Source organism: Pteropus vampyrus, unplaced genomic scaffold, assembly GCF_000151845.1.
Source record: "Pteropus vampyrus isolate Shadow unplaced genomic scaffold, Pvam_2.0 Scaffold2279, whole genome shotgun sequence".
Lineage (NCBI taxonomy): Eukaryota > Metazoa > Chordata > Mammalia > Chiroptera > Pteropodidae > Pteropus > Pteropus vampyrus.
In genome coordinates, this window is record NW_011891060.1 from 6908 (window position 1) to 78996 (window position 72089).

Sequence of the window (72089 nt, forward strand, 5' to 3'; positions counted from 1 at the left end):
TTCTTGATCAGCTTGGTGCTGACCAAGGCAATGGGAGCGACTGTTGTACATTAACCGCTTTGAAATTTGGAAGCTGAGACTGCTTGAGGAAGCTACTTTATTTAGAGTGGTGGAAACAGCAGCCTCCATTCTGCTGTATTGAAGCAAAAACGCTGAGTCATTGTGAGCATAACTCTTAACGGCTTCAGGTGGGAGTCCCGCTCTATTCTCGTATGCGGATGTTAGGCCACTAATGTCGAGAGGGAATTGCTTAGTGGCCAATGCATCGAAGATGAAATATTGAAAATGAAGAGCTTATGAGACGTGTTTTGAAAACACTTGGTTGAGGATTTGGGAAGAGGAATAAGGTGGAAGTCACCTGAAAATCACGTAGCAATCACTAGGGAATCATGTGGCGATCACTTGAACACCTCGTAGGATTCACGTGGGGATCAAAGAAGACCCTGTGGGTATAGTGTGTCCACCAGGTGACTAGTCTTGCTGCGATGGGCATAGGTTTTCACTCTACTTCTTAGAACAAATAAGGCTTGAGTGCATGGAAAATGTTTTCCCATGGAGTTTACCTTGAAAATGAAAACGGCATGGTGTCGTGTTTTCAAACATCCACTCCACTTCCCCTGATCCAGGGAGGGGACTGAGTTATAGGCCATGGATTTCTATCAGCACTTTTTTTCTACAGATGGTCTTGTTACCATGTTCCAAGTCTTCCACTGAAGGTTCCTTTAAGAAAAGTTAGGCTGAGTTCTGTGGGCCAAGGTCTTCACTCTACTTCCTGGAAATAAGAACAATGCTTGGCTGTGCTTCGAGCTCCTGAAAGAAAAGTACAGGCTTTGTACCATGTTTCTAAGTGTCCACACTACCTTCTCTTACCAGGGGAAATGCTTGGTGCTGTAAGTTTTGATCACCTTTCAATAATCGGCAAAAGGGAAAATAGGTGATGAGGGACCAGGTCGTACTGAATGTAATGTTATGATTACACGAGGTTGGTGCCTTTGGCCCAAATTTCTATCTAAAATGCTTTAAAGGGAGGACAGTCTTGGTGTCGTAAACTGAGTCCTTTGTTCTTCCTTGTCTCAGGAAATGACAACTGGTTCTGAGCCAAGTTCTCCCCAAGAGTTTCTGGTAGCAGGAGCCAGGCCGGGTGTTGTGGGCCTAGGTCTTCAGTCTGGACTTTGTTACCAATTGGATGGCCTTGACCTTGTGGGCTTAGGCTGCCAACTATTTCCTTTTAGGATGTCCATGCTTGGTGCCGATTTCTATAGTCTCTGTTGTAGTTTCTCTTCCATAAAAAAGGTCTGTTGCTGTGGGCCTAGAATTAAAGGCAGTATTCAGTCATGAAGACATGTTTAAAATAGTGGGCCCAGGCCATCCATTCAGTCTCTGTTAAGGAAAGACAGAAGAAATGCTGTTGGCCAATTTCTCACCTCTACTTCCTGAAAATAGGGGAAGAGTTTAGAACTGCAAACCCAGGTCAGCACTCTAGGTCCTGATTAGAAATCCAGGCAGGAGACAAGGTCCTAGGTCTCGAGTTAAGATTCTCTTACCTGAGGACAGGCATGTCCTGTGGGTAAAGGTCTCCTATCTACTAGTTTTCAGAGAGAACAGGCTCAGTGCTTTGGGTCCCAGTCTCCCTTGTACTTATTGTTAGGAAAAGACAGGCTTTGTGCCTTAGCCAGTGTCATCATGTCACACCTTTACAAGGGAAGACAGTGTTGCTAGTACGAATGGAGGCCTCCATTCTTCCTTTTGTTTAGAGGAGACAGCTTCATTTGTGGGCCATACACTCCATATATGTTTCTGTTCACAGGAGATACCTTGTGTGTAGTGTGAGTAGTTGTTTCATCTAGTCTGTTATAATTAGGTGGTCTTGACCTTAGGAGCCTGGGTCTGCACTCTAGTTCCAGTGAGGAGAGTTCAGGCTTGGTTTCACAGGCATAAAACTCCATTCTAGATTCCTTTGCATAAAGATAGGCTTGTTGCTGTGGACCTAAGACATCACTCGACATTTGTTCAGGGAGGACAGGCTTAGAAGTGGGGGCCCAGATCACCACTTCAGTCTCCATTTGGAAAAGACAGAAGAAATGCTGTGGGCCAAGGTCTTAGCTCTATCTCCTGGAAGAGGTGAAGGGATTGGAAATGCAAGCCAAAGTCACTACTCTCGCTTCTATCACAAAGTCCAGCCCTGGATCCAAGGTTCTAGTTCTCCAAGAAAGATATTCTTAGCAGAGGAAAGGCTGGCTTTGTGGTTTAAGGTCTCCAATCTACTAATTTCCAATGAGGACAGGCTTGGAGGTTTTAGTCCAGGTTTCCTTTGTATTAGTGTTAGGAAGAGACTGGCTTTGTGTCATGGGACCGGGTTTCAGTCTACATCATTTGAAGGGACCTTCAAATGATGGTCATCCGTTACCATGAACGGAGGTCTCCCATCTTTTCTGTAAGAGTATACAGCTTTGCTCTGTGGGCCATGCACTGTACATTAGTTTATGTCATAGGGTTTAAGTTGTTTGTATCATGTGTAGGTTTTACCCTAGTCTATTCAAAATTCTACAGTGTTAATGTTGGGAGCATGGCCCCGCAGGAGTCATGACAGAATCAAGTGACAGCCCAGTGCAAATTATGTGCCCATCAAGAGACTAGCCTGTATGAAATACAGGGAGATCATGTGACTGATGGGGATGATGTAGTGCTCCCTTTGGAATGATGAGTGCATAAATCTTGAGAAAATTCACATAAACACTGAAAACATTAGTCTGTTTGTCACAGAAGGTGGCCGGGACAGCCTCCTAACTGACCACCAATTGAAAGTTGTGTCTACATTACAAAACTTACTTGAAGTCAATGGTATATGAAGCCAGACAATGATCATTAATTCAAAAAAAGTTTTGTCTATTGACAGGAAACCTACTTTATGGCAGTGGAGGTGATGGTGGCACATTGGCTGCATTGAAAATTGGGCTGAGTGTGCTGTGAGGAAGCGAGTAGATAGCGATTGAAACAACAGCCGCCATTTTGCTGTATTGTAGGAAAAGTGCTGAGTCACTGTGAGCATAACTCTTAACGGCTTCAGGTGTGACTCAGGCACTATTCTTGGATCAAGACCTTAGGCCACTACTGTCGAGAGGGAATAGTTTAACAGCCAATACATCAAAGATGAAATATTGAAAATGAAGAGTTTATGAGACATGTTTTTAAAATGCTTGGTTTAGGATAGGGAAAGGGGAAGAAGGTGGAAGTCACCTAAAATCACATAGCAATAAATGCTTGGTTTAGGATAGGGGAAGGGGAAGAAGGTGGAAGTCACCTAAAATCACATAGCAATCACCAAGGAATCACACGGCTGTCACATGAACACTTTGTGGGATTCATGTGGGAGTCAAGGATGACCCTGCGGGAATTGTGTGTCTACCAGGCTACTAGTCTTGTTGCTGTGGGCGTAGGTTTTTGCTCTACTTAGAATGAACCAGGCTTGAGTGTGTGGGGAACATTTTTCACTCAAGTTTACCATGAAAATCAGACTGGCATGGGGTCGTGTTTTCAAACATTCTGTCTACTTCCTCTGATCCAGGCAGAGTACTAGACCTGGGCCATGGACTTCTATCAACCTTTTTTTTTTTCTCTACCAAACAGTCTTGTTGCTGTGTGGCAAGTCTTCCCCCTTAGGTTCTGTTAAGAAAAGTAAGGCTAGATTCTATGGGCCAAGGTCTTTGCTCTACTTCCTGGAAATAGGAACAATACTTGGCTGTGCTTCCAAGCTCACCAATCGAGTTCCTGAAAGAAGAGTACAGGCTTTGTGCCAAGTTTCTAAGTGCCCATATTACCTTCTTTTACCATATATAACTTACAGCACCAAGGGGAAACGCTTGGTGCTGTAAGTTATAATCATCTTTCAACAATCGGCAAAAGGGAAATTGGTGATGTGGGACCAGGTTGTATTGAATGGAATGTTATGATTACACAACGTTGGTACCTTCGGCCCAAATTTCTATCTAAAATGCTTTAAAGGGAGGACAGTCTTTGTGTCGTGAACCGAGTCCTTTGTTCTTCCTCATCTCAGGAGATGACAGCTTGATTCCAAGTTCTCCCCAAGAGTTTCTGGTAGCAGGAGCCAGGCTGGGTGTTGTGGGCCTAGGTCTTCAGTCTGGACTTTGTTACCAATTGGATGGTCTTGACCTTGGGAGCCTGTATCTGCCAACTAGTTCTTTGTAGGATGTCTAGGCTTGGTACCAATTTCCACAGTCTCCATTGTAGTTTCTCTTACATAAAGAAGGCTTGATGCTGTGGGCTTAGGATTGATGGAAACATTCATTCAGAGACGACAGGATTAGAACTTTGGTCCCAGGCCACTATTTCAGTCTCTGTTAAAAAAAGACAGAAGAAATGCTATGGGCCTATTTCTCAGTTCTACTTCCTGAAAATAGGGGAAGGGTTTAGAACTGGGACAGGCATGTCCTGTTGGTTAAGGCCTCCTAACTATTAGTTTTCAAAGAGGACAGGCTTAGTGCCATGGGTCCCAGTCGCCCTTGTACTTATTGTTAGTAAAAGACAGATTTCGTGCTTTGGCCCGGGTCACCACCCCACACCCTTTCGGGGAAGACAGTGTTACTGGTACAAACAGAGGCCTCTATTCTTCACTTTTTTCAGAGAAGACAGCTTTGTTTGTGGGCCATACCCTCCACCTATGTTTCTGATAACAGGGACTACCTTGGGTGCAATGTGAGTAGTTGTTTCATCTAGTCTGTTATAATTAGGTGGGAGCCTGGGCCTGTACTCTACTTCTTGTGAGGAGTGTCCAGGCTTGTATTCAGACCTTAGGCCACTGTTGTCGAGAGAGAATTCCCTAACATCCAATGCATCAATGCTGAAACATTGAAAATAAAGAGTTTATGAGATGTGATTTGAAAACACTTGGTTGAGAATAGGAGAAGAGGAATACAGTGAAAGTCACCTGAAAATCATGTAGCAATCACTAGGGAATCACATGGGGGTCAAGTGAACACCTCGCGTGATTCACGTGGGCGTCAAGGAAAACCCCGCTGGAATCTTTTGTGTACCAGGTGTCTAGTCTTGTTGTTATGGGCATAGGTTTACACTCTACTTCTTAAAATGAATGAGGGTTGTGTGTGTGAAACGTTTCCACTGGAGTTTGCCTTGAAAATGAGACCAGCATGATGTTGTGTTTTCAAACATCCACTCTGCTCCCCCTGATTTGTGCAGAGGATGGGGTACTGGGCCATGGACTTCTATCGACTTTTTTATTTCTAACAGCAAGATCTTGTTACTGTAAGCCAAGTCCTCCACCTAAATTCTGTTAAGAAAAGTTAGGCTAGATTTTGTGGGCCAAGGTCTCCAGTCTACTTCCTGGAAAATGGAACGATGATTGGCCATGCATCCAAGCTCACTAAGCCAAGGGAAAGGCTTGGTGCTGTAAATTATCGGTCACCTTTCAATAATTGACTAAAGGGAAAATTGATGACGTGGGATCAGGGTTTGCCGAATGGACTGTTAGCATGATGCAAGATTGGTGCCATCTGCCCAAATTTCTTTCGCTAATGTTTCAAAGGAAGGACAGTCTTGGTGCCGTGAACCGAGTCCTCCATTCTTCCTCCTCCTAGGAGATAATAGCTTGGTTCTGTGGGCCAAGGTCTCCCCAAGAGTTTCTGGTGGCAGGGGCCAGGCTGGGTGTTGTGGGCCTAGGTCTTCAGTCTGGACTTTGTTACCAATTGGATGGTCTTGACCTTGTGGGCCTGGGGCTGCCAACTAGTTCTTTTTAGGAGGTCCAGGCTTGGTTCAAATTTCCACAGTCTGTGTTCTAGTTTCTTCCATAAAGTAGGGTTTTGCTGTGAGCCTAGGACTCCAGGCGACATTTGTTCACAGAGGACAGGCTTGGAACTATGAGCTTACCTCACCCCTTCAGTCTTTGTTAGGCAAAGCCAGCAGAAATACTGTGGGCCAATTTTTCAACTCTGCTTCCTAGAAATAGGGGACAGGATTGGAACTACAAACCAAGGTCAGCACTCTTGTTCCTAATTAGAAATCCAAGAAAGAGACATGTTCTAGGTCTCAAGTTAAGATTCTCTTACCTGAAGACAAGCTTGCCCTGTGGGTTAAGTTCTTTTATCTACTAGTTTTAGAGAGGACAGGCTTAGCGCCTTGGGTCCCAGTGTCCTTGTACTTTTTGTTAGAAAAAGACAGGCATTGTGCCTTGGGCCCTTGTCAGAACTCCACATTCTCTAAAAACAATATAGTTTTGCTGGTATTAACAGAAGCCTCCATTCTTCTTTAGTTCTGAGAAGACAGCTTTTTTGTGGGCCATACACTCCATATATGTTTCTGTTCACAGGGGATACCTTGGGTGTAGTGTGAGTAGTTGTTTCATCTAGTCTGTTATAATTAGGTGATCTTGACCTTAGAAGCCTGGGTCTGCACTCTAGTTCCAGTGAGGAGAGTCCAGGCTTGGTTTCACAGGCCTAAGTCTCCATTCTAGATTCCCTTGCATAAAGATAGGCTTGTTGCTGTGGACCTAAGACATCACTCGACATTTGTTCAGGGAGGACAGGCTTAGAAGTGGGGGCCCAGGCCTCTGATTCAGTCTCTTTCAGGAAAAGACAGAAGAAGTTCTGTGGCTCGAGGTCTCAGCTCGACTTCCTGGAATAGGTGAAGGGATTGGAACTGCAAGCCAAAGTTACTACTCTCACTCCTAACAGAAAGTCCAGGTCTTGAGCCAAGGTTCTAGTTCTCCAGGAAAGGTATTCTTACCAGAGGAAAGGCTGGCCTTGCAGTTTCAGGTGTGCAATTTAGTAATTTTCAACAAGGACGGGCTTGGTGAATTTAGACCAGGGCTCCATTTTATTAGTGTTAGGAAAAGACTGGCTTTGTATCATGGGCTCGGCCTCCAGTCTATATCATTTCAAAGGAGGACAGTACTGTTACCATGATGGAAGTCTCCTTTCTTTTCTGTAAGAGTAGACAGCTTTCATGTGGGGCATGCACTGCACATTAGTTTCTGTCACAGGGTCTAGGATGTTGGTAGTGGGAGTAGGTCTTTAGCCTAGTCTTTTCAAAATTAGACAGTGTTAAACTCTAGAGCATGGCCCTGTGGGAGTCACGACAGGATCACGTGACCACCATGGGAATCACGTGCCCATTAAGAGACTGGCCTGAATGAAACACAGGGAGATCATGTGACAGATGAAGATGATGTAGTGCACCCTTTGGAATGATAGTGTATATCACTTGGTAAAATTTACATAAACACTGAGAAAATATTAGTCTGTATGTAACAGAAGGTGGCCGAGACAGTCTTCTAACAGACCTCCAATTGAATGTCGTGTCCTCATTACAAAACACTTGATGTCAGCAGTATATACGGCCAGTCAAAGATCGTTAATTCACCTCAGTTTTTGTCTGTTGTCAGGAAATCTGCTTTATGGCAGTGTAAATGTGGTTGCACAAAGTTGTGTTGAAAATTGAAGGCTGAATGTGCTGTATGGAAGGACTGGATAGCGGTAGAAACTACAGCCGTCATTTTGCTGTATTTTAGGAAAAATGCTGAGTCATTGTAAGGATAACTCTTCATGGGGCAAGAAGAGCTGCCTTAAAATTTCTCTGTAGCAAACCTCATACTACAAATTTTGAGAGGGATTGGCTTAACGACAATGGAAAGAAAGCTGATGTATTGACATTGTGGCAGTTACTTCAACGTGTTCTGAAAACCCTTGTTTACCTCAGCCTAGAAATATGAGGTGGAAGTCACCTGAAAATCTTGTAGCAAGAACTAGGGAATCTCACGGTATTCATGTGGTTTCCCCGCGGGATTCACATGACCATCAAGAAACTGGCCTGAGGGCATTACAGGGAGATCACGTCACACTGGGGTGATGGAATGGCACTCATTTTTGAGTGACCCTTCTACATTCCTTGGTAAAATTCACATGAATACTGAGAAAAGGATAGTCCGTGTGTAGCAGAGCCATGTAAAGCCCTTCAGTTGAAAGGTCATGTCTGCGTGAGAAGACTTGCTTGAGGATAACGGTGTAGGCTACCAGACAATTGTCATTAGTTAACTGGCCTGAGGTTTCCTCTGTGGTCAGTCAATCTGCTTGAAGGCAATGGGAGCGGCTGTCATACATTAACCGCGTTGAAATTTGGAGGCTGAGTCTGATTGAATTAGTTACTCTAAAGTGGTGGAAACAGCAGTTGCCATTTTACTGTATTGTAGCAAAAATGCTGAGTCATTGTGAGCATAATACTTAATGATTTCAGTGTAGGACTCCTGCACTATTCTTGAATGCAGAACTTTGGCCCCTACTGTTGAGGGGGAATTGTTTAACAGCCAAGGTATCAATGCTGAAATATTGAAAATAGAGACTTTTTGAGGCATGTTTTGAAACACTTAGTTGAGGATAGGGGAAGAGGAATAAGGTGGAAGTCACCTGAAAATCGCATAGCAATTACTAGGGAAACAGGTGGCAGTCATGTGAACACCTCGCGAGATTCACGTTGGGGTTGTTGTTGATTCCACAGTAATCGTGCTTCTATTAGGTGACTGGTCTTGTTGCTGTGGGCTTAGATTTTCACTCTACTTTTTAGAATGAACCAGGCTTGAGTGTGTGTAATGTTTCCACTTGAGTTTACCTTGAAAATGAGAATGGCATGGTCTCGTGTTTTCGACATCCATTCCACTTCCCCTCATCTGGGCAGGGTACTGGGTCCTGGGCCATGGACATCTATCAACTTTTTTATTTTCTACCAAGAAGGTCTTGTTACTGTATGCCAAGTCCTCTTACCTAAGGTTCTGTTAAGAAAAATTAGGCTAGATTCTGGGGTCCTAGGTCTCCAGTCTACTTCCTGGACATAGGAACAATGCTTGGCCATGCTTCCAAGCTCCCCAATCGAGTTCCTAAAAGAACAGTCCAGGCTTTGTACTAAGTTTCTAATTGCCCACACTATCTTTTGTTATCAGTGGAAAGGCTTGGTGCTATAAATTATGGTCACAGTTCAATAATTGACAAATGGGAAAATTGGTGATGTGTGACCATGTTGCCTGAATGTACTGTTAACATTACACAAGGTTGGTGCCATTGGCTGAAATTTCTGTTGTAAATGCTTTACAGGCAGGACAGTTTTGGTGCCGTGAACCAAGTCCTTTGTTCCTCTGCCTCCTAGGAAATGACAGCTTGGTTCTGTGGGTCAAGTTCTCCTAAAGAGTTTCTGGTAGCAGGGGCCAGACTGGGTGTTGTGGGCCTAGGTTTTCAGTCTGGACTTTGTTACCAATTGGATGGTCTTGATCTTGTGGGCCTGGGGCTCTCAACTAGTTCTTTTTAGGATGTCCAGGCTTGGTCCATATTTCCACAGTCTCTGTTTTAGTTTCTCTTCCATAAAGAAGGCTTGTTGCTGTGGGCCTAGGTCTCCAGGTGACATTCATTCTCAGAGGACAGGTTTAGAACCGTGGGTCCAGTCCATCCCTTCAGTCTCTGTTAGGTAAAGACAGAAAAAATGTTCTGGGCCAATTTCTCAGTTCTATTTCTTGGAAGTGAGAGAAAGGTTTGGAACCATAAACCTTCTAATCAGCACTCTGGTTCTTGATTAGAAATACAGGCAGGAGTCAAGGTCCTAGGTCTTGAGTCAAGATTCTCTTACCTGAGGATAGGTTTCCCTTGTGCGTTAAGTTCTCCTATCTATTAGTTTTCAGGATAGGCTTAGTGCCTTGGGTCCCAGTTTCCCTTGTACTTTTTGTTAGGAAAAGACAGGAATTGTGCCTAATACATGTCACCACTCTCCATCCTTTCAAGGCAATGCAATTTTGCTTGTATGAATGGAGGCCTCTAATCTTCTTTTGTTCAGAGAAGACAGCTGGTTTTTTTTGGTGGATCATACACTCCACATGTGTTTTTGTTCACAGAGGCTATCGTGGTGTAGTGTGGGTAGTTGTTTCATCTAGTCTGTTATAAATTGGATGGTCTTGATCTTTGGAGCCTGGGCTTACACTAATTCCTGTGAGGAGAGTCCAGGCTTGGTGTCACAGGCATAAGTCTTCATTCTAGTTTTCCTTGCATAAAGATAGGCTTGTTGCTGTGGGCCTAGGACACCATTCGACATTCGTTCACGGAGGACAGGCTTAGAAGTGGGGCCCAGGCCACCACTTGTCACTATTAGGAAGAGACAGAAGAAATGCTGTGGCTCGAGGTCTCAGTTTGACCTCTCGGAATAGGTGAAAATTGAAACTGCAAGCCAGAGTCACCAGTCTCACTCCTAACAGAAAGTCCAGGCCTGGAGCCAAGGTTCTAGTTCTCCATGAAAGATATTCTTAACAGAAGAAAGGCTGGCCTTGTGGTTTAAGGTCTCCAATCTACTAATTTTCAATGAGGACAGGCTTGGTGGCTTTAGACCAGGGCTCAGTTGTATTAGTCTTAGGAAGAGATTGGCTTTGTGTCATGGGCCTCCATCTCCAGTCTACATCATTTGAATAGAAGACAGTAGTGTTACTGAAGAGGAATTTTCTACTCAAATGGTTAACCTTGTAATCAGCTCTTTGTTCTGCTTCTGTAGACATGCTTGCTGCATAAGCTGAAAGGCAGATCTCGCAATCAACTAAAGACTCATCCTCTCTTTTTATTGTTCTTTCTAGATAACAGATGTATTGCCTTTGCTTGTTAAGAACAGATATATTGCCTTTGCTTTTTAAGCCCTATAAAAGTAAGGTTACCCCTGAGCTCAGGGCTCAGATCTTCAGAGCACTAGCTCTTCTGGGACCACTGGTGTAATAAACCTGACTTCTCCAACTCTTCGAGTGGTGCTTGTTTTCTTTGCCAGTCTTGTTTGTGCAACATTTCTGCAAGCCCCAGTGAGATTCCAACTATGCCGGCCCTTTGAGCTGCTGGACCGGTGGTTCAGCCAGGCCAGGACAGAAGAGCTCTGAGACGAATGAGGAGGTGCACCGCATGATGGTATTCTGGGTTCTTTTTCGGACTGGCACCCTGACTACCAGGACGGCCAAGCCCCCAACCGAACTCATAGGAGGGATGGACCAACTCGCCAGGAACGGCCACAGGATAAGGTAAGGCCCCGGGGCTCAGCCCCCTAGTCAGGTCTTGTCTTTGGATGGCAGAGGAGCTTGATCACCTCCTAGTCTTCAGTTAGAAGACACAGTCAAGGTCTTACCAGTGGGGGAAGACATCAGAGTCTTTCCAATGTGGAAGGAAAACATAGATCAGGGTCTTCCAAGGTGGGGAAGACATTAGGACCTCCCAAAGAGGGGGGGGGCAATGTTTTAACCTGGTGTATGAATGAATGAGTGAATGGATGGCCAGTTTGGCTTGACTCAGTCAAGTACGAATTGGTGGCTCCACGGCTGGGCACCCTTAAGGGTCCCCTAAAGGCTATGGAGTCCAATTGGGCTCATCTGCAGCTCCATAGTATAACATTGAAAAGGACTGTATTTTAACAGTGGCCCATCAGGAGGCAGATGAGGCCTTGCTAGGAACCCCCAGGACCATGCCCCTGGAACAGAGGTAGTACTGTTAGCTGATCCTGATTGGAAATATAATACCCAAGAGGGAATGGCTAGATGGGCCAAATTTCTAGAGACCCTCATGGGGGGAAAGAAAGAAAAAAAAGGAATACAAAAGCTATGAACCATGAGAAGCTTAGAACCATTACTCAAGAAAAATATGAGAACCCAGCCAGCTTTTATAGCCAGCTGGAAGAATCCTTTAGGAGGTATACTAATGTAGACCCCACTTCCCCTGCGGGGTTAGCTTTGTTAGGCCAGCATTTTATTAGCCAGTCAGCCCCTGATATCAGATGCAAGCTTCAAAAGCTGCAATGGGGCCGCAGACTACTATATATGGCCTTCATGGTCTATAACACTCGAGATCTTGAAGAGAGAAAAAAGAGAACAGAATAAAGAAAAACGACAAGCCAGTATTAAGGCTGTCACAATTGGCCAGGCCCTTGGTACCAACAAGCATCCCTTAAGAGACTGTGGAATAAGTAGACATTGAGTCCTTGCTTCAAATGCAGGAAAGTAGGACGTTGGGCAAAGGACTGTACCGAAAAGCCCCTGGACCCCTGCCACACATGCAAAGAAACTGATACTAATCCCTGGCATTTGAGAGTTGACTGTCCACACTCCCAGAAAGGAGGGTGGCCAGCAAATACCCTAGTAGCTCAGTTCTGGGAACTGTGTGACTGAGGAGGCCCAGGGCCATCCTCACTGCCCCTGTCCGGGAATGTGGTCATCACTACCAAGGAACCCTTGGTAACTCTGGACGTAATGGGTAAACAAATTCAATTTCTTTTATATACAGGGGCAACCTATTCTGTTCTCCCTGCATTTGCAGGAAAACCCTCCTCATGAACTATAATTATCATAGGATTAGAAAGGGAAGGCAAGGTCAACCATTTTACTCCACCCCCTACCTGTCAATTTGAAGATCAGATCTTTCAGCAGAAGTTTTTAATAGATCCAAGCTGCCCCACTCCCTTGTTAGGATGGGATATTTTAACTAACTTAGGAGCAATATTACAACTCGGGTGTAGACCTCCCAGACTTTTAATGTGTCAAGAATCAGCTAATATACCAGCAAACACTGACCAACAAGTTAATTGAGTGGCTTAGTATAATGGCAAGCCCAGGCAAGCCAGGGCTGCTGTAGCAGTAAAAGTTCAGCTTCTATGCTCCTTCACTAAGACCCAGACTTATTAGCTGGCCCAATGATAGGAGAGCTTTCCCAGAGATCTTGGTAATCAGGAATTTTCTCCCCTTTCACCCTTGGACTCTGAGAGGGAAACTAGTTCTCTTGGGACCCCATCTATTTCATCTCTCCCTGAGGAAATTAGTTATGCACTCTCAGGGAAGTTACAAATACTGATGATGGGTATGTGCATGACCACTGATCTACATTTGTCTGTGTTATATGTAATATGGTAGTTCAGTTAAAATTCTAATTATGATGGAAAGAAAAATGTTTTTGGTAACAGAAGATATAAAGTATGGAGATTTAATTTGAAGGGAATTGAAGGAAAGGTGTTTGTATTAAAGTTGGTTATTTCTGAATGAGTGAGGCAAACTGAAGGAATAAGGCAAGTGGTAGAAGGTTTGTGAAGAGAAATTCTGAGAGGAAATTTTATTTGATTAAGCTAAACAAGATTGAAAATTTAAATGCCAAAATTAAGCTAATGCAAAAGTAGAATTGTGTTTTAATGTTTCTTAGACTATTGGTCTGCTACTGATGTTATGGAAAAGTTTTTTGAGTAGAAAACAAGGATTCCGTGCTTAATTAAAATAATTTCTGTGTTTTATGTAGCCTTAACTAGTTTTCTGAGACTTTTAGAAAATATACTAGCATTGGCCCAAAGTCTGAGGGCCAGACACTCCTGGCTATACTTTTCAAAACTTGGTCTGTGCCCAATATTCAAAGGAAGCTCCAAAAGTTGGGGTCTAGACCCAAACCCCACAGGCTACTTTGGTGCCAGAGGTCATTAGGTGTCCAATTACTGGGAGAGGACAGAGAAGTAAGTTCCTTGTCTAAGGACTGAGGCAGCACTTCAGCAGGAAACCCAGGATCACCCTGATTAAGGCAGAAAGGAAAAGAGCTTCATGAAACCCCAGTAGGCAGGGATTATGACCCTTCTCAGCAGAAAGCAGATATGGAAGAAGAGACCTCCCATCCCTCAACATCCATACTAATAATAAGGAGGTTCGTGGCTCTTAGAAAAGAGTTAGGCAGGAAAATTAGTTAGGGGGTTTCCAGGTCTGCTGCAGAGACACTGAGGTCATCCTATCCTAGAAGGAGTACACCCGAAATCCACCAACAATTGAGTGAGTCATGGGGGTCCTGGTCCAGAATATAAAGTTGGGGATCCTGGCTTCTACCATTTGCAGGTCCTCTCATCAGACTCTTCATAGCTCTCTTATTTGGTTTCTGTATCCTGAACTGTCTCCTCACCCCTAGAATCCATAAAATTACAGATGGCTGTGACATCCGGACCGCCCTTATACCAGCCCCTAGGCCAGGAAGATAGGAGCTTGATGCTCTTTAAGTTTTTAAAGGGCATCAAAACGGGGGAATGAAGAGGAATTTTCAACTCAAAAGGCTAACATTGTAATCTGTAGACATGCTTGCTGCATAGGGTGAAGAGACGGGTGACCTCGAGATCAACTGAAGACTCACCCTCCCCTTTGCTTGTTCTATCTAGATAACAGATGTATTGCCTTTGCTTGTTAAGAAGAGATGTATTGCCTTTGCATGTTAAGCCCTATAAAATTAAGGTTACTCCTGAGCTCGGGGCCCAGCTCTTCTGGGACCACCGGCGTAATAAATCTGAGTTCTCCAACTCTCTGAGGGCTGCTTGGTTTCTCACCAGTCTCGATAGGCAATATTTCTGCAATATTGATAGGCACCTGATTCCCTCAGGCATCAGGTGATCCTGTTGTGACCCCCTCAGGGCCATGCTCCCAAGGTTAACACTGTCTAATTTTGAACAGACTAGGCTAAGGACCTACTCACACTCCCAACATACTAGACCCAGTGACATAAACTAATGTGTAATGAATGGCCCACAGATCAAAGCTGTCGACTCTTACAGAAAAGAAAGGAGACCTCCGTTCTGGTAACAGTACTGTACTCCCTTCAAATGACGTAGACTGGAGACCCGACCCATGACACAAAGCCAGTTTCTTCCTAACACTAATATAACAAAGCCCTAGTATAGAGCCAAAAAGCCTATCCTCATTAAAAATTAGTATATTGGAGACCTTAAATCATAAGGCCAGCCTTTCTTCTGGTAAGAATATCTTTCCTGAAGAATAAGAACCTTGGCTCAAGGCCTGGACTTTCCATTAGGAGTGAGAGTGGTGACTCTGGCTTGCAGTTCCAATTTTCACCTATTCCAGGAGGTTAAACTGAGATCTTGGGCCACAGCATTTCTTCTATTTTTCCTAACAGAGACTGAAGTGGTGGCTGGGGCCCCAATTGTAAGCCTGTCCTCCGTGAACAAATGTCGAGTGGTGTCCTAGGCCCACAGCAACAAGTCTATCTTTATACAAGGGAAACTAGAATGGAGACTTAGGCCTGTGACACCAAGCTTGGACTCTCCTCAAAGGAACTAGAGTGCAGGCCCAGGCTCCCAAATTCAAGACCATCCAATTCATAACAGTCTACATGAAACAACTACTCACACTACACCCAAGGTATCCCCTGTGAACAGAAACTCATGTGGAGTGTATGACTCACAAAAAAGCTGTCTTCTCAGAACTAAAGAAGAATGGAGACTTCTGTTAATACCAGCAACACCGTATTGTTCTGAAAGAATGTGGAGTTCTGACATGGACCCAAGGCACAATGCCTGTCTTTTCCTAACTAAATGTACAAGGGAGATTGGAATCCAAGGCACTAAGCCTGTCCTTTCTAAAACTAGTAGACAAGAGAACTTAACCCACAGGGCAAGCCTGTCTTCAGGTAAGAGAATCTTATCTCGAGACTAAGGACCTTGTCTCCTGCCTGGATTTCTAATCAGAACCAGTGTGCTGACCTTGGTTTTCAGTTCCAATTTCTTCCACTATTATCAGGAAGCAGAGATGAGAAATCGGCTCACAGCATTTCTTCTGTCTTTCTTTAACAGAGACAGAAGGGGTGGGGTAAGTCCACAGTTCCAAGACTGTCCTCTGTGAACAAAAGTCGCCTGGAGTCCTAGGCTCACAGCAAAAGCCTTCTTTATGGACGAGAAACTAGGTAGAGACTATGGAAATCTGTACCAAGCCTGGACCTCATAAAAGGAATCGGTTGGCAGCCCTAGGCCCACAACATCAAGACCATTGAATTGGTAAAAGCCCAGATTGAAGACCTAGGCCCACAACAGCCTACCCTGTCCTTGCTACCAGAAACTCTTGTGGAGACCTTGGCCTATGAAACCAAGCTGTCATGTCCTAGGAGGAGGAAGAATGGAGGACTCAGTTCATGGCTTCAAGACTATTCTTCCTTTAAAGCATTTACAATAGAAATTTGGGCCAATGGCACCAACTTTGTGTCATGTTAACAGTACATTCAGCACAACCTAGTCCCACACCACCAATTTTTTCTTTTGACAATTATTGAAAGGTGACTCTAACATACAGCACTGAGCCTTTCCCCTGGTAAGAGAATGTAGTGTGGGCACTAAGAAACCTGGCACGAAATTCTTTCAGGAACTTGATTGGGGAGTTTGGAAGCACGGGCAAGCATTGCACCTATTTCCAGGAAGTGGGGTGGAGAACTTGTCCCACAGAATCTATCCTAACTTACTTAACGGAACCTTAGGTGAAGGACTTGGCACACGATAACAAGATCTTCTTGGTATTAAAAAGAAGTAGATAGAATTCCGTGGCCTCGGTTCCAGCCCTCTACCCAGACTAGGGCAGTAGAGTGGAGATTTTCAAACAAGATTTCATGCTGGTCTAATGTACGAGGTAAACTGTAGTGGAAAACATTTCCCACTCTCTCAAGCCTGGTTCATTCTAAGAAGCAGAGTGAAAACCTATGCCCACAGCAACAAGGCTAGTCACTTGGTAGACACATGATTTTCATGGGGTCTTTTGTGACCCCCACGTGAATCCACAAGGTGTTCACGTGACTGCCCCGTGAATCCCCAATGATTCCTATGTGATTGTCAGGTGACTCCACCTTATTCCTGGTCACCAACCAAGTATTTTCAAAAGACGTCTCATAAACTCTTCCTTTTCAATAATTCAGCATTAATGCATTGGTCATTAAGCAATTCCCTCTCGACAGTAGTAGCTGAAGATCCGCATACAAGAATAGTGCGGGAGTCCTGCCTGAAGCCGTTAAGAGTTATGCTCACAATGACAGCATTTTTGCTACAATATAGCAAAATGGTGGCTGCTGTTTCCACCAGTCTAAAGTAGCTTCCTCAAGCAGATTCAGCCTCCAAATTTCAAAGCTGTTAACGTGTGACATTGTCTCCCATTGCCTTCAAACAGTTTGCCTGACTACAGACGAATCTTCAGGCCAGCTAACCAACAAAAATTGTCTGGTAGCCTTTGCCACTGTCCTCAATCAAGTCATCTCAGGCAGTCATGACCTTTAGATTGAAGGGCAGTTAGGCGGTTGTCTTGGCCACTCTCTGTTACACACAGATTATCTATTTCTCAGTGTTTATGTAAAGTTTGCAAAGAATGTGGAAGGTAACTCAAAAGTGAGTGCCATACCATCACCCCAATGTCATGTGACATCCTGTGATGCCCTCAGGCCCGTCTCTTGATGGTCACGTGAATCCCGCGTGAAAACCATGTGAATACTATGAGATTCTCTAGTTCTTGCTATGAGATTCCAGGTGACTTCCTCCTCTCTTTTTTTCTGTTGGCTTAAATCAAGGTTTTTCAGAACACATTGAAGAAACTGCCTCAATGTTAATACCTCAGCTTTCTTTCTATGGTCATTAAACCAATCCCTCTCAGAATTTGTAGTCTGAGGTTTGCTATAGAGAAATTCTGAGGCAGCTGTTCTTTTCGCCATGATGAGGTATCCTCACAATGACTCACCATTTTTCCTACAATACAGCAAAATGGTGGTTGTTGTTTCCACCACTATGCACTCACTTCCTAACAGACTGTTCAGCCTCAAATTTTCAAAGTGGCCAATGTGCCACAACCGCCTCCACAGCCATAAAACAGGTTTTCTGACAACAGACAAAACCAGATGCAAATTAATGATCATTGGCTGTCCACATATACCCTTGACCTCAAGTAAATTTTGTAATGTGGACATGACATTCGATTGGAGATCATTTAGCAGGCTATCTCAGCCACCTTTTATTACATACAGACTAATGTTTTCTCAGGGTTTATGTGAATTTTCTCAAGTGATATACATTCATCATTTCAAAGAGAACACTACATCATCCCCATCTGTCACATGATCTCCCTGTGTTTCATACAGGCCATTCTCCTGATGGGAACATGAGTCCCATGGATGGTTACATGATTTTGTCATGACTTGCATGAGGCCATGCTCCCGAGTTTAACACTGTCTAATATTGAAATGAGTAGGCTAAGAAACTACTCACACTACCAACATCCTGGACTTTGTGACAGAAACTAATTTGCACTGCATGGCCCACAGATCAAAGCTGGCTACTCATACCAAAAAGAAAGGAGATCTTCGTTCATGGTGAGAGTACAGTCCTCTCTTCAAAAGACATAGACTGGACACTCAGTCCCATGATACAAAGCCAGATTTTTCCTAAAACTAATACAATGAAGCCCTGGTCTAAAGCCACCAAGCCTCTCCTCATTTAAATTAGTAGATAGGAGAACTTAAACCTCAAGGGCATCCTTTCCTCTGGTAAGAATATCTTTCTTGGAGAACGAGAACCTTGGCTCCAGACTTAGATTTCCTCTTAGGAGTGAGAATGGTGACTTTGACTTGCAGTTCCAATCCCTTCATCTATTCTAAGAGGTTAAGATGAGATCTGAGCCCACAGCATTTCTTCTGTCTTTTCCTAACAGAGACTGAAGTGGTGGCCTGGGCCCACTGTTCTAAGCCTTTCTTCCCTCAACATATATCGAGTGATATCCTAGGCCCACAGCAACAAGACTGCCTTTATGCAAGGAAAAATAGAATGGAGACTGAGGCCTGTGACACTAAACCAGGAAACTCTTCACAGGAATTAGTGTGCAGGCTCAGTTTCCCAATTTCAAGACTGTCTAATTTATAAAACACTAAACAAAACAAGTACTCACACTATACCCAAGGTATCCCTTGTGTATAGAAAATCATGTGGAGTGTCTGGGCCACAAACAAAGTAGACTTCTCTGAACAAAAGAAGAATGGAGGCCGCTGTTCATACCAGCAACACTGTCTTCCCTTGAGAGGATGTGGAGCGGTGACACGGGCCCAAGGCACGTTGCCTGTCTTTTCCTAACAAAAATTACAAGAAAGACTGGTACCCAAGTCACTAAGCCTGTCCTCTAGTAAACCTAGGGCCTTGTCTCCTTTCAGGATTTCTAATCAGGAACAAGAGTGCTGACCATGGTTTACAGTTCCAATTGCTTCTTCTATTTCCAGGAAGTAGAGCTGAGAAATTGGTTCACAGCTTTTCTTTTGTCTTTCCTTCCTTGAGTAACAGCTATCCAAATAGTATTCTAGGCTGCTGCCTGTCAGTCCCCTGCTTTATGCAAAGCCTGTTCATGATGACACCAACATACTCCTATCCAGGATTCTTCCCTAAGGATGTCTGGCTGCAGCCAGGACAACAACATTGAGGAGACAGATCTGGATTGCAACTCAACTCTTCATTCTTACCTCTTTCAGACCCAGATGAGCCCATGTGCCTTGCAAGATTTGTCTGTCCTACTTGCCTGCAGGGGTTACTGGAGCACATGCTTCACTGGGATGCTCAGGTGTGTGTGGGGTGACAGCTCTAAAACTGGAGGGCTGCTGTCACATGTAGAGAATACAGCCCTATCTCAGCTTTGAAGAAGTATCAGAAGACAGAACTTCATCCCTTAACATCCCCTTAAGTATAAGGGAATAAAATCTCTGAGTAGGGGATAATGTAAGGAACAAACATGAGGGTTAACACGTTAATCAAGCTACATTCAGAGACTGCAATCTGCTGAGCAGCCCAGCAGCCAGGCCAGGAGGACCCCTGCAGAACGAAGGAAAATTCCTGCTGCGGTTGCTAAGGACCCATTTCCCACATCTGTGAAAGGGGAAGCAGGAACAACAGAGTCTTTAAGTGGCGCCCTACACAAGTAAAATTGTTCATTCCTTAAGGCTAAAGCCAGGGAGAACCTATGGCTTAAAGGCTGGGAACTGCCAGTGGGCCTTTCAGGCTACATACTCTTTCCCTTCTCCTTCTTCACTTCATTTGCATATCAGAGGAAGTGGGAACTAGAGAACGACATATAAACTGAATTCACTGAACACTCAGGATCCCTCTCACTCTCTTCCTCTAAGAAGAGACTATGCTCTGTTTGTGGTTATTCATTTTTCTATTAAACATTCCTGTTGACTCAAACTTTAGTATATGTGTTGAATTCTTTCTACACTCTGCAAATGGACTCTCTTTATCTATCAGTGCAGGGCATGGTCTTCTCCCCCTTGGGGAAATTGGCCATGTCCTGCATCACCCTGTCTGGGCTCCTCCTCAGACAAGAACTGGCTGAGTACCCAACTGGGCTGCCAACTGCATCTCCACTTTTACTTTCTCCACTTGCCCCCACTGGAGCCTTTACAGTGTTGTACAGACTTGCTCTCTCACACCCACCCCCGTATTCCTCACCACTCTTTCCAGTGCAGCTCCTTACAGGCCTACAGGACACCCAGAATAGAAAACCAGACTAGGGCAGACTAGGAAATATAAGAATCAGAAATTCGGCATCTTCCTTTAGAAAAATCTCGTCTCAGGTGGAGAGGAACCAGCGATCCTATAAGATCCTGGACTAGAACAGAAAGAATACATCTAAATTAGAGTCCCATGCCCACTCCTGGACCCTGATGAGTTCTCAAAGAAGTTTACATGATAGAATATATGATCCTGGCTATTCCGACTTCTGCCCATGAATACACCTACTGGTTTCTGAGAGCAAAGCTTCAGAATCACTAAATAAAGTTTGCAGGGAAAGCCTGTAGAGGAGTCTGCTTTTTTTGTCAAATGTCAGGTCAGTTTAAAGATCGTAAATAACTGACACGAGATTTAGAAAAAGAAACCCGGAAGCAAGTGCAAGGCTGCTACCAGGGCTGCCAGAGGGCTTTCCCCTTCTCATTGACTTTGAGAGAAATTGCAATGACCAGAAAAGGGGAAACTACTGAGGCCGTTGCAGACACTGGGGCTACTTTACCTGTTCTTAACTCTACCTGACTGAGCTTCTCCTTCCATGGACCAGGTTTCTGTACGAATGGTGGAGACAGATGATCCACCAATGCCTGTTTTTTAATTCAGAACCTGTTCTCTTCCAGCTACAAAATGTTATAGGGCTACATTTTAAATAGTCAAATCTGCCCAATTCACATGATAGCATGTGATTTTTTTAAATTACTTTTTGAAAACAGTGATGCTCACGTATCCTTTTTCCCAGAAGGCTGAAATGTATTAAGAACTAAATGAATCACACTGAACCAGTTAGTAAAGGAATTTTAAAGATTTTAAAGAAACCCTCATAAGAGAACACTAATCTTGCAGCCTATTGGATGTCATTATAGGGCGTTCCAATGCAAGATTAGGCATTCTCAGGACAGATATTGGCAAGTTGAAGTTGACTGTCGCTATTAAAAAATTATTGGCAATACTTCACCTCTATCTAATATTTCCCAATATCTTTTAAGACCTGATACATTAGTTGGAATTAGCTCATTATATGACATTATTTTAAAGACTGGGTGGTGCTTATAAATCCATGTAATATCCCCTATAATTCTCCTATCCTTCCAGAGTTTCACAGCTATAAAGACAGCCTATGTTACTAAATTCACATACTATTTTATCAGCTATTCCTGTGGGCTGCCAATATTTTTCAGTGATAGCTTTATGTAGTGCCTTTTTAGCGTCCCTGTAAAAATGACAGGAAACACCTCTTTGCCTTCCACCTGGCACGACTGGGTGTTGAATTGAACAGCAAAGACCTGGGGACATACATGAGCCCTAGTTATTGCTCTGAGACACAAAAAGCTGATTTGAATGATGCCAAATTTGCCAGAGATTCCACTCTAATCCAGCATGTGAATGATTTACTCTCATGGTCTAGGACTTATTAGACTCCCAAGAGGACTCACTTTATTTGTTACAATACTAGCCACAAAGAGACAAAGGGCCTCAGAGGGCAAGCCTCTATTCTCTTTCCCACAAGTGAAATACTTTGGTTATCTAATATCTAAAGATGGGCTACTAATAAACCCCGAAAAACTCAGAGGAATCATATTTTTTTCTCTCTCTCTTCTAAAAACAGACGACAATGACAAAAACAGCTTGGAAGATTTTTGGGTCTGACTGGATACAGTGACAATCGGGTTCCAAGTTTTACGTGAATGGCCCAGCCTCCTTATGTCTTATTCAAATCAGTTTGACCTGAGCGCATTTGATGGAGTCCCGAAAGGAAACAAGCTGAAAAAGCTCTAGAGGAAGGAATGTCTAAAGCTCCCACCTTGGGACAACTTAGTTATAAACATTTATAAACACTGAAATCAAGGGAATCCTTCAGGAGTATTAACTAAAACACCACAGAGATGATCATAGATCTATAGGATATTATAGTAAGCAATTATAGTCAGTAGCCAAAAGGCCCTCCCTACATGACAGCCATCTCTGCTACAGCCATGTTATGCAAACACACAGAAGAGACACTTACAGGGTCTCTATTATGTTCCTCATTCTGTTAAATCTTGACTGAATTCTCATCACACTCAACACTTCTCTGTCAATTGACTGGCAGTACTCTTGCTTTCTGCACCTAATATTGCTTTCACTGGATATAAATATTTTTTGTTTGCTTATTTGTTTGTAGAAAGGAAGGCAGTCTGCCACATGTAGCACCTCATTTGGATGTGCCTGGAGTCTTGGAAGCCTGTCCATCCTATGTTCTACAAATGAACCCCGAGAGTGTGTTTGGAGGTTCCAGCCAGGGAGCACAACTACTTGTATATCCTTTGTGTAAAAGTGCTCCTCTCCACCCTCCAGGAATTTGTCCTCTTTGGCTGAGCAAGCTATTTTGGGAGGGACGAATGAGTAGCGGTGAGGGAGGACGGGGACACCCCCACCCCCAGCTAGCCAGGTCAGCTGAATCAACTCTGGTGATCAATGGGGCAACATATGTCATAGTCACATCACCTTTACATCCTAGATGTAATAGTCTTAACCCGACCCCTTTGCAACCATCTCTTTAGGATGGAGACACCCACGATCGTGTGTTGCTACTGACCACCTCCTTGCTCCCAAGAATGGTTTACCGGAAACGCCTATTGATAACGCTGACTGGTTTGGTTACAGATCTTATCCGAAGAAGAACAGGGACACTACAGAGCTAGATATGCAACTTCTGTGGTGGATGTAAAGGAAGCTGCTTAGTTACCTCAATCCAATCTGCCCACAAGCTGAACTAATTGCTTTACCTGGAGCTTGTCATTTGGCCAAAGATCTGATACTCAATATTAATGCTGAGAGTCGCTATGCCTTTGGTGTAGCTCACGACTTTGGAATGTTGTGGAAGCAGCGAGGCTTCTGAACTTCCTCAGGGTAGCCCATAATGGATGGAAAATAGATTGTGGAATTATTAGAGCCACACAACACTCGAAACAATTGGCAATTATCAAACTTCCAGGACACCTAAAGCTGCCACCATGGAAGCAAAAGGAAATAATTTAGCTGATGCTGTGGCTGGACAAACAGCTAAAAGCAGCCAAATTATCAAAACCTGACAGTGTTTCCTTCCTGTTAAATCAATAAAATCTTTCTTTGGCAGCAGCAGAAGAAAAGGAGAAGATATGACTTCAGAATGGGGGACCTTTGATCCAGATAAGCAGATATGGCTTGAACCCATCTAGACCAGTCTTACCTACAGGGGCTCAACCCCCTAGATCTCAACAGGTACATTGTCCCAACACTGGGCCCTGAAAGATGATTTCACATTATTCCTGACCAAATTCCCCAACTGCAGCTCATACAGAAGTGTGCAGTAAATGTTTCATCTGTCCAAAAATCACTACTCAGTTTCCGTGCAACACTGAAATCACACCATGATCACGTGACCGCCTTGTGGAAAACAAGTGACCATCAAGAGACTGGCTTATGGGAATACAGGAAGATCATGTGACATTGGGTGACTGTGTGGTGCTACTTTTGAATCACAGTTCCATATCACTTGGTAAATCACATAAACACTGAGAAATGACAGTCTGTGTGCAATAGAGTGTGGCCAAGACAGCCACCTAAATGACCTTCACTGGAAAGGTCACATATGCATGAGAAAAATGCCTTGAGGACAGCGGTGCACTCTATCAGTCAATTTTCACTAACTGGCCTGAGGTTTGACTCTGGACAGGCACCCTGCTTTAAGGCAATGGGAGTGGCTGTCATACGTTAACTGCATTGAATATTGGAGGCTGAGTCTGCAGTATGGAAACTACTTTAGAACAGTGGAAACAACAGCTATCATTTTGCTGTATTATAGCAAAACTGCTGAGTCATTGTGAGGGTACCACTTATCGGTGGAAAGTGCGACTACCCCAGTTTTCTTGATTTGCGGACCTTAGACCACTACTGTTCAGAGGAACTTGCTTTACATCCCACGCATCAAGGCTGAAATCTTAAAAATGAAGCAGTTTATGAAATGTGTTCTGAAAACACTTGGTTGTGGACAGGGGAAGAGGAATAAGGTAGAAGTCACCTGAAAATCACATAACCATCACTAGGGAATCACACGGCAGTCACGTGAACTCCTCACAGGATTCACATGGGCGTCATGGAAGATCTTGCATCAATCGCGTGTCTACCAGGTGACTAGCCTTGTTGCCGTGGGCATAGATGTTCACTCTACTTCTTAGAATGCACCAGGCTTGGGAGAATGGGAAACATTTTCCACTCATTTACCTTTCAAAAGTGAACAGCGTGGAGTTGTGATTTCAAACATCCATTCCATTTCCCCTAATCCAGGCACAGGCTTCGGTCCTGGCCCATGGACTTCTATATACTTCCTTTTCAATGAAAACAGTCTTGATACCATGTGCCAAGTCATCCACATAAGGTTTCATTAAGACAAGTTTGGCTGCATTCTGTGGGCCAAATTCTCCACTCAATGGAAATAGGAAAATATGTTTAGCCCTGCATCCAAGCTCCTCAATCTAGTTCCTAAAAGAAATGTCCAGGCTTCGTGCCAAGGTTCTAAGTCTCCACACTCTATTCTCTTACTGTGGTCATGGCTTGGTGCTGGATTTTAAGATCAGCTTCAGTAATTTGCAAAAGAGACAAACTTGGTGACGTGGGACCAAGATTTGCTGAATTAACAGTTACAAAGAAACAAGGCTGGTGCCAGCGGCCCAAATTTCTATTGTCCATGCCTTGAAGTGAGGACAGACCTGGTGCCATGAACCGAGTCCTCCATTCTTCCTCTTGATGGGGGATGACAGCTTGGTTCTGTGGGCCAAGCTCTGCACAAAGGTTTCTGGTAGCAAAGGCCAGGCTGGATGTTGTGGGTATAGGTCTTCAGTCTTTTCTTTATTACAAGTTAGATGGTCTTGAACTTGTGGGCCTGGGGCTGCCAACTAGTTCCTATTAGGTGGTCCAAGCTTGGTACCGAGTTCTAAAGTCTCCATTCTGGTTTTCTTCCATAACGATAAGCTTGTCGTTGTGGCCCTAGGACTCCACTCGACATTCATTCAAAGAGGTAAGGCTTAGAAGTATGGGCCCATGCCACCAATTCAGGTTCTGTTAGAAAAAGACATAATAAATGCTGTGGGCCAATTGTTAAGCTCTATTTCCTGGAAATAGGGGAAGGAATTGGAACTGCAAACCAGGGTTAGCACTCTAGTGCCTGATGAAAAGTCCAGGCCCGAGACAAGGATCTGGGACTTGAGTGAAGTTTTTCTTACCAGAGTAGAGGCTGGCTCTGTGGTTTAAGGTCCCCTATTTACTAATTTTCCATAAGGACAAGCTTAGGGCCTTGGAATCTGGTCTCCAATGTACTTACTGTTGGGAAGATACAGGCTTTTTGCCATGGGCCCATGTGACTACTCTATATCATTTCAAGGGAAGACAGTATTGATGGCTCAAACTCAGGCCTCCATTCTGCCTTTTGTTCAGAGAAGACAGCTTTGTTTGTGGGCCATGAGCTCCACATGAGTTTCTGTAGACAGGGGCTACCTTGGATGTAGTGTGAGTAAGTTTTTCACCTAGTCTGTTATAAATTTGATGATCTTGAACTTGGGAGCCTGGGCCTGCAGTCTAGTTCCTATGAGGAGGGTCCAGATTTGGTGCCATGGGCCTAAGAATCCATTCTCGTTTCCTTTATCAAAAAAGACAGGCTTGTTGCTGTGGGCCTAGGATTCCACTCTACATTTGTTCAGAGAGGACAAGCTTAGGACCGTGAGCCCAGCCTGGAACTTCAATTCCAGTTAGGAAAAGACAGAATAAATGCTATGGGCCAAGGTCTTAGCTCTACCTCCTGAAATAGGGGAAGGAATTGGAACTGCAAGCCAAGGTCACCACTCTCATTCCTAAAGAAAGTCCAGGCCTTAAACCAAGGTTCTAGGTCTCCAAGAAAGATACTCTTACCAGAGGACAGGCTGGCCATGTGGTTTAAGGTCTCTGATCTACTAATTTTCAAAGAAGACAGACTTGGTGACATTAGACCAGGGTTCCCTTGTATTCAGTGTTTGGAAGAGATTGGCTTTATGTCGTGGGTCTGAGTCTCCATTCTACATCATTTTAAGGGAGGACAATATTGGTGCAGTGAACTGAGTTCTCCATTTTTCCTTTAGGTAAGAATAGAGAGCATTGTTCTGTTGGCTACGCACTCTACATTAGTTTTTGTTTACAGGGACTACGTTGGCAATATAGTGTGTGTAGGTCTTTAGCTTAGTCTGTTAAAATTTACACAGTCTTGACCTTGGGATTATGTCTCCGCGGGAATCACGAGCCTATCAAGACACTGGCCTGTGGGAAACATGGAGAGATCACGTGCCCAGATGATGATGCTGTAGTACCCCCTTTGGAATGATGAGTGCATATCGTCTGTTAAATTCACATAAACACTGAGAAAACAAGAGTTTCTGTGTAAAGAGGGTGGCTGAGACAGCCTCCTAACTGCCCTTCTATGGAAGGTCGTGTCTGCATGAGAAAAGCTGCTTGAGGGCAGAAGTATAGATGGTAAGACTATTATCATTAATGAAACTGAAGATTTGTCTTCTGTCAGACAATCTCTCCAAGGCTGTGGAAGCAGCTGTCACACAGGTGCTGCATTGAATATATGTGGCTGTGTCTGCTGTGAGGAAGTAACTTTATTGCAGTGGAAATAGCTACTGCTGATTTCCTATACTGCAGTGAAAATGCTGAGTTCATGTGAGCATACCTCTGAATGGTGGAAAGAGTGGCTGAGACAGTATTCATGTATCGCCAACCTTTGCTTACCTATATTGAGACCAACTTGCTTTACGGACAATGCAGGCATTGAAATATTGATATAGAAGCTGTTTCTAAACTGTCTTCTGAAAACACTTGGTTTAGGCCACGGAAGAGAATGGGGTAGAAGTCACCTACAAATCTCGTGGCAGTAACTAGGGAAGCAGGTAATGGTCATGAAAAGGCGCTGTTGGAATCACACCACGTTTACGTGACTGCATTGAGGGAATCGTGTGACCATGAAGAGACTGGCCCATGGGAATCACAGGAAGACCATGTGACATTGGGTGATTGAACAGCGCTCACTTCTCAGTTACATTTCCTTATCACTTGGTAAACTGCACATGCACACTGGGTAAACGAGAGTCTGTTTGTCACAGAGGGTGGCCGAGACAGCCTCCTAACTGAACTTCCGAATTAGGAAACTTACTTGAAGTCAGTGGTATATGCTTCCAGACAATTACCCTTAAATGGCCTCAGGTCGTGTCTGTTGTCAGGAAACTTGCTTTAAGGCAGTAGAGGTGGGCATCACACGCTGGCTGCTTTGAAAATTGGAGGCTGAGTCAGCTGCGAGGAAGCGACTGTATAGCAGTGGACACAACAGCCGCCATTTTGCTGTATTGTAGGAAAAATGCTGAGTCATTGTGAGGATACCTCTAAATGGCAGAAAGAGCTGCTGTCTCAAAATTCTTGTATAGGAAACCTCAGACTACAAATTCTGAGAGGGAATAGCTGAACGACCATGGAAACAAAGCTGAGATATTGAAGGTGAGTCTGGTCCTTAAACATGTTCTGAAAACCCTTGGTTTAGGCCAGTAGAAGACAAAGAGGTGGAAGTCACCTGAAAATCTCATAGCAATAACTAGGGAATCATGCAGCATTCACGTGGCTGCCCTGTGAGAATCACATGAATATCAAGAGACTGGCTTGAGGGCATCACAGGCAGATCATGTGACATCGGGTGATTGTGTGGCTTTCACTTTTGAATTACACTTCTACATCAGTGCTAAAATTCACATAAACACTAAAGAAAGGAGAGTCTGTATGTAACAAAGCGAGGCCAAGACCACCACCTAATGCCCTTCCATCGAAATTTTATCTCTGCATGAGAAAACATGCTTGAGGACAGGAGTGAAGTCTATCAGGCAATCACCGTTAATTGGCCTGAGGTTTCGTCTTTGGTCAGGCACCCTGCTTGAAGCCAATGGGAGCGGCAGTCACATATTATCTGCGTTGAAAATTGGAGGCTGATCTGCTGTTAGGAAGCCGCTTTAGAGCAGTGGAATCAACAGCTGCCATTTTTCTGTATCGTAGTAAAACTGCTGAGTCATTGTGATGATACCTCTTATCAACGGAAAGTGCGAGTACCCTAGTATTCTAGATTTGTGGAACTTAGGCCGCTACTGTTGAGAGGGACTTGCTTAACAGCCAACGCATCAAAGCTAAAACATTGAAAATGAAGCAGTTTACGAAACGTGTTCTGAAAACACTTGCTTGAGGACTAGGTAACAGGAATAATGTGGAAGTCACTTGAAAATCATGTAGCCAACAATAGGAAATCATGTGGAGGTCATGAGAAGACAGCACGGGGTTCACGTTGGGGTAAGGAAGACCACGCAGCAATGACGTGACTTCCAGGTGACTTGCTTATTTCTGTGGGCATGTCTTTGCTCTACTTCTTAGGATGAACTTGACTTGAGCATACAAGAAGTGTTTTCCACTCGAGTTTACCTTGCAAATGAGACTGGCAAGGTGTCCTGTTTTCAAAACTCCATTCTACTTGCCCTTATTTAGGCAGAGGACTGAGTTCTAGGCCATGGACTTCTATCTCCTTTGCTATCAAACAAGATGGCCTTGTTACTGTGTGCCCAGTCCTCCCCATAAGGTTCCCTTCAGACAAGTTAGCTAGATTCTGAGGGCCAAGGTTCCCACTTGACTTCCTAGAAATAGGAACACTGTTCAGCTTTGCTTTCAAGCTCCCAGTCGAGTTCCTGAAAGAAATGTCCCGGCTTGGTGCTGAGTTCTTAGTGCCCAAGCTACCTACCTTCTCTTACGAGGGGACAAGCTTGGTGCTGTGGTTAAGGTCACCTTTAAATTATTTGCAAAAGAGAAAAGCTGGTGACATGGGACAAGGATTTGCTGAATTGACTATTAGGACAACACAAGGTTGGTGCCATTGTCCCAAATTCTTATTGTCTATGCTTTGAAGGGAAGACAGTCTTGGTGCCATGAACTGAGCCCTCCATTCTTCCTCCTGAGAGGAAATGACAGCTTGGTTCTGTGAGCCAAAGTCTCCACACGAGTTTCTGGTAGCAGAGGCTAGGCTAAGTGTTGTGGAACTAGGTCTTCAGTCAAATTCTTGTTACGAATTGGATGGTCTTGACATTGTGGGCCTGGGGCTGTCAACTGGTTCCTGTTAGGCTGTCCAGGCTTGATGCAAAGTTCCCATCTCTCCTTTCTAATTTCTATGACATAAAGAAAGGCTTGTTGCTGTGGGCCCAGGACTCCACTTGACATTTGTTCTGAGAGGACAGGCTTAGATCCGTGGGCCCATGCTATCACTTCAGATATTGTTAGGAAAAAACAGAAGAAATACTATGGGACAATTGTTCAGCTTATTTCTTGGAAATAGTGGACAGGATCTGAACTGCAAAGCAAGGTCAGGACTCTAGTTCCTGATGAAAAGTCGAGGCCTGAATCAAGGTTCTAGGTTTCATATGAAGATTCTCTTACCAGAGGACAGGCTGGCCCTGTGGCTTAAGGTCTCCTGTTTACTAGTTTTCCAAGAGGACCAGCTTAGTGCCTTGAGCCCCATCTCCCTTGTACTTACGTTTAGGAAGAAACGGCATTATGCCTTGGGCCCGTGTCACTCCTCCACATCATTTCAGGGGAAGACAGCATTGATGGAATAAACTGAGGCCTTCATTCTTCCTCTTGTTCAAAGAAGACCACTTTGTTCGTGGGCCATGCACTCCACATGATTTTCTGTTTGCAGAGTACCTTGGGTATTGTGTGAGTAGATGTTTTGTGTAGTCTGACATAAATGAGATGGTCTTGACCTTAGGAGCCTGGGCCTGTACTCTAGTTCCTGTGAGGAGGGTCCAGGCTTGGTGTCATGGGCCTATGTCTCCATTTTAGTTTCCTTTACATGAAGGCAGGGTTGTTTTTATGGGCCTAGGATTCCACTCAACATTTGTTCAGAGAGGATAGTATTAGAACCATTGGTCCAGGACATCAATTCAGTGTCTGTTAGGAAAAGACAGTAAAAATACTGTGAGAAAAGCTCTACCTCCTGGAATAGGTGAAGAGATTGGAACAGCAACTCAAGGTCACCAGTATCACTCTTAATAGAAAATCCAGGCCTGGAGCCAAAAGTCTAGGTCTCCAAGAAAGATATTCTTACCAGAGGATAGGCTGGCCTTGTGGTTGAAGGTCTCCAATCTACTAATTTTCAATGAGGACAGGATTGGTGGCTTCAGACTAGGGCTCTGTTGTATGAATGTTAGGAAGAGACTGGCTTTGTGTCATGGACCCGGGTCCCCAGTGTACATCATTTGAAGGGAGGACACTACTGGTGCCATGAACGGATGTTTTCTTTCTTTTGTGTAAGTGTAGACAGGTTTGATCTTTGGGCAGTGCACTGCACGTTAGATTCTGTCACTGGGTCTAGGTAATTGGTAGTGTGTGTAGGTCTTTAGACTATTCTGTTCGAAATTGAACACTGTTAACTTTGGCAGCATGGTTCCCGGAGTCACGACAGAATCAGGTGACCGCCATGTGGTAATCATGTGCCATCAAGAGACTGGCCTGTATGAATATCAGGGAGATCATGTGACAGATGGGGATCAAGTAGTGCTCACTTTGAAATGATAGTGCATATCACTTAATAAAATTCACATAAACACTGAGAAAACATTAGTCTGTGTGTTATAGAACATGGCTGAGACAGCCTCTTAATGGACTTCCAATAGAATGCCGTGTCCACATTACAAAATTTACTTGAGATCAATGGTATATGCCGCCAGACTATGATTGTAAATTCTCCTTAGGTTTTGTCTGTTGTCTGAAAACCTGCTTTATCGCACATTTTCTGCGTTGAAAATTACAAGCTGAGTGTGCTGTGTGGAGGTGACTGGAAAGCTGTGGAAATGACAGCCGCCATTTTGCTATATTGTAGGTAAAATGCTGAGTCATTATGAGGATAAGTCTACAAGGTATAAAGAATAGCTGCCTCAGAATTCCTCTGGAGCACACCGCTACTACGAATTCTGAGAACAACTGGCTTAAGGATCATTAAAAGAAAGCTGAGGTATTGACATTTAGGCAGTTCCTTCAACATGTTTTGAAAACTGTTGGCTTAATCCAGCAGAAGAGAGCGAGGTGGAAGTCACTTGAAAATCTCATACCAAGAATGAGAGTATCTCAAGATATTCACGTGGTTGCCCTGTGGGAATCACGTGGCCTTCAAGATACTGGCCTGAGCATCACAGGGAGATCACGTGACATTCGGTGATAATGTGGCTCTCACTTTTGAATTACCCTTCTGTATTCATTGGTAAAATTCACATAAACACTGAAAAAAAGAGAGCCATGTGTAACAGAGCATGGCTGAGACAGCCACCTCACTGCCCTTCAATTGAAAGGTCATGTGTGCTCAGGAAGACATGCCTGGTGACAGCGGTGTAGACAATCAGGCAATTATCCTTAGATAACTGGCCTAAGGTTTTGGCTGTCGTCAAGCAACCTGCTTGAAGTCAATGGGAATGGCTGTCATACATTAACCTTATTGAAATTTGGAGGCTGATTCTGCTTGAGAAGCTGCTTTAGAGCTATGGAAACAGCAGCCACGATCTTGCTGTAATGTAGCAAAAATGCCGAGTCATTGTGAGCATTACCCTTAAAGGCTTCAGGTGTGACTCCAGCACTATTCTTGGATGCGGACCTTTGGCCAATACTGTCAAGAAGCAATATCTTACTGACCAATGCATCAAAGTTAAAATTTTGAAAATAAGCAGTTTATGAAACGTGTTTTGAAAACACTGGGTTGAGGACAGGGGAAGAGTAATAAGGTAGAAGTAATCCGAAAATTATGTAGCAATCATTAGGGAATCTTGAGGCGGTCATGTGAACACCTTGGGGGATTCAGTTGGGGGCCAAGGTAGACCCCACGAAATATGTATTTCTACCATGTGACTGGTCTTGTTCTTTTGGGCATAGGTTTTCACTCTACTCTTAGAATGAACCATAATTGAGAGTGTGGGAAATGTTTTCCACTGAAGTTTACCTTAAAAATGAGACTGGCATGGTATCGTGTTTTCAAACATCTACTCTACTTTCCCTGATCCAGAAAGAGGACTGGATCATGTTCCATGAAATCTATTGACTTTTTTTTTTTCTATCAGTACATTCTTGTTACCATGTACCAAGTCCTCAACCTAAGGTTCTGTTAAGAAAACTTAAGCTAGATTCTGTGAGCCAAGGTTTCCACTCTATTACCTGGAAAAAGGAATAATGTTTGGCCATGCTTCCAAAATCCCCAATTGAATTCCTAAAAGAACTGTCCAGGCTTTGTACATGGTTTCTAAATGCCTACATTACCTTCTCTTACCAGGGAAAAGTCTTGGTGATATAGGTTATGGTCACCTTTCAATAATTGGCAAAAGAGAAAATTGGTGATGTAGGACCAGATTGTGCTGAATGGACTGTTAGGATGACATAAGTGTGGTGCCATAGGCCTAAATTTCTATTGCGAATGTTTTAAAGGGATGACAGTCTTGGTGCTGAGAACCAAGTCCTCCATTCTTCCTCCTACTATGAGATGACAACTTGGTTATGTGGGCAAAGGTCTCCATAAGAGTTTCTGGTAGCAAGAGCTTGGATGGGTGTTGTGGACCTAGGTCTTCAGTCTGGACATTTTTACCAATTGGATGGTCTTGATCCTGAAGGCCTGGGGCTGCCAACTATTTCCTATTAGAAGGTCCAGGCTTGGTGCTGATTTCTACAGTCTGTGTTCTAGTCACTCTTTATAAAGGTTTGTTGTTGTGGTCCTAGTCCAGAAGGTGCATTCCTTCAGAGAGGACAGGCTTAGAACCATGGGCCCAGGCCACCCCTTCAGCCTCTGTTAGAGAAAGACAGAAGAAATACTGTGGGCCAATTTCTCTGCTCTACTTCCTAAAAATAGTGGAAGGGACTAGACGTGCAAACCACGGTCAGCACTCTGGTTCCTGATTTGAAATCCAGGCAGGATGTGAGGTCCTAGATCTCGAGTTAAGATTCTCTTTCCTGAGGACAGGGTTTCCCTGTTGGGTAAGGTCTTCTATCTATTAATTTTCGAGAGGACAGGTGTATTGCCATGTGTCACAGTTTCCTTTTTACTAATTGTTAGGAAAATACAGGCTTTGTGTCTGGGGCCTGTGTCACCACTAAATGTTCTTTCAATAGAAGACAGTGTTCCTGGAATGAACGGAGACCTACATTCTTCCTTTTGTTCAGAGAAGACAGCTTTGTCTGTGGGCCAAGTACTCCACCTGAGTTTCTGTTCACATTGGCTAGATTAGTTGTAGTGTGAGTAGTTGTTTCTTCTAGCCAGTTAATAATTAGACGGTCTTGACTTTGGGAGCCTGAGCCTGCACTCTAATTCCCGTGAGTAGAGTCCAGGCTTGGTGTCACAGGCCTAAGTCTCCATTCTAGTTCCCCTTGTAAAAAGACAGGCTTGTTGCTGTGGGCCTAAATACCACTCAATTTTCATTCAGGAAGGACAAGCATAGAACCATGAGCACAGACCACCCTTTCAGACTCTGTAAGTAAAAGACAAGAAATGCTGTGAGCCCATGTCTCAGCAATACCACCTAGAATAGGTGAAGGGATTTGAGCTACAGCCAAAGTCACCAATCTCGGTCCTAAAAGAAATTCCAGACATGGAGCAAAGATTCTAGTTCTACAAGAGAGATATTCTTATCAGTAAAGAGACTGGCTTACGGATTAGTCTTCATATACTAATTTTCGACAAGGGCATGCTTGTTGGTTTTATTATTGTTGTTGTTGTTGTTATTATTATTATTATTATTATTATTATTATTATTATTATTATTTATTCATTTATTTATATTTACATGAGGAAACCCTTGGTTGACCTCACAGATTGCAAGGACATTGTCAACTTACAATCACTTATTTTTTTTTTAATTTTTTTATGCCTGCAGGTGGTCTCCCAACCAAGTACTAACCAGGCCCAACCCTGCTTAGCTTCTTAGATCAGACAGGATTGGGCTTATTCATGGTGGCAAGGCTGTAGCTCATTGGTTTTAGACCAGGACTTTGTTGTATTATTGTTAGGAAAAGACTGGCTTTGTGTCATGGCCTGGGATTCCAGGCTACATCATTTGAAGTGAGGACAGTACTGTTTCCATAAACAGAGATCTCCTTCTTTTTCTGTGAGAGTAGACAGCTTTGATCTGTGGGCCATTCACTGTACATTTGTTTCTGTCAAAGGATCTAGGTTGTTGGTAGTGTGAGTAGGTCTTTTGCCTAGTTTGTTTGAAATTAGACAGTGTTTACTTTGAGTACAAAGGCCCAGCTGGAGTCACACTACAGGATCACTTGACCGCCCGGTGTGAATCATGTGCCCATCAATAGACTGGCCTCTATGAAATACAGGGAGACCATGTGGCAGATGTGAATGACCTAGTGCTCCCTTTGGAAAGACAAGTGCATATCACTTAATAACATTCATATAAACAGAAAACATTACTCTCTGTGTAACAGAATGTGGTCAAGACAGCCTGCTAACTGACCTCTGATTGAAAGACGTCTCCACATTACACAACTTGCTTGAGGTCAATGGTATAAGCAGCCAGACAATGACCCTTAATTTACCTTTGGTTTTGTCTGGTGTTAGGAAACCTCTTTTATGGCAGAGGAGGTGGAGGTTACATATTGGTTTCGTTTAATCCTAAGGCTGAGTGTGCTATGAAGAAGCGACTGGATAGCGTTGGAAACAGCAACTGCCATTTTGCTGTATTGTAGCAAAAGTACTGAGTCATTGTGGGCATAACCCTTAATGGCTTCAGTTGCGACTCCTATGCTCTTCTTGGATGTGAATCTTAAGGCCAAGATTGTCAAGAGGGAATTGCTTAATGGCCAATGCATCAATGGTAAAATATTGAAAAGGTGCACTTTTTGAGACATGTTTTGAAAACACTTGGTTGAGGATAGGTGAAGAAGAATAAGGTGGAAGTCACCTGAAAATCATGTAGCAATCACTAGATAATCATGCGGCGGTCACATGAACACCTCATCGGATTCACATGGGGTCATGGAAGACCCAGTGGGAATCGTTTATCTACCAGGTGACTAGTCTTGTTTCTGTCAGCGTAGATTTTCACTTTACTTCTTAAAATGAACCAGGCCTCAGTGTGTGGATCATTTTCCACTGAAGTTTATATTGAAAATCAGAATGGCATGGTGTCCTATTTTCAAACATCCACTCTAAATTCCCTGATTCAGACAGTTGAATGGGTCATGGTCCATGCACTTCTATTGACTTTTTTTTTTTCTTCCAAGACGGTCTTGTTACTGTGTGCTACGTTGCTAACCAAAGGTTGCTTAATAAAACTGTAGGCCAGATTCTGCTGGCCAATGTCTACACTCTACTTCCCAGAAATAGAAACAATGCTTGGCCATGCTTCCAATCTCTCCAATTGAGTTCCTGAAAAAAGAGTCCAGGCTCTGTTATTCAAAGTGCTCACACTACCTTCTATTACCAGGAGAAAAGCTTGGTGCTGTAGCATATGATCACCTTTCAATAAATGGCAAAAGGGAAAATTGGTGACATGGGACCAGACTGTGCTGAATGGACTGTGAGGATGACAGAAGCTTGGTGCCGTCGGCCCAAATTTCTATCGTAAATGCGTTAAAAGGAGGACAATCTTGGTGCCATGGACCAAGTCCTCTGTTTTTTTTTTTTTTTTTGTCAATGTGATGATATCTTGTTTATGTGGACCAACGTTTTTCCAAAAGTATCTCATAGCAGGAGTCAGGCATGTTGTTGTGGTCCTAGGTTATCAGGATGGACTTTGTTACAAATTGAATGGTCAAATTGAAGGGACCTTGTGGGCCTGGGGCTGCCAACTAGTTCTGTTTAGGAGGTCCAGGTTAGGTGCCGATTTCAGCAGTCTTCATTCTAATTTCTCTTCCATAAATAATTCTCATTGCTGGGTGCCTAGGACTGAGGGCAATATTTGTTCAGAATGGACAGGCTTTGAATCGTGTGCCCAGTCCACTCCTTCTTGCTCTGTTTGGAAAAACAGAAGAAAAGCTTTGAGCCTATTACTCAGTTCTACTTTCTGGAAATATTGGAAGGGATTGAAACTGCAAACCAAGGTCAGCATTCTGGTTCCTGATTAGAAATCCAGGTTGGAGACAAGGTCTTAGTTCTCAAGTTCAGATTCTCTTACTTGAGAACATGCTTGCCCTGGGATGTAAGGTCCCCTCTCTAATAGTTTTGAAAGAGAACAGGTTTATTGTCATGGGTCCCAGTTTCCCTTATAATTTTGGTTAGGAAAAGACAGGCTTTGTGCCTTGGGCTGCTTTCAGCACTCCACATCCTTTTAAGGGCAGATATATTGCTGGTATGAACAGAGGCCTCCATTCTTACTGTTGTTCAGTGAAGACCACATGATTTTCTGTTCATAGAAGCTTCCTTGGGTGTAGTTAGAATAGTTATATCCTCTAGTCTCTTATCAATTATACAGTCTTGATCTTTTGAGCTTGTGCTAGCACTCTAGTTTCTATGAAGAGTGTCACAGGCCCAAGTCTCCATTCGAGATTCCCTTGCATAAAGACAGACTTGTTGCTATGGGCCTATGAGAGCATTTGATATTCATTTAGGGAGGATAGCCTTAATACCGTGGGCCCAGGCCACCACTTTTTCTTTGTTAGAAAAGGCAGAAAAAAAGCTGTGGGATGAAGTCTCAATTCTATAATCTGGAATATGTGCAAGATTTGAACTGCAAGCCATAGTCGCCACACTCGCTCTTAAGAGAAATTTCAGACATGGAGCCAAGGTTCTAGTTTTACAAGAAAGATGTTCTTACAAGTGGAAATATTGGCATTGTGGTTTAAAGTCTCCATATACTAATTTTCAATGAGAACATGCTTGTTGGCTTTAGACCAGTGCTCCGTTGTGTTATTGTTAGGAAGACACAGGCTTTGTGTCATGGGCCCAGGTCTCCATCCACATCATTTGAAAGGAGGACAGTACTGTTACCATGAACAGAGGATTCCTTTCTTTCTGTAAAAGTAGACTTTGTTCTGTGGGCCATGCACTGCACATTTGTTTCCGTCAAAGGATCTAGGCTGTTGGTATTGCAATGAGGTCTTTTGCCTAGTCTGTTCAAAACTATGTTTACTTCAGGTACAAAGGTCCAGCAGAAGTCACTACAGGATCACTTGACCATCCGGTGCGAATCACGAGCCCATAAAGAGAGTGGCCTCTGTGAAACACAGAAAGATCATGTGACAGATCCAGATGACCTAGTGCTCTCTCTGGAATGACGAGTGTATATCACTTGATACCATTCACATAAACACTGAGAAAACATTATTTTCTTTGTAACAGAAAGTGGCTGAGACAACCTGGTTAACTGACCTCCAATCGAATGTCGAGTTCACATTAATAGACTTGTTGACGTCAATGGTATATGTGGCCTCACAATGATCCTTAATTCACTTTGGTTCTGTCTGATGTCAGGAAACCTGATTTATGGCAGTGGAAGCAGAGGTTACATATTGGCTGCGTTTAATCCTAAGGCTGAGTGTGCTGTGACAAAGCGACTGGATAATGGTGGAAACAATAGCTGCCATTTTGCTGTACTGTAGGTAAAATGCTGAGTCATTTTGATGATACCTCCTCATGGCGGAAAGAACGGCTGCCTTAGAATTTCTTTGTAGCATATCTCAGACTACAAATTCTGAGCAGACTGGCTTAAGGACCATAAAAAGAAAGCTGAGATATTAACATGGAGGCAGTTCATTCAACATGATCTGGAAACACTTGGTGTAGGTCAGCAAAGAAAATAAGGTGGAAGTCAACTGAAAATCTCATAGCAAGAAAACGTGAATCTCGTGATATTCACGTGGCTGCCCCATGGGAACCACGTGATCATCAAGAGCCTGGCTGAGGGCATCAAAGGGATATCATGAGACATTGGGTGTATGTGGTGCTCACTTTTGAGTTAGCTTTGTACGTTCCTTAGTAAAATTCACATAAATACTGAAAAAGGAGAGTTCGTGTATACAGAGCGAGGCCAAGACAACCACCTGACTGCCCTTCAATCGAAAGTTCAAGTCTACATGACAAGATTTACTTGAGGAAAGCGGTATAGGCTACCAGACAATGATTCATAGGTAAGTGGCTTGAGATTTCGACTGTGGTCAGACATCCTGTTGGAAGGCAATCGGAGCAGTTATCACACATGAACCTCATTGAAATTTGGAGGCTGAATCTACTTGAGAAGCTACTGCAGAGCAGTGGAAATCGCAGCCACCCTTTTGCTATATTTTAGTAAAAATGCTGAGTCATTGTGAGCATAACCCTTAACGGCTCAGGTGTGACTCACGCATTCTTCTTGGTTGTGAATCTTAGGCCAAGATTGTCAAGAGAAATTGCTTAATGGCCAATCCATTACTACTGAAATATTGAAAATGTGCACTTTTTGAGATGTGTTTTAAAAACACTTGGTTGAGGATAGGGAACAAGGAATAAGGTGGAAGTCACCTGAAAATCATGTAGCAATCAGTAGGGAATCATGCGGTGGTCACGTGAACACCTCGCGTGATTCAAATAAGGTCAAGGAAGACCATGTGAGAATCGATGGTCTACAAGGTGGCTAGTCTAGTTACTCTGGGTGTAGATTTTCACTCTACCTTTTAAAATGAACCAGGCCTCAGTGTGTGGAACATTTTCCACTAAAATTGACATTGAAAATGAGACTGGCAAGGTGTCCTGTTTTCACACATCCACTCTAGTTCCCCTGACACAGGCAGTGGACTGGGTCATGGTCCATGGACTTCTATCGGTTTTTTTTTTTCTACCAAGACACTCTTGTTACCATGTGCTATGTCCTTTACGCAAGGTTTCATTATGAAAATTGAGGCCAGATACTGCTGGCCAAGGTCTCCACTCTACTTCCTGGAAATAGGAACAATGCTTGGACTGCTTCAAATCTCTTCAACTGAGTTCCTGAAAGAAGAGTCCAGGCTGTGTTTTTCAAAGTGCTCACACTACTTTCTCTTGCCAGGAGAAATGCTTGGTGTTATAGAGTATGGTCACCTTTCAAAAATTGGCAAAAGCGAAAATTTGTGACATGGGACAAGGTTGTGCTGAATGGATTGTTAGGATGACAGAAAGTTGGTGCCATCTGCACAAATATCTATCATAAATGCGTTAAAGGGAGGGCAGTCTTGGTGCCATGAACAGAGCCCTCTGTTTTCCTCTTCCTAAGTGATTATATCTTGTTTGTGTGGACCACCGTTTTTCCAAGAGTGTCTTGTAGCAAGGACCAGGTCAGTTGCCGTAGGCCTAGGTCTTCAGGACGGACTTTGTTACAACTGAATGGTCATGACCTTGTGTGCCTGGACCTGCCAACTTTTCCGTTTAGGAAGTCCAGGCTAGGTGCCAATTTCCACAGTCTCCTTTCTAGTTTCTCTTCCATAAAGATGGCTTGTTGTTGGGTACCCAGGACTGAAGGTGACATTCTTTCAGAGAGCACAGGCTTAGAACTCTGTGCCTAACTACCCTTCAGTCTCTGTTTGGAAAAACAGAAGAAATGCTGTGGGCCAATTACTCAGCTCTACTTCCTGGAAATAGGGGGAGGGATTGAACTGCAAACCAAGGTCAGCACTCTGGTTCCTGATTAGAAATCCAAGTTGGAGACAAGGTCCTAGGTCTCAAGTTAAGATTCTCTTACCTGAGGACATGCTTGCCCTATGGCATAAGGTCTCCTCTCTAATAGTTTTGAAAGAGTACAGTTATATTGCCATGGGTCCCAGTATCCTTCATAACTATTGTTAGGAAAAGACAGGCTTTGTGCCTTGGGCGGTTTTCACAACTCACATACTTTAAAAGGGAGGCATATTGCTGGTATGAACAAAGGCCTCCATTCTTACTTTTGTTCGGTAAGAACAGCTTTTTTCTTTGTGTGTGGGCCATGCAAACCACATGATTTTCTGTTCACAGGGGCTACCTTGGGTGTAGTTTCAGTAGTTACATATTCTAGTCCCTTATCAGTTATACAGTCTTGATCTTTTGAGCCTGTGCCTGCACTCTAGTTCCTGTGAAGAGAGTCCAGGCTATGTGTCACAGGCCTCAGTCTCCATTCTAGATTTCCATGCATAAAGACAGTCTTGTTGCTGTGAGCAGTCGCCATTTTGCTGTATTGTAGCAAAAATGCTGAGTCATTTTGAGCATAAGCCTTAATGGCTTCAGGTGCAACTTCTGCATTTTTCTTGGATGCAAATCTTAGGCCAAGATTGCCAAAAGGGACAATCTTGGTACCATGAACCGAGTCCTCTCTTTTCTTCCTCCTAAGTGATAATATCTTGTTTGTGTGGACCAAAGTTTTTCCAAGAGTGTCTTGTAGCAAGAGCCAGGCCAGTTGTTGTAGGCCTAGGTCTTCAGGACGGACTTTGGTACCAATTGAATGGTCATGATTTTGTGGGCCCAGGGCTGCCAACTAGTTTCGCTTAGGAGGTCCAGGCTAGGTGCCGATTTCCACAGTCTTCGTTCTAGTTTCTCTTCTGTAATGAAGGCTTGTTGCTTGGTGCCTAGGACTGAAGGTGACATTCATTCAGAGGAGACAGGCTTAGAACCGTGTGCCCAGACCACCCCTTCAGTCTCTGTTTAGAAAAACAGAGGAAATGCTGCGGGCCAATTGCTCAGCTCTACTTCCTGGAAATAGGGGGGAGGGATTGAACTGCAAACCAAGATCAGCAGTCTGGAACCTGATTAGAAATCCAGGTTGGAGACAAGGTCCTTGGTCTCAATTAAGATTCTTTTATCTGAGGACATGCTTGCCTTGTGGGTAAGGTTTCCTATCTACTAGTTTTCAGAGAGCAATTGTCATGGGTTTTTTTTCTTCCTTATGCTTATTGTTAAGAAAAGACAAGCATTTGTGCCTTGTGCCTCTGTCACCACTCCACATACTTTTATGGAAAGACAGTGTACTCTTATGAATGGAGGCCTTTATTCGTTCTTTTGTTCAGAGAAGACAGCTTTGTTGGCCAAGCACTCCACATGAGTTTCTGTTCATAGGGGCTACCTTCAGTTTAGTATGAGTAGTGTTTTGTCTAGTCTACTATCAATTAGACTATCTTTACCTTGGGAGTCTGGATTTACACTCTAGTTCCTGTGAGGAGAGTCCAGTCTGCTGTCACAGGCCTAAATCTCCATTCCTGTGTCCCTTGCATAAAGACAGTCTTGTTGATATGGGTATAGGACACCACTTAACATTCATTCAGGGAGGAAAGTATTAGTATCATGGGCCCAGGCCACCAGTTCAGTCTCCATTAGGAAAAGACAGAAGAAATGCTATGGGCCGAGGTCTCATTTCTACCTCCTGGAAATGTGAAGGGATTGGAACTGCAAGCCAAAGTCACCCTCTTACTCCTAAGAGAAATTCTAGACATGGAGCCAAAGTTCTAGTTCTCTAGAACTAAAAGGAATATCTAGGAAAGATATTCATACCAGAAGAAAGACTGGCTTTGCAGTTTAAGATCTTCAATATAAAAATTTTCATCTAGGACAAACTTGTTGGCTTTAGACCAAGTCTTCGTTGTATAATTGTTAGAAAGAGTCTGGCTTTTGTCATGGGCCTGGGTCTCCAGTCTACATTATGTGAAGGGAGGACAGTACTATTACCATGAATGGAGCTCTCCTTTCTTTTCTGTAAGAGTAAATAGCTTAGGTCTGTGGGTAATACAATGCACTATAGCTTCGGTTGCAGGGTGTAGGTTGTTGGTAATGTGAGTAGGTCTTTTCCCTACTGTTCAAAATTAGGCAATTTTAATCTTAGGAATATTGCCCCGTGCGAGTCACGATAAGATAACGTGACCTCCCCATGGGAATAACGATGCTTTCAAGAGAGTAGCTTGTATGAAACACAGGGAGATCATGTGACAGATGGAGATGACGTAGTGCTCACTTCGGAATGATGAGTGCATATAACTTGATAAAATTCACATAAACGCTGAGAAAACATTAGTCTGTGTATAACAGAAGAAGTCTGAGACAGCTTCTTAACTGACCTATAATCGAATGTCGAGACTACATTAGAAAACTTACTTGAAGCCAGTGGTACACGTGGCTAGAGTTTGATCCTTAATTCACCTCAGGTTAACGACCATAAAAAGAAAGCTGAGAAATAGAGGCAGTTCCTTCAATGTGTTTTGGAAACCCTTGGTTTAGGCCAGCACAGGTAAATGAGGAAGAAGTTACCTGAAAATCTCGTAGCAAGAGAGAGAAAGCCTCTCATTATTCATGTGGCTGCCCAGTGTGAATCACTTGACCATCAAGAGATTGTTCGGTGGGGATCACAAAGAGATCATGTGACATTGGGGTGATGGTGTGGCACTCAATTTTGAGTTATCCTTCTACATTCCTTGGTAAAATATACATACACTCAGCGAATAGGAACGTTCTTGTATAACTGAGCGTTGCTGAGACATCCACCTCACTGCTGTTCAATCAAAAGATTATGTCTGCATGAGAAGACTTGCTTGAGGAAAGTGGTGTAACTAACAGACAATGATCATTAGATAACTGGCCTAACATTTCATCTGTGGTCAGGCAACCTACTTGAGTGAATCGGAGTGGCTTTCACACATGAACTGCCTTGATATTTGGAAGCTGAATCTGCTTGAGGAAGCTACTTAAGGAGGTGGAAAGAGCAGCTGCCACTTTGCTGCAAAAATGCTGAGTCATTGCGAGCATTACTCTTAACGGCATCAAGTGCGACTATGCACTGTTCTTGGATGCAGACCTTAAGTGACTCCTGTTGAAATGGAATTGCTTAACGGCCATTTCATCAAAGCTGAAATATTGATAATAAAGCAGTTTATGAGACTTGTTTTGAAAATACTTGGTTGAAGATTGGGGAAGAGCCATAAGTTGGAAGTCACCTGAATATCATGTAGCAATCGCTTAGGAATCGAGCGGTGGTTATGTGAACAATTTGCAGGATTCACATTGGGGTCAAAGATGGCACCATAGAAATTGTGTGTTCACTAGGTGACTAGATTTGTTGTTGTGGGCTTAGTTCTTCACTGTACTTCTAGAATGAACCAGGCTTGTGTGTGTGTGGAAAGTTTTCCACTCGAGTTTACCATGAAAATCCAACCAGCATGGTGTCATGTTTTCAAATATCCACTCTACTTCCCATGATTCAGGCAGACAATTGGATTCTGGGCAATGTACTTCTAACGATTTTTTTTTTTTTTTACCCAGACAGTCTGTGCCAAGTTATCGACTTAAGATTCCGATAAAAATACTTTGGCTAGATTCTGTGGGCCAAGGTCTCCACAGTACTTCCTGGAAATAGGAACAATACCTGGCCGTGATTCTAAGCTTCACAATCGAGTTCCTGAAAGAAGATTCCAGGTTTTCTGCCAAGTTTTTAAGTGCTCACACTTCCTCCTTTTACCAAGGAATTGGCTTGGTCTGTACGTTATAGTCAATTTTCAACAACTGGCAAAAGAAAAAACTGGTGACATGGGACCAGGTTGTGCTGAATTAATTGTTAGGATGACACAAGGTTGGTGCCATCGGTCCAAATTTCTATCATAAATGCTTTAAAGCAAGGACAGTCTTGGTGCCATGAACCAAATCCTTTTTTCTTCCTCGTAGGAGATGACATTTTGGTTCTGTGGGCCAAGGTCTTCACAAGAGTTTCTGGTAGCAGGGGCCATGCTGGGTGTTGTGGGCCTTTGGTTGAGTCTTTGTTAAACAATTGGATGGTCTTCAGCTTGTGGGCCTGGGGCTGTCCACTGGTTCCTGTTAGGGTATCCAGGCTTGGTGCCAAGTTCCCATCTCTCCTTTCTAGTTTCTATGACATAAAGACAAGCTGTTACTGTGGGCCCATGACTCCACTTGACATTTGTTCAGAGAGGACAGGTTTAGATCCATGAGCACATGTTACCACTTCAGGTTCTGTTAGGAAAAGTCAACATAAATGCTTGTGGGCCAGTTGTTTAGCTCTACTTCCTTGCAGTAGGGGAAGGGATCAGAATGGCATAGCAAGGTCAGCACTCTAGTCCAGGCCCGAGACAAGATTCTGGGTCACGTGTGAAGATTCTCTTACCAGAGGACAGGCTGGCCCTGTGGCTTAAGGTCTCCTATCTACTAATTTTCCAAGAGGACAGACTTAGTGCCATGAGTCCAGTCTCCCTTGTACTTATTGTTAGGAAGAGATAGGTCCTGTGCCTTGGGCCCGTATGAACACTCCACATCATTTCAAGGGAAGACAGTGCTGATAACTTGAAATGAAGCTACCAGTTTTCCTCTCATTTGAGAAGATATCTTTGTTTGTGAGGCATGCATTCTGCATGAGTTTCTGTTTGCAGGCATACCTTGGGTTGTGTGAGTAGGTGTTTTGTGTAGACTGTTATAAATTAGCCAGTCTCGTCCTGGGCCTGCACTCTAGTTCTTGTGAGGAGAGTTCTGGCTTGGTGTCACAAGTCTCCATTCTAGTTTCCTTTACATAAAGTCAGGCTTGTTGCTATAGGCCTAGGACTCTACTCGACATATGTTCAGAGAGGACAGGATTAGAACCATTGGCCCAGGCCACCAATTCAGTGTTTGTTAGGAAAAGACAGAATAAATGCTGTGGGCCAAGGCCTCAGCTCTACTTCCTGGAATAGGTGAAGAGATGGGAACTGCAAGTCAAGGTCACCGATCTCTCACCTAATAGAAAATCCAGGCCTGGAGCCAAGAATCTAGGTCTCCAAGAAAGATATTCTTACTGAAGGACAGGCTGGCCTTGTAGTTGAAGGTCTCTAATTTAGTAGTTTTCAAAGAGGACAGACTTGATGTCATTAGACCTGGGTTCTGTTGAATTAATGTTGTGAAGAGACTGGCTTTCTGTCATGGGCTCAGGTCTCCACAATAGTTAGTGTTCGCAGAAGCTAGTGACTTTGTAATATGCCTAGGTCTTAGACCAGTCAGTTAAAAATTAGACAGCCATGATCTTGGGAGCATGGAGAATCAGTGCAGGGTCACTCGACAGCCCTTCAGGAATACCTGGCCTGTAGCAAACACAGGGAGATCAATTGACAGATGGAGATGACGTAGTGCTTCCTTTGGAATGACGAGTGCCTATCACCTGATAAAATTTACATAAACACTGAGAAAACAAGATTCTCTGTGTAACAGAGGGTAGCTAAGACAGCCACCTAACTGCCCTGCAATCAAAAGGTCATGACTGTGAGAGAACACTGGGGCAAGAGACACATAGGCGGCCAGACTGTAATCCTTAATAAAACTGAGGATTCGTCTGTTGTCTTGCAAACTCTTTTAAGGCTGTGGAATCAGCAGTCACACAGATGGTGCATCGAATATACATGGCTGTCTTTGCTGTGATAAGCTACCGGATTGCAGTGGCAACCGTGGCCATCGTTTTCCTGTATTGTAGGAAGAATGTTGAGTCATTGTGAGGAGAACTGTTAATAGCTGAAAGATTGGCTGCCTCCAAATTCTTGTAAAGCAAACCTCAGACTACCAGTTCAGAGAGAGATTGGCTTAATGGCCATGGAAAGAAATTGATATATTGAAATAGAGGCAGTTCCTGAAATGTGTTCTGAAAATCATTGTTTTAGACTAGCCATGCAAAATGAGGTGGATGTCATCTAAAATATCAGAGCAATAAATAGGCGATTACTCTGCTTTAACTTGAACGCCCCAGGGGTTTTGCACTACATTCAAGTAACTACACCTCTGGAATAAGGTGACTATCAAGAGACTGACCTGAGGGCATTCCTGGGAATTCATATGATATTGGATGATTCTAGAGGGCTCCCTTTTGAATTACACTTCCACCTCACTTGGTAAAATGCACATAAACACTGATACAGAAAAGTCTTGTGTAACAGAGCTTGGCTGAGAGAGTCACCTAAAGCCCTTCAATCCTAACGTTATATCTGTGTGAGAAAACTTGTTTTAGGACAGCAGAATAGGCTTCCAGACAATGTTTGTTAACAGGCTTACAGTTTGTCTATTGTCAGGTAACCTGCTTGAAGGCAATGGGAGCGGTCTCCATATAGTAACTGCATTGAAATCTTGAGGCCGAGTCTGCTGTGAGAAAGCTACTACAGAGTGGTGGAAACAGCAGTCGCCATTTAGCTGTATTGTACCAAAAACTCTGAGTCATTCTGAGCGTGACTCTTAACGGCGTAAAGTGTGACACCCATAGTATCCTTCTCTGTGGACCTTAGGCCACTACTGTAGACAGGGAAGTGCTGAACGGCCTGTGCATCAATGCTGAAATATTGAAAATGTGCACATTTTGAGATGTGTTTTGAAAACATGTGGTTGAGGACATGACAAGAAGAATGAGGTTGAAGTCACCTGAAAATCATGAAGCAATCACTAGGTCATCACTTGGCGATCACAAGAACGCCTTGTGGGGTTCACGTGCGGGACAAGGAATAATCCCCAGGAATTGCGTGACTTGCAGGTGACTTGCTTATTTCTGTGGGCGTATGTCTTTGCTCTACTTCTTAGAATGAATTTGGCTTGTGCGTGTGGGAAGTGTTTTCCACCTGAGTTTACCTTGCAAATGAGACTGCCATGGTGTCATGTTTTCAAACATCCACTCTACTTGCCCATCTCTGGGCAGAGGACTGGATCCTGGGCTATGGACTTCTATCTCCTTTGCTATCAAACAAGATGACATTGTTACTGTATACCCAGTCCTCTCCATAAGGTTCTCTTCAGACAAGTTAGCTAGATTCTGAGGGTCAAGGTCTCCACTCGACTTCCTAGAAATAGGAACAATGCTTGGCTTTGCTTCAGAGCTCCCCAATTGAGTTCCTGAAAGAAATATCCCCGCTTTGAGACAGTTTCTTAGTGCTCACGCTACCTACATTCTCTTACCAGTGGAAAGGCTTGGTACTGTACATTATGGTCACCATTCAATTATTTGTAAAAAGGAAAAACTGGTTATGTGGGACCAGATTTTGCTGAATTGACTGTCAGGACGACACAAGGTTGGTGCCATCATCCCAAATTTCTATTGTCCATGCTTTGAAGGGAAGACAGTACCGTGTACTGTGCCTTCTATTCTCCCTCCTTAGAGGGTATAATAGCTTGCTTCTGTGGGCCAAGGTCTCCAAAAAGTTTCTGATAGCAGAGGGCAGGCTGGATATTGTGATCCTAGGTCTTTAGTCAAGTCTTTGTTACAAATGGGTGGTTTTGACCTTGTTGGCCTGTGGTTGTCAACTGGTTTATATTAGGCTGTCCAGACTTGGTGCCAAGTTGTAATCTCTCCTTTCTAGTTTCTATGACATAAGCTGAGGGAAGATGTGGTATAACAAGTATTGACTTAGACAACTTGTATTTCCCTTTGGCATAGGCATTGATTATTACATTTTTGGCTGTCTTCCTCATCTCCCCACTCCTCATTCCACTTAGCATTTGCTAAGTACTTATTGGGTTGAAGTGAGTTAAACTAGATATGCAGAATCTCTCATATGTAAAGGGATGAGGTAAGAAAGCTCTATTTTTTTCTCTGATACTTGTTGGAAACCAAGCTTACATTGTTCTAAAATGTCTTTCCTTTATTTGAGATTGTACATCTAGCCAAGAAGTAGTGATTACTTGTTTTCAGTAAAACCTGTTGAAGTATTTGAGCATGATACAGTGGTGCATAAAATTCGATTTGCACATTAGAGACAAAGACAATAAAATATTAAACATACATTGATTCCATCTCGCTCATTTAAAAAAAGTGAAATTAACAACACTATTTACTTAAAATTGGCTATATTCCTTTAGGATAATATCAACTTTATTTATTGGATTTCCTGCCATATATTAGTCACTAATACTAGACTTCTATACTGAGAATTATTAGAGTCATATTTGATATTAAGAAACTAAGACATCTTTAAAAATTGTAGTAAAGTGACAACCATTTTCTATAGCACAGGCTTCTGTGACTGTGGCTGTGTTGATGTCACCTACATGTATTTAAAAATGCAAACAGTGGTTTGTCTCAATAGTCCTTAGTGCCCTTAAAAAAAAAGAAGCCCCTTATCAGCCTCTAACAAATTTTGTTTATAACACTAATCTTGTTTGTTATAAATCTGTTTATTTGTTTATTGTGTATCTCTACCTTTTGGGTTGTAAGCTCCATAAGGAAAGAGACCGTGTCTATTTTTTGCACTTCAATATCAGAATGGGAAATTTAATAGATGTATTTTCCTGGAGTTACCCATCTTGATCTGTTTAATGTGTTTTCTTCTTTTAAAAAGTGAACCAAGGAGAAAAACAACAGACTCTTTGGCCTCAGCTGTAAATCTGATCTTGCTATCGACAAGGTTAAATTTCATGGGTGGGTTCAAGTAGTGATTTTACTGTTGCGATTTTGAAAATCCCATGATTTACCACTTTTTCACTCCCAGAACTGCCACAGTGCTAATGTAGGGTTAGGTAGAGCCAGTTTAAGACTCTATGCTTAGACAAACACCTGGTCCCACTCAGCTAGTGTGAGGATGTCCGCAGGTGGATCATGTTAAGCCTACAAAGCCAGGGTTATTTATTGACAGCCTAGCAGTAGTGGTTTTGAGCTCAGAACAGCTTCCCCTCAGGAGACCTAATATACACCAACAAATCCCCAGTCTAAGCGATTCTTCCATTTGAGATGTCGCATGCTTTATTGATTGCACACAGCTCTGCCCTCTTAGACTACTTTAAAAACATATTTGCTTTCATTATAAAGTTAATACATATTCATTATGGAAAAATCAGAAAATACACATATTTAAGATAAGATGATCTACCATCCAGAAGTAATCAGCTATCTAACATATTGGTGTACATACAGAGGTGTGTACACACACATTTCAAAATGACACAATTGAGTTATTGTTCTGGAAGATACTTTTAAAATAAAAAATACATAATTGACATCTTTCTGTTCAACAAATGTTTCTGAGATATTATTTTTAATGACTGTACAACATTCTATTGATTGGATGTGGCACATTTATGTAATCAATCTCATTTTTATATACTTTGGTCATTTTCTAGGACTATTTTTGAAAATGCAAACATTTATTTTATTCTAGAAATGATTTTAGAATAGAAACATATTTTATTAAATTTTTTATTAAAGTGTAGTTGGAGAAAGGGGAATAGACTAGAAACATGATTTTTAAATATTAGTTGCCATGAATGACTTTTGTATCCCTGTTTATTAAAAAATGATGACACTTTACTTCAAGCATTAACTCTCTTTTGAGTACAGCTCATATATACAGCAGATTTCTTCCTCAGTGGGAAGCACACCTTTAATTACCTCATTGTTCCTAATATATTCCTATTCTTCCTTTTCTGGGATTCATTTTTTTTTAATTTACCTTAGCCAAAAAGAATATGATCATTATGTCTTTCTTTCTGTACTCACTCTTGGGGAATATCTCCTGAGCTTCCTGTTGAGAATTATCTTTCAGAAGAAGAAACTTTAAAGATGTTTACTCAATGCGGGCATGCTTGAGAAGCAGCACTTTAGAGCCTCAGATGTCTTTTGAAAATTTGTGTTGGAAAGTCCATTTCCCATGGTTAATTGGTGCTAATCATTTCCTCCAAGATTTGTGGAGGGAATGATGTGTTGACATTTTTTTATTAATAAGATGCTAAAATTAATTCCCAGAGAAGGTAATTTGTGTTTTTCTACTAGGGTTTTCCCTGGAGGAATTAGAGCTTTATCTATTTAGAAGCACACCATTAAGGTTGGTCTCCAATTACAGGTCAAGAGAGCTAAAAATACGAGAGAGAGAGAGAGAGAGAGAGAGAGAGAGAGAGAGAGAGAGAGAGAGAGAGAGAGAGAGAGAAATCATGCCTTAACTTCAAAAAAAACAACAATATAAGGTCCTCAATAGGTTGAGTGCTTATATACTCATACACTTAGAAGAGTGACAAAGAAAGATAGAAGTTTTCATTGTTCTTTAATCAGGGAAACAAAGCCCATAATATATTTAAAAAATGCTTAACATCATATAAACTAATTATAACTATTTTTATGTAAGTCATAACCAGGGGCTTTGTTTTCTGATTTTCAGGGTTTTTAAAATAGGCCATATGGTTGTTAAATTTAAATTTTATTTTTAAATAAAATCCAGTTGTAGACTACCATGCAATTCATACCACAGTAAAAGAGTAAAAGGTAGTTACATTTTTCAGTTGCCTAGAAAGCTAAGAAGCTTCAGAAGGAAGTAAAGACTAATGATTTTGAGAGTACTATATTGAGTAAGCAATACTGTGGACTCCAGAGCCAGTAAAAAAATTAAATTCATGCACCATCACTAGATAGCTATGTGTCCTTAGCCACCTAACATTCTCTTTGTGTCTCTTCTACTTCATAAAATAGAAATAATAACAACAACATAATAATAGTAATTCTTACCTCATAGGATTGTTAGAATTAAGTGACTTGAAGAACTTGGAAGAATGCCTGTCCTTTTATACTCAGTGTCTATTAGAGTTATTTCTTTGCCAGGATGGTGGAGTTTAAATGGTCTGAACTTTATGGCCATGAATTATTAACCTCAACTTACTAGTTTTGTGAGCTAGGGAAAGTTACAAATTTCTTTAAGCATCAAATTTCTTCATCTATAAAATAAGCACAGGGGGAGTGGAAAAAATGGTGTAGGTGATAGAGGCTCTGTTCATCCCTCTGGCGACCCAATCAAAATTGTGACAGGAACAGAGAACCAAATGCAAGGAAAAATCTCCTGGGATATAGATGAATAAGCCATACTAGGGAGAAATCTAAGAAATCACCCAGCAACGGCAGAAGGTAGGATAGGGCGAAGACACGGGGCTGCCAGCTCTCAAGTGGCTGAGTGAGGCAGAGGCTGTGGCAGCGGCAGAAGCCTCTTAAAGGGGCCACGTCTGCGAGCGGATATTCACGGTATCAGACCTGCTCCCTCTGAGCACCAGTGCCAGTTGGGCTGAGCGCAGGGGGCACCAGGGACTTACAGGCGACATTGTCAGATTGAAGGCCGAAGCGAGACTCGCTCTGTACAGAAGTGCCAGTGGTATTCATTGTTCCCTCTTGAGCCCTCCCCAATCCCAGTGCGTGGACACAGCACCACCATGGTTGTGAAATCATCAAACTAGATAACAGAGGTCACTCTGCCCAGAAGATTCCCTGAAACCCCACCTCTCCCAGCTCATGGGCCCATCCAAGCCACATGCAGATATAGCCTCAGCGAGTCAGGTGCTCTTTGCTGAGCAGAGCCTAGACTCACAGTAGGGCAGCTGGCCTTAGTTTCTGGTATGGCATTTTGAGGCAACTGTAAGCACAGCATCTGTGGATTGCTTGTTGAATTTTAACGGGTGGCCCCAGAGGGGCACAGGTTTGGGCTAAATTTGGCCTGCAGCTGAACTCCTCTCAGGACTGTGCCACTGGACGCCTACTTCACAAATCCACACTAATAAGACCAGGAGACTTAAGAGCTTTGCTTAGTACATAGAAACAGACACCAAAAGGTAGCCAAAATGGGAAGACAAAGAAGCAGAAACCATATGACAGAACAGAAATATATAATGGAGTCAAGTATTCTAACAGATGCAAAGTTCAAAACACTGGTTATAAAGATGCTCAACGAACTTTTGGGAAGTGTAGATAAATTCAGTGAGAACTTCAACAAAGATATATAAAACATAAAAATGAAAATGGGAGTTATAAAAGGGAACCAGTCTGAAATGAACAACACATTATCTGAGATGAAAAGTATATTAAATGAAATAAACAGAGTGAATGAAGAAGAGGATCAAATGCCCTATCTAGAGGACGGGAAAGCCAAAGACACTCAATCAGAATGGCAAGAGATAAGAGGCCAGACTATAAAAATAATTTAAGGAGCTTATGGGACAATATTAAAGGTCAAAATATTCGTGTCAAGGGGTTCCTGAAGGAAAACAATATGTTGAACAGCTGTTTGAAGAAATAATGATGGAAAACTTCCCTAACCTGGTGAAGGAAATAGACATACAACCCCAGGAAGCTCAGAGAACCCAAAAACCAGGGATCCAAAGAGGCCCACGCCAAGACACATCATAATTAAGATGCCAAAGGTTAAATACAAAGAAAGAATATTAAAAGCAGCAAGAGAAAAACAGATAGTTACCTCCAATGGAATACCTGTAAGACTGGCAGCTGATTTCTCAAACTATGCAGGACAGAAGAGTTTAGCAAAAAATATTCGACAGGATGAAGACCCAGGATCTACAACCAAGAATAATTCATTCAGCAAAGCTATCATTTAGAGTTAAAGGACAGATAAAGAGCTTTCCAGACAAAGATAAGTTGAAGGAATTTATCACCACCAAGCCTGTATTATAGGAAATGTTGGAGGGACTTCTGTAAGAAAAAGAACATCTATCAAAAACAAGAACAAAGAATGGTAACAACTACATTCCTATCAATAAGTACCTCAAATGGAAAAGAATTAAGTGCCCCAACAAAAAGAGTGGATGAATGGAAAGGAAAACAAGAACCCTACATGTTGCCTATAAGAGACTCACTTCAGATTAAAAGACAGACTAAAAGGAAAGGGATGGAAAAATATATTGCTTTGATGGACCTAGAAGGTATTTAAGTTAGACAGGGAAGATAAATACTATATGATTTCATTTATACGCTGAATCTAAGGAATAAAAAGAACAAACTAATCAAATACAGACTCACAAATATAGTGGACAATTTGGGGATGGACAGAGCGGAGCGGATTGGGGGGCTGGGAGAATTGAGTGAAGGGTTAAAGAAGTACAAATTAGTGGCTTATGGATGGTCATGGGGATGGGGAGCACGGCAGAGGGAATGCGTAAAGGGAGGGAAGGAGGAAATGGGGAGATCATTTTATGAACTATATAGATGTCTAACCAATGTACTCTATACTGAAACTAATCAAAATAAATGAATTTTATAAAAAGTAGAACATAAAAAAATAAATAAAATAAAATAAGCACAATGATGTATCTTTATCACAGGGTTAATATGATGATTAAATGACACAGTCCATGTAAAGTGTTTACAAAAGTATCTGGCACATAGTAAATGTTCACTAATTATTTTCATCACTAGTTATTGTCATTAATATTAAACTAAACTTTTTCTAACTAGTAATAAGTAAGATTACTTATTAGCTTTAAATTCTATAATATGGTTGCTCACAAAATGAAAGTTGAAGGTCATGTATATTTTCCATTAGAAAGTAAGTTGAAAATAGGCCATAGGGTTGCTAAATTATACTGGAGTTTTCTCCAGATCACCATGCCTGGAGCACTGTAAGTACTAAGTATATAGAATTGTTTGTTTTTCTTTTTTTCTGATAATGGCGGTGTCTGTGATACTTTATGTCCATGGCTTTCCCAGTGGCCTTTCTACATTTAGAGAAAACATTACAATGGATGAGTAGGTCCAAGGTTGTTCTAATTTTAACAAATTCTGGTATTCTGTCCAATGAATTTTGCAGTAATAGAATAACCATAGTCTTTTTATTGTTAACTAAATATGACTGAAGAAATTAATCTCTATAATTTGGCATGGCTCTTATGCTCATAATGTTTCATTTTTCTCAGAATTTGAAGGACAAAAACTATAATTTCACGTTTTCTCTTCTGATTCTCATGCTGCCTGTTAGGACCTGCTGAGAAATGAATAGCTTATTTGCTCTCCCTTCTACCTAATTTGAAATGTTCAAATGATGCTTTAAGCACTTCTGGTCACACACACAAAAAAAGTGTCTGTTTGAAGCCCAGTGTTGAGACACATTTAGCACCGGAATATTAATGTTTTAGCTTGGACACTCATCCCATATTGTGAATTTTGATTAGATGGATGTTAAGACAAGAGGATTTTATTAGCAGTTCACCAGAGATATTGTTATTCAATTGATACGAAACCAAATAAATTACTGGTGGCTGAGTGTGATTGCCCAGGACTGTTTTTTCCCCTTTTGACCCAGCAGGTTGTTTGCTAGTATAATAAAAAATAATGTCATTCAGTTACTTTAGTAGCAGACGTGATTAGGCCATAAAGGTTATAAGCTTATGTCGTCAGATTCTCTTCTTGGCACTCTGCTTTCCACTCTGAAATTTCTAATCGAATTACTGGAAAAGATTCTTCCCTTGATTTATCATTGCATAAATATTCCATTCTTTAGTTCTTAAAGAAATTAACCATCACAGCTTGTTTGTTTTTGGTTTCCTTGAGCAAGGTCAAAATAGGCCCCAAATGAAAACTAAACAAAATTGAATTCTCCTCCAGGTCACAAATTATTTTGTCAAAACTATTATTTCTCTTTACTTTTCTGTATTAAACTTTGTTTCATAATATTATCTCAGTAGCACGTGTAGAAGTGAAACGAGTTATTACAAGGCCAGATTCCACAATGTATACTCTATAAAAAGGTTTGGGGAATGTATAGTCTAATCTGGGTCTCTCTTCAGAGAAAGCTGTGTATAAAGAGGAATTTTAGCCTATAAGTTTATATTTATGTATATTTTATTAATATACATTTTGTTGATTGTCTAAATCTACTTGTGCATATAACAGTACTTTTAGATTGTATTATTACAATTCAAGAGTAGTTTTAAAAGTTTTTGTTTCTTAAGCCTTTATAATACTTCTAGTTTATGAGAACCACAGTTTGAGTTCATTTTGTTTTTCTCTGAAGATGGTAATAGGCAAGAAATGTGATGAGGAGGATGATGGTTGATTTTTGTTATGATATTCATTTCTACCTATAGAGAAAGTGAGAACAATCCATTTACTTAGTCATGACAATTAATCAATCTAAATTTTGTGGCCAGTTCCAGAGTTCTATATTCCAAGCTGGTACATAAAAAGGTGAGAAGAACCTATACATTCAGACTCAAGAAGAGCTTCAACTCATCCAATAATGTAGAATTTTATATCGGTTTGATAAGGAAAGTTAATACTAGAAGAAACAGATGGAACAACAATGAGGAAAGCTGTAAATAAATAATGATGATAGGTAAGACTCGAATGCCTATTGTGAATCTACGATGTGCCAGGTACTATGATAAAGACTCTACCTTCATTTTATCACCAAACCACACAATAAATCTTCAGGCAGGTTGAATTTTTATATGACCACAACTTGACCATAGTGTGGGAATGACTAGCTTGCTTTATTCCAATCAATACACATGGTATACCTCTCCACTCATTTAGGTCTTTGATATCTCTTAGCAATGTTCTGTAGTTCTTCATGTAGAAGACTTCCATATCTTTTTTTTCAGATTTATTCTTAAGTATTTAATGTTTTTGCCATTACTATAAATTAATTGATATTCTAATTTCAATGACTAATTGTTTGCCTCTACTATATAAAAATGTAATCTAGTTTTCTGTATTAACCTTGTTTCCAGTGACCATCCTAAATTCATTAAGTACATATATTCCTGAGGATTTTTTTTAAATAAATAAACATACTATCTATAAATGGAGACAGTTTTACTTATCATCAGATCATAATGCATTTTATTTTCTTGCATATTATAGCAGTTAACAATGGGGGTGATCCTTGCCCACAGCAGACACTTGCCAATATCCTATTTTTGGGTTTTTACCACTGAGAGGGGTGTTACTGGCATGTGTCAACAGAAACCAGGGATACTACTAAACATTGTACAAACAATTATTTAGCCAAATATATTTGGTTTGGAAATTTTGCATCTATGATTCTTAGGGATATTGATATGTAGTTTTCTTATAATATTTTTGGTGACAGTATTAAGTAATGTTGGCCTCATAGCACACTAGTTGAGGGGTGTTCCATTCTTTTTTATTTCCTGAAAGTGTTTCAGTAGAATTGGCATTTTTTTCTTAAACTTTGTGTAGAAATCACTAGTACCACCATTTGAACCTGGAGTTTTTTATGGGAAAAATTTTAATTGTAAACAACTTCTTTAATAGATATAAAGCCTTGGATGGAACTTGAGGCAATGTGGGTGGTACTTTGCTAAAGAAGATCCTCTGTGAAGATAGCAGCTTTGTCTGGAGGAAAAGGAGGGAACTGGGGACTTTAGGCTGCTCAAACATTTCAGGTGAAATATAAGTAGGTTTCACACGTTCAGTGTCTTAATCCTGTTTTCCTATAAGATGGCCTTTATTTAATTGACATCAGCCTGGATATTATAACATTATGCTTATAAACATTTAAATATAAGATGCACAGTGATAATGGGTTACTCTAGGGGAAGCATTGCTGATGGCTTCAATCTGAAAAACTGGTGGAGCCCTTGATGATTATATGAAACGAAATTCTCCAGTTCAAAGCTTGAAAAGGTCAGGCTGATATAAAGAATATCTTCCTTTCTCTGTCTCTCATTTGGCTTATTGCCAATATAAGAAATTTTGCCTACTTTAATTATGTAAGCTAATTGAAATGAATGTGCTAAAGCTATGTAATAAAGTTAACAACTCATTTAAATTATTCAATATTTATTCTCAGTTTTCTTATGTCCAACCATTTCTATATGAATGCTTGTTTCAACGGAGGTAATATGGACTCATAACTCATTCCGAGGTATAGCTTTATATACACTTTCTCACATATGTATATGTATATATTATGTATAAATACATGCAGATATATGTATGTTATAAACATATGAACATATATTTTTAGTCTTCTAATGACTCTTCAAAGAAGGCTCAGATTATAAGAGAGCAATTATCTGCCTCTTCATACCATGAAATGCTTGTTATCTATAAAGATATGTTCCTGCAATTTTTCCAGTCAGAAAAAAAATCAGACTATATTCAATGAAAATAATCATCGAGATGAAAATGTTTCTTGTTTTTGTAGTGATCTGAGCACATATAAGGATGCCTTAGTAACATGATGCAAGCAGCCTGTGAATAAACTTGACATTATTAGAGGAGAAAAAAAGAGAAGTAGAGGTAAAGCCCAGAGCCCAAAGATTATCAGAAATATGCCCATAGCGAAAAGTTCAATTTATTAACTTGTTACAACAAGATAGGACACAAATCACAGACATCTCAGCAAGAGGAAGTAACTATGGATGTATTGCCAGGTTGAGCTTGTATTAGTTGATTTGGGAGAAAGTGTAAAGAAGCAAGAGTTGACTCCTGATTGGTGCTGCAAGAAATAGATGTAATTTGATAAGAGTATCTTTCTCCACCTCCTTGAATTTTTAAAAAAGTTTTATTGAAATATAATTCACATTAAAGATAATTCAACCATGTAAAGTATACATTAAATAACTTTTAGTGTATTCATGGACAATGGCCAGACCATATATAAAAATAGAACTCTAACTCACAATCTGCAACAACCAGTCCAGGAAGCCAGCCTACTCTCTATGTCAGACTTGTAAGAAATCGGACTACTATTTCTACTGAAGGGTGCAGAAAGCCAAAAAATAATGCTTATTAAAATCGGCCCCAAATGATTAGAAATTAATAACTACAGCTTCTCTAATTTGAGTCCCTGCTTCCAACTCAGCAAAAACCAGAGAGCCAAACATGCACCCACATCAATCACATAGGATGCCTCACTGCTAATTAGCTTACCTACAGCTTCCCCATGCCAGCAACCTCCCTGCAGGTCATATCTGAAGGCTTCTCTTTTTTTCCACTGTAAAGCTTTTTCAATCTCTAACAACTTTTGAGTCTCTGCCAAATGTAAGTGATGGTGGCCGACTCCATCACTTTGCTATAACAAACTCTGAATAAGTAACTTTTGTCTGTTCTCATCCAATTGGTTTTCATTTACTTCCACAACAGATATATACACCCAGCATCACAATCAATTTTCAATCATTTTAATTACACCCATAAAAACCCCTTTACCCTTAGTTATCACCACCATACCTGCATCTCTCCCTGAGACCTATGCAACCACTGATCTACTTTCTGTCTCTATAGATCTCCCTATTCTGAGCTTTCATACAAATGGAATCATATACTATGTGGTCTTTTGTATGTAGAATCTTTTACTTAGCATAATTTTCAAGGTTCATCTATGTTGTAGCATGTCAGTACTGTCTTTCTTTTCCTGGCTGAATAATATTTCATTGTGTGGAAAAACACATTTTGTTTATCCTTTTTTCTTTTAATAGACATTTGGGTTGTTTCCAGCTTTTGGCTATATGAGTAATGCTACTATAAAGATTAAGTTCTCTTAATTTTTATTTAAGAGCTAAAATAAATAAAGTGGGGCTAGAGTCATCAGTGATAAAGAAGTGATAAGTTACTTATGTTAGCAGGGAGAGAGGAGTGTTTGGTTGCTTTGTGTTAGTATAGCATCCTTGCCTGTTTTCTGTTCAGACATGAATGTGGAGTTGTTTTGTTTTTGACTTTGTCCATTTTTGGTCACAGGGTGACCTTTCTGTTTATCGTTGAGAATGTTTATGTTCATTATAAAAGACTACAGCCTAGCTCCTAATTGCTAGCTTTCATGGCAGGTTTTCTACTTTCTTTCAATCTCATAGACAAAGGTAACTGTTCTCAGAGGTATCTGATCTCGCAAGTACGAGATTTCCAGGCGACTTCTACTTCATAATCTCTGCTAGGATAATACAAGCCTTTTAAGAACATGTTGAGGAAACTGCCTCAATGTCATTTTCTCAGCTTTCTTTCCATATTGGTTTAGCCAGTCTCTCATAGATTTTTAGTCTTTGGTTTGATATAGAGAAATTCTTCAGCAGCAGTTTTTGTTTTGTTTTGTTTTGTTTTGCAGTGAAGAGGTAATCTCACAATGACTCAGCATTTTTCTTACAATAAAGCAATATAGCAGCATATAGTTCCAACCACTACCCATTTTCTTCCTCACAGCACACTCAGGCTCAATTATGAACGCAGCCAGTGTGCAACTTCTGCTTCTAATGACATGGGCAGTTTTCATGACAAACAGACAAAAGTAGAGGTGAATTAAAGATCATTGACTGCCCGCATATACCGTTGACCTCACATAAGATTTGGAAGGTGGACATGACATTCGACTGGAGGTTAGTAAGAAATGTGTCTTACCCAGTTTCTGTTTCATGCATACTAGTGATATCTCAGCGTTGATGTGAGTTTTCTCAGTGATATGCACTCATCCCTTCAAAGAAAGTACTACATCATCTTCCCTTGTGAGGATTTGGATTGGTGACATGGGCCCAAGGCACAAAGCCTGTCTTTTCCTCAAAAAAGTAGAAGGGAGACTGGGAACTAAGGCACTATGCTCTCTGAAAACTTGTAGATAGGATAACTTAAACCAGAGAACATGTCTGTCTTCATGTAATTTGAGTCTTATCTTGAAACCTAAGACCTTGTCTCCTGCCTGCGTTTCCTATTGGGATGCAGTGTGCTATCTGTGGTTGTAGTTACAATCCCTACCACTATTTCCAGAAAGTAGATTTTATAAATTAGCCAGAGCATTCCTTATGACTTTCTGCGACATAGACTGAAACGACTGGGTAAGCCCACATTTCCTATCCTGTTCTGTATGAACAAATGTTGCCTGAAGTCCTTGTCTCAAAGCAAACTCTTTCTTAGGGAAGAAAAAATAAAATGAAAACTGTGGAAATAAGATAACTTAAACCTGGCCCTTGTTACCTGAAACTCTTATGGACACTTTGGCCAATAAAACTAAGCTGTCATCTCTTATGAGGAGGAAGAATGGAGGACTTGATGCACACTTCCTAGACTATACTCCCTTGAAAGTATTTACAATAGAAATTTGGCCGATGGCACCAGCCCTGTGTCATCATAACAGCACATTCATCACAAACTGGTCCCACATCTCCAATTTTCCTTTTAGACAATTATTGAAAGGTGACCATAGCTTGCAGCACCAAGTCTTTCTTCTGGTAAGAGAAGGTAGTGTGGGCACTAAGAAACCTGGCCAAATCCTGGACTGTTCTTTCAAAAACTCAATTGAGGAGCTTGTAATCACAACCAAGTATTGCTCCTATTTCTAGAAAGTAAAGGGGAGACCGCGGCCCACGTTACCTAGCCCTACATTATATAATGAGTCTTTAGTTAGAGGACTTGGCAAATGGTCACGAGACATTTTTGGTAGGAAAAGAAAAGTCGTTGGAAGTCCATGGCCTAGGAGTCTGTCCTCTGCTGGAACAGAGCAAGTTGGGTGGAAGTTTGAAAACACACAACCAAGTCAATCTCATAGATAAAGTAAAATTGATGGCAATACGATTCATGCTCTGAAGCTGGGTTCATTATATAAAGTAATGTGAAAACCTATGGCCAAAGCAACAAGACTGGTCACTTGGTAGATACCAGATTAGTAATCTCCATGTGAATTCCACCAGGTGTTTACTTGATCTCTGAGTCATTCCCTAGTGATTTCTAAGTGATTTTCAGGTGATTCCTAACTTATTTTTCTTCCCTATTTTCAAACAAGTGTTTTCAACACTCATCTCATAAATTCTTATTTTCATTAATCAGCATTGATTCACTGGCCTTTAAGCAATTCTCTGTTGACAGTAGTGGCCAATGGTCTGCATAAAGGATAGTGCGGGAGTTCCACATGAAGCCGTTCAGCATTTTTGCTATAATACAGCAAAACGGCGCTTACAGTTTACACTGCTCTAAAGAAGCTTCGACAAGCAGACTCAGCCTCAAAATATCAACGAATTTTATGTTTGATAGCAGCTTCCACTGCATTCAAGCACATTGCCTGACCACAAAGGAAACCTAAGGCCAGTTATCTAACAATAATTGTCTGTTAACCTATTCCTCTATCCTCAAGCAAACCTTCTCATGCAGTCATGACCTTTCTATTGAATGGGTGTTTGGTGGTTATGTTCCACAGACAGTATAATTTTCTCAGTGGTTATCTAAATTTTACCAAGCAATTGACAAGGGTATCTTAAAAGTGAGCCACAACATCAACCCAATATCATCTGACTCCCTGTGAGGACCTCACGCATGTCTCTTAACGGTCACGTGAATCACACAGGGAAGCCTCGTGAGCATCCATAATTCTTGTTAGGAGATTTCCAGACGACTTCCACCTCACTTTCCTCTGGTAGGTTAAAATCAGCCCCATCAGTACACGTTGATGGAATAGCCTCAATGTCATTATCTCAGATTTCTTTCCTTGGTGGTTAAGCCAGTCCCTCTCAGAATTTGTAGTCTGAGGTTTGATATAGAGAAAATTTGAGGCAGCCGTTCTTTCTGCCATTAAGTTGTATCCTCACAATGACTCAGCATTTTTCCTACAATATAGAAAATTGGCAGTGATTGTTTCCACCACTATTCAGTCGCTGCCTCACAGCACACTCAGGCTCAATGATCAACAGCGCCATTGTGTGACTGTTGCCTCCAGGAACAGAATGCAGTTTTCCTGATAAACAGACAGAACTAGAGTTGAATTAAGTTTCTTGATTGTCCACATATACCGTTGACTTCAAATTAGATATGTAATGTGGACACGATATTCAATTGAAGGAAGTTAGGAGGTGGTCTAGGTAAACTTCTGCTCCAGGTAGACTAATGACTTCTCAGTGTTGATGTGAATTTCCTCAATGATATGCATTTTTAACTACAAATGGAATACTACATCATCCTCCCTTGTGAAGATATGGATTGGAGACACAGACCCAAAGCATAGAGCCTGTCTTTGCCTAACAGAAAGTAGAAGGGAAAATGAGACCCAAAGCACTAAGCTTGTCCACTCTGACAACTAGTATATAAGAAAACTTAATCCAAAGGGTAAGTCTATCCTCATGTAATTTGAGTCTTATCTAGTAACCTAAAACCTTGTCTCTGGCCTCTATTTCCTCTTAGAAAACAGGATGCCGACCTTGATTTTGCAGTTGCCACCCCTTCCTCTATTTCCAGGAAATAGATCTGAGAAATTAGCTCACAGTATTTCTTCCTACTTTCTGCGATACAGACTGAAATGGTGGTGAAAGCCCAAGTTCCAAACCTGTTTTCTGTGAACATATGTTGCCTGGAGACCTGGCTCAAAGCAAAAGCCTTCTTTATGTAAGTAAATATAAAACAGAGACTGTGGAAATATGAACCAAGCCTTAACCGCCTAAAAGGAAGCAGGTAAACTCAGGGCCACAACGTCAAGATCATCCAATTGGTAACAATATCCAGTCTGAAGAACTAGGTCCACAAACATGCAGCCTGGTCCCTGCTACCTGAAACTATTGTGGGCACCTTGCCCTACGGAATCGAGCTATCATCTCCTTGAACGAGAAAGAATGGAGGACTTGGTGCACAGTTCCAAGACTGTCCTCCCTTGAAAGTATTTACGATAGAAATTGGGCCGAAGACACCAACCTGTGTCATCACAACACTACGTTCATCACAAACTGGTTCCACGTCACCAATTTCCTTTGATAAAATTATTGAAAGGTGACCATACCTTACAACACCAAGAATTTCCCCTGGTAATAGAACATAGTTTGGGCACCAGGAAACCTGGATCAAAACCTAAACTGTTTTGTAAGTTACTTGATTGGAGAGCCTGAAAGCATGGCCAAGCATTGCTTTTATTTCCAGAATGCAGGTTGGAGACCTTGGCACACAGAATCTAGACTAACTTACTGAACGGATCTTTAGATAGAGGACATGGCACACAGTTACAAGACCTTCTCGGTAGGAAAAAAATGTCGATGGAATTCCATGGCCCCAGATCCAGTCCTCTGTCATAACTAGGGTAAGTTGTGTGGACGTTTGAATACACAACACCACGCCAGTCTCATTTACAGGATGCACTCCAGTGCAAAGCAGTTCACAAACTGAAGCCTGATTCATTGTTAGAGGTAAAGTAAAAACCTAAAGCCACAGCAACAAGACTAGTCTCCTGGTATACACCAGATTCTTGCAGGGTCTTCCTTGATGCCTATGTGAATCCCTATAGGTATTCACTTGACCTCCATGTCATTTCCTGGTGATTACTGCGTGATTTTCAGGGGTCTTCCATCTAATTTCTCTTCCCCTATACTCAAACAAGTTTTTTTCAAAACACGTCTCATAAACTCTTATTTTCAATATTTCAGCATTGAGTCATTGGCCTTTAAGCAAATTCTTCTCGTCAGTCGTAGCCTAAGGTTCACCTTCAAGAATAGTATGGCTCTCCCACCAGAACCATTAAGGATTGTGCTCACAATGATTCAGCATTTCTGCTACAATACAGCATAATGGCACTTAGAGTTTCTACCGCTCTAATGTAGCTTTGTCATTCGGACTCAGCCTCTAAATTTCAATGTGGTTAATGTGTGCCGCTGCTTTCATTGTATACAAGCAGGTTGCTTTACCAGAGATGAAAACTGAGGGCAATTATCTAAGGCAATTGTGTGTTAGTCTATGTCACTGTCCTCAAGTAAGTCTTCTTATGCAGACATGACCTTTCGATTGAAAGGATGTTAGGTGGCAAAGTTACACAGGTAATCTTATGTGACTTTTACCAAGGAATGTAGATGGGTAACACAAAAGTGAGTGCCACACCATCACCCCAATTTCACATGATTTTTGTGTGTTGCCCTCAGGCCAGTCTCTCCCTGGTCTCCTGAATCCCGCAGTAAAGTCTCATTAGTATCGCGAAATTTCCTAATTCTTGGTATGAGATTTCCAGGTGACTTCCACCTCATTACCTCTGCTAGGATAATACAAGCCTTTTAAGAACATGTTGAAGAAACTGCCTCAATTTCGGTTTCTCAGTTTTTTTTCCATATTGGTTTAGCCAGACTCTCACAGATTGTTAGTCTTTGGTTTGATATAGAGGAATTCTTCAGCAGCAGTGTTTTTTTACAATGAAAAGTTAATCTCACAATTACTCAGCATTTTTCTTACAATATAGCAATATGGCAGCTATGGTTTCAACCACAATCCTTTCGTTTCCTCACAGCACACTCAGGTTCAATTATGAATGTAGCCAATGTGCGACTTCTGCCTCCACTGACATAGGCAGGTTTCCCGACAGACAAAAGTTGAGGCGAATTAAAGATCAATGACTGCCCGCATATACTGTTGACCTCACATAAGATTTGGAATTATGGACATTACATTCGATTGGAGGTTAGTATGAAGTCTATTCTCCCACTTTCTGTTCCAGGCATACTAGTGATTTCTCAGTGTTGATGGGAATTTTCTCAGTGATATGCACTCGCCACTCAAAGAAAGCTCTACATCATATTCCCTTGTGTGTATGTTTATTGGTGACTGGGCCCAAGACACAACCTGTCTTTTCCTAATAAAAAGTCGAAGGGAGACTAGGAAACAATGCACTAAGCTTATGCTCTCTGAATACTAGTAGACGGAATAACTTAAATGATAGGGCATGTCTGTCCTCATGCAATTTGAGTCTTATCTCAAAACCTAGGACCTTGTCTCCTACCTGCATTTCCTATTGGGATCCAATGTGCTGTCCTTGGATGCAATTACATTCCCTAACTCTATTTCCAAAAAGGAGATTTGAGAAATTACCTAGAGCTTTGTTTTTGACTTTCTCTGACTCAGACTGAAAGAGTGGCAGAAACCTACAGTTCCAGGCCTGTCTCTGTGAACAAATGTTGCCTGAAGTCCTTGTCTCAAAACAAAAGCCTTCTTTAGAAAACAAAAAATAAAACGAAGACTTTGAAAATCTGAACCAAGCCCAGACTTCCTAAAAATATATTTAAAGCCCAGGTGGAAACGTAAAGACCATCCAATTGGTAAAAATGTCCAGTCTCAAGACCTAGTCCCACAAACATCCAGTCTGACCCTTGTTTCCTGAAACTCTTGTGGACATCTTGGCCTGTAGAACCAAGCTGTCATCTCCTAGTAGGAGGAAGAATGGAAAACATGGTACACGCCTCCAAGACAGTACTCTCTTGAAAGCATTTACGATAGAAGTTGGGCCGATGGCACCAATCCTGTGTGACCATAACAGTATATTCAGCACAACTTGGTGCCAGGTCACCAATTTCCCATTTAGAAAAATATTGAATGGTAATCATAGCTTGCAGCACCAAGCCTTTCCTCTCATATAAGAAGGTAGTGTAGGCACTAAGAAACCTGGCCAAAGCCTGGACTCTTCTTTCAAAAACTCAACTGGGGAGCTTGAAATCACTAGCAAGTATTGCTCTTATATCTAGGAAATAGAGTGGAGACTGTGGACCACAGAATCTGGCCTACCTAAACATAATGAGTCTTTGGTAGAGGACTTGGTGAACGGTCAAAGACATTCTTGGTACGAAAAGAAAAGTTTTTGGAAGTTTGTGGCCTAGGAGGCAGTCCTCTGCTGGAACTGGGGTAAATTGGGTGGACATTTAAAAACACAACACCATGCCAATCTCACATATAAGGTAAATTTGTTTCCAATACGATTAATGCTCTGAAGCCTGGTTCAGTATATGAAATAAAGTGAAAACCTATGGCCACAGCAACAAGACTGGTCACTTGGTAGATACCAGATTAGTGTGGGGTATTCCTTAATCCCCAAGCGAATTCCACTAGGTGTTTACTTGATCTCCGTGTGATTCTCTAGTGATTTCTAAGTAATTTTCAGGTGATTTCCACCTTATTGCTCTTCCACTATATTCAAACAACTGTTTTCAATATTCAGCATTGAGTCATGGCCATTCAGCAATTCCCTGTAGATAGTAGTGGCCAAAGGTCTGCCTAAAAGAATAGTGTGGGAGTCCTGCATGAAGCCGTTCAGAGTTATACTCACAATGACTCAGCTTTTTTGCTATAACAGAGGAAAATGGCACTTACAGTTTATTCTGCTCCCGAGTAGCTTCGTCAAAAGACAGCCTCCAAAAATCAACGCTTTAATGTTCAACAGCAGCTTCCATTGCATTTAAGCAGGTTGCCTGAACACAGATGAAATCTAAGGTCAGTTATCTAACAACAATTATCTGTTAACCTATGCCGCTGACCTCAAGCGAAACTTTTCTTGCAGACAAGTCCTTTCGATTTAAGGGCCATTAGGTGGCTATGTTCCACAGACACTATCATTTTCTCAGTGATCATCTAAATTTTACTGAGAAATGGAGAAGGGTAACTCAAACGTGAGTGCCAAAACATCAACCCAATATCACATGACTCCCTGTGATGCCCTCAGGTCTGTCTCTTGACGGTCATGTGAATCCTGCTGAGAAGCTTCGTGAGTATCGTGAGATTCTCTAATCTTGGGACGAGATTTTCAGGTGATTTCTACCTCATTATCTCTGCTAGGCTAAAATAAGCCTCTTCAGAACACTTTGATAGAACAGCTTCAATATCAATATCTCAGTTTTCTTTCCTTGGTGGTTAAGCCTATCCCTCTGAGAATTGGTAGTCTGAGGTTTGCTATAGAGAAATTCTGAGGCAGGCATTCTGTCTGCCATCAAGTGGTATCCTCATAAAGACTCAACATTTTTCCTACAATACAGAAAATTGGCAGCTATTGTTTCCACCACTATCCAGTCACTGCCTCACACTCAGGATCAATGATCAATGCCGTCATTGTATGACTGTTGCCTCCACGAACAGAAGGCAGTTTTCCTGACAAACAAACAAATCTAGAGGCGCATTAGAGATCACCGAATACCCACATATACCATTGACTTCAAATTAGATTTGTAATGTGGACATGACATTCGATTAGAGGACAGTTAGGAGGCTGTCTTGCTCACCTTCTGATCCACGGAGACTAATGACTGCTCAGTGTTGATGTGAATTTTCTCAGTGATATGTACTGTGGTGGCTGATGAATGACTACTTGAGATTTATTACTTGTAGGAAAATTACTGTTTGACTATTGCCATAGGAACAAAAGGCTTTTGATCATAGGGACATAACATTCTGATAACAAGCTTTCTGCTTCTGTACTCCCTGCTTGCACACCCCGGCTTATAGGTTGACAGGTAGTGAATAGGAGAAAAATAGACCTTTGTGTTCAGACAGAATGAAGAATGGGATTTTGGGCTTAAAAACCCTGTACCTCTACATTTCGGAGCTGCTTAATTTGGGGTCTGCATACCCCTAGCAGACCCAGTTGGCTGAATAAAGAGTGTGTTTCCTATAACTCACTGATTTCTGGTGGTCCATGTGTCTTTCGGGGGCTGGCAGCTACAACATTTGGAGGCCCCAGCGAGATCTAAGACCAGACCGGTCTCCGAAGTGGTTGCTGTCCCTGTTATGGAATCAAAGGGGTGGCCAACCTGAGACTTTCTAGGGCCCTTGAATGCTGTGACGGGTCAGTACAATTGTCAAGGACACAACCTTTAGGACACGCTCTTTGTTCCTGGTCCCAATGGGAATCGAATCTCCGAGGCCTCGGTGTCTGGATAAAAGGTACCTTCCTGTTTCTGTTGACTGATCAGTGGGGGTCTGTGGAGAGATTGGACGCAGTCATATCTCCCGGACTGTGGCCAGGCTGTGGGACGCCGCCTCCTGTGCCCTGTTGTCAGGTTCTGTTTATTGTCTCTGGTCTTGTCTAGGTTGTAGGTGGCGGACTTCTCTGGGTCCACCTACACCCCGGTAATTGTTCTTGTTTGAGTGTTTGATTGTTTTTGTCGGAGTGTCTGTTTTGTGTTTTCTGCACAAGCGATAGGGGAAGCCTGAGTTCACAGAAGACACCCTTGGGGTGTCTCCTGCGACATTTCAGAGAAGGGTTTGTAGAGGGAGCTGATTATGGCATAAAGTTTTCCCCAGGCAGACTAAAAACATTGTGTGAAGTCGAGTGGCCGTCTTTTGGTGTAAACTGACCTCCAGAGGGTTCCTTTGACAAAGGGTTGGTGAGGAATGTTTGGAAGATTGTCACAGGAGACCTGGGACACCCTGATCAGTTTCCCTACATTGATCAATGGTTAAATCTTGTTCAGAACCCCCCTCCTTGGCTCCGCTGGTGTGCTCTCTCTCTAGGGGTGCAAGTTTTAGTTGTGGGTACCCCTAAACATGCAGCAACTGAAACTCCAAAACAGCCCAGCCCCTCAGTCCTCCAATCTCCACTGGAGGACAATGACCTTCCCCCACCCTATAATCCTGGACAACAGAGGCCCAATAGCACCGCCTCACTTCCCCGGACGCGAGCAGGTAACCCTTATGGGCCTTCTGCTCCTGCTCCGGGCGAGGCACCAGCCGATACCACTACCCCAGCCATTCTTCCCTTGCGAGAAGCACCACCCCAGGGGCATCATGCTGACAGGCCCTTTATGGTTTACCTGCCTTTCTCGACTAGTGACCTGTACAACTAGAAGGCACAGAATCCACCTTTCTCTGAGAAACTCCAAGCGTTAACGGGACTCTTAGAGAGTGTCTTTCAGACTCACCGTCCCACCTGGGACGATTGCCAACAGCTTTTAGTTACCCACTTCACCGCGGAAGAACGTGGGTGCATACGGGTGGAAGCACAAAAGATAGCTGTGGGAGGGAGGAGAGTTGAGGAAGCAGGGGAACAGATTGAGGAGGAATTTCCCTCCACCCGCCCAGACTGGGGATACAATTCTCAGGCAGGGAGAATGGCATTAGATTGGTACCACTAGATTCTAATTAGGGGAATTAGGATGGCTGCTCTTCAGCCAACTAACCTTTCTAAGATAACTGAAGTTATACAGGGACCTCAGGAATCCCCCGGAGCATTTCTTGGATGACTATAGGAGGCGTACTGGGTATACACCCCCATTGATCTTGAGGCCCCTGAGAACCAGCAGGCAATTAATATAGCCTTTGCTACTCAGGCAGCACCTGACATCCAGCGTAAATTGCAGAAATTAGAAGGTTTTTCAGGGATGAATCTTCCCCAACTTGTAGAAATAGCCCAGAAGGTGTTTAACAACAGGGAGGCACCAGATGACGCATGGCTAAAGTAATGGTAGCAGCCATGCAGGAGGAGAGATCAGGAAAAACTAGGGCAAGACAAGGGAGATCAGAAAGAGGCCCACGTAAGGGTTACGCACCCCTAGGGAAAAATCAATGTGCCTACTGCAAGAGGGAGGGCCATTGGAAGAATGAATGTCCTGAGAGAAATGCGAAAGACCAGGAAAACCGCAAGACTAAAGTCCTCGTCACTGAAGAAGAGGACTGACGGGGCCAGGGCTCCTACACACTAAGCTCCCAGGAGCCCAGGGTTGCCTTAAAAATTGGGGGCAAAACTGTTAACTTCCTGGTGGACACAGGGGCTACCCACTTGGTGTTACTCGACCCAGGGAGACCAATTTCAAAATGAAAGACCGCCATCCACGTCCAAGGAGCCACAGGTAAAATATGAGAATATCCATGGACCACTGAAAGGACTGTAGATCTGGGGCGAGGAATAGTGACCCATTCTTTCCTCGTAATTCCAGAATGTCCAGCTCCACTTCTTGGCAGAGACCTACTCCAAAAGCTACGGGCTACTATTACATTCGGGGATAGTACCCCTCAGATGTCCATGTCTGCCCCGTCGACTATCTTAATTACCTGTCCTCTATCCGAAGAGTACTTACTCTACAAGAAGGAAGAAAAATGTAGACCCGTCCATGGGGACATTACTAGGCAGACTCCTGGTAGAATATCCAAGGGTATGGGCTGAAAACAATGCCCCAGGGTTGGCTAAGCACCAAGTCCCGGTAGTAGTAAGTTTAACTGCTACTGCGACCCCTGTCCGGGTTAAGCAATACCCGATTGCCCAAGATGCCAAAATTGGTATAAGGAAACATACCCAGCGGCTGTGGGAAGCAGGGATTCTCGTGCCGTGCCAATCGCCGTGGAACACTCCCTTGTTCCCAGTCTAGAAGCCTAGTACTCAGGACTACCGGCCAGTACAAGACTTAAGAGAAATGAACAAGAGGGTTGAAACCATCCACCCGACTGTACCCAACCTGTACACTCTCTTAAGCTTGCTACCTCCTGAGAGAACTGTTTATACCGTACTAGATTTAAAGGATGCTTTCTTCAGCATTCACTTAGCCCCTAGCAGCCAGCCTATCTTTGCCTTTGAGTGGACAGACTCAGAGGGAGGAGTCTAGGGCCAACTAATCTGGACGTGTTTACCACAAGGATTTAAAAATTCTCCTACCCTATTTGATGAGGCCCTAAGTACAGATCTTCAACCTTTCCATCAGCGTAATCTTGACTGTACTTTACTCCAGTATGTTGATGATTTATTATTAGCAGCTGAAACCGAGGAAATCTGTCTCGCGGCAACCAGGGATCTGCTTGGCATCCTAGAGGCATACGGGTACCGGGTCTTGGCTAAGAAGGCCCAGCTATGCACCCAGTTGGTGGCCTACCTCGGGTATACACTCAAAGAAGGAAAACAGACTCTATCCCGGCAGAGGATTGAAGCTATTCTTCAGATTCCGGTACCCACCACCAAGAGACAGGTAAGAGAATTCCTCGGGGCGGCGGGCTATTGCAGACTTTGGATTCCTGGGTTCGCAGAAATTGCAAAGCCCCTGTACTCAGCAACAGGAGGAAATCAGCCCCTCAATTGGACAGAGACAGAACAGAAGGCCTTTGACCTTCTCAAGCAGGCACTCATATCAGCCCCAGCCCTTGCTCTTCCAGACATCACCAAAGGATTTCATCTTTTTGTGAGTGAAACCAAGGGAATCGCCAAAGGGGTCCTAACCCAACTGCTAGGCCCATGGTGCCGACCAGTGGCCTATCTATCAAAGAGACTAGACACGGTGGCCTCTGGATGGCCACCCTGCTTACGAGCCATAGCAGAGACGGCTCTCCTAGTCAAAGAAGCTGACAAACTCACCCTCGGGCAAAGTCTAAACATTACTACCCCTCATGTAGTAGAGGCCCTTCTCCGCAGTAGCCCAGAATGATGGATGACTAATTCCAGAATCACTCAATACCAGGCTCTCCTCCTCGACCAGCCAAGGATCAGCTTCTCCAAAGACACTGTCCTCAACCCAGCCAGCCTGTTGCCAGACCCAGACCCCCAGACCCCCATTCATAATTGCATAGATTTCACTGATGCCGTGTGTTCTTCACGGCCAGACCTCAAGGACTCCCCTCTACCTGAGGCCGATAAAGTTCTTTTCACGGACGGGAGCAGCTTCATGCAAGAAGGTAGGAGGTACGCGGGGGCAGCGGTTGTTACTCTAACCAGCACTATCTGGTCACAGGCTCTTCCCCATGGGACTTCTGCTCAAAAGGCCAAACTCATTACCCTCACTGAGGCACTAAAAATGGGGAAAGGACAAGGCAGTCACAATATACACCTTTGCCACTGCACATGTACATGGAGCCATCTACAAGGAAAGAGGGCTTCTGACTTCAGCTGGGAAGGATATCAAGAACAAGGAGGAGATCTTAGCCTTACTTGAAGCCATATGGATGCCTAAGGCTCTGGCTATTGTTCATTGTAAAGGGCATAAAAAAGGGAAGAGTCCTGAGTCTGAGGGAAACCGACGAGCCGATGCAGAGGCAAGAACAGCGGCCATAAGGCCAGTGGGGCCCCCACCACATCTACTGACTGTTGTCCCTTACCCAGAACTGCCTCCATCTCCGACCTATACGGCTGAAGAGGACATATATTTTCAGGACAAAGGAGCCACTAGGAACCAACAAGGGTGGTGGACAACCCCAGATGGAAAAATTCGGCTCTCATGGGCCCTGGGAAGGACTCTCCTCCACCAACTACACCAGACCACACACCTAGGGCGAACTAAGATGCTCCAAGCTTTAGACCCCTACTTTCACTTGTTAGAAGGAAGAGGAACCGCAGAAGAGATTGCCTCACGATGCCCAGCTTGTGCCTAAGTTAATCCAAAGAAGGGGAAAATAGAA

General features: G+C 42.4%; 1 long non-coding RNA gene across 1 annotated transcript; it reads right to left on the reverse strand.

The window, feature by feature from the left end:
- Positions 1 to 9967: 9967 nt before the first annotated feature.
- On the reverse strand, positions 9968 to 27552 carry LOC111734599. The gene is made up of 3 exons (XR_002778507.1): positions 27539 to 27552; positions 11998 to 12005; positions 9968 to 10141 (listed from the first exon to the last, which is right to left on the reverse strand). It is a non-coding gene; the product is annotated as an uncharacterized LOC111734599 (long non-coding RNA).
- Positions 27553 to 72089: the final 44537 nt, after the last annotated feature.